Source organism: Crotalus tigris, unplaced genomic scaffold (genome assembly GCF_016545835.1).
Source record: "Crotalus tigris isolate CLP2741 ecotype Arizona unplaced genomic scaffold, ASM1654583v1 scf7180000019267.1258330, whole genome shotgun sequence".
Lineage (NCBI taxonomy): Eukaryota > Metazoa > Chordata > Lepidosauria > Squamata > Viperidae > Crotalus > Crotalus tigris.
This window is the reverse complement of record NW_024097462.1, coordinates 487,204-559,292: the sequence shown is the minus strand read 5'-3', so window position 1 is coordinate 559,292 and position 72,089 is coordinate 487,204. Positions and strand designations below refer to the sequence as shown.

The window sequence follows — 72,089 nt, the reverse complement described above, 5'->3', positions numbered from 1 at the left end:
CCAGAAGAAAATAAATAAGTTAAATCTAAAATGAAGCAGCCTGTGTAGTGGCAGGTTGATGGGTCACAGATGGTCGGCTCCACCATCCCCCTTTCTCCTGCTTTTGTTTTAATTGTTCCTGAAAGACAAGATTCCATCTGAACTCAAGTGCTAGGCCCCTGAGCTTAAAAACATATTGTATACCCCATAATGTCCAGGTTAAGTTCATTCAAACTGTGCTCTGCTGTCATTGTACAGATCTAACTAGGTTTTCTTTTCCCTCCCTCTTCTCCCATATAACATCTCCAGGGCCAGCAAGTTTGTTTCTGGTCACCAGTTCTTAATCAGGGAGTAATCTAGGCCATACAACATAATAAATGGTAGACCTAAAATATGTTCAGAGCCAGAGGGAAAGGATCTTACAACCGTCCATTGTCATTTTTCTCCTGTTTTGCCATTTACCTTTTTTTTAATTTCCTCACCCTGTTGTTGCACATCGGTGCAAAACTGCCCTTTCTCTCTACACAGAGGTTGCATTTATAATGCTTCATTAGCATCTCTTGCAGGATTGGCAGCACTTTGGCAAAACCCTAACATTTATTTTAGTCAAGTTACCATGCTTTTTCTTTCTGCTTAACATCTAAACCTTCTTGACAAAGTCCTTTCTCAAAATTTACTTCTTTTGTTTCGCCTCAGTTTCTCTAAAAAGCTCTTTAAACCTCAATGTACTCCAGGATGACTCCTGAACAAAAATCATGTCTGGCTCAGCTAGTAAATCTCGTCTCTCTTCAATGAGATTAAATAAGTGCTTCACATCTATTGTAACAGGCCCTTAAAAGATCCTGCATATTTAAGAGCTTCCTACAATAAATTAAATACATCTCACCACTGCAGAACAAAACAAAAATCCAGTACATGAGAGCTAGTGTAGGTCCATGGAAGAAGCATTATGCTTCTATTTCCATAAAGTTCTCAACGATAAGAGAGCCTCTGTTAATCACAATCAGTGAGCGCAGGAATTTAATTCCTGTATGTCAAGAAAGCAGCATTTTACTCACTCAATTGTATGCTTCCATTATGACTGCCCAAAATTTCAGGTCACCCATTTCATGCAGGCCAACATTTCATCACCTGTAATGTTTCCCATCTTAAGATTTTTAAGTCTTTGATTTGTTTGTGTAGTTGCTCTATTTATTTTCCACAGCTTAAAGTCGATTAATTCTGAGGGAAGCAAACAACACAGAAAAATATAAAATGCTATAGACGCTGTAAAATATTAAACATGTTAAGGAAAATAAAACTATTAAATAAATAGCATCAAAAGAAGCTGGATCTCAGTAAGTTCAAGAAACTGAAGCTACTAAAAGTTTTGCTTTGCTGTTCTAGCTAAAGTTGAAAGATGGACAACTCTCATGAAGTACTTCATACAAACTATCAAGGAGAAACAGAGCATGATTTAAATTAATTTACATTAATAGATATTGTAATAATATACGAAGTCTGCTGAATAAAACAGAATATCCATAAAACTTGTGCCAAAACAATATTGCATCTATAAAAGTCCTATTGAAAGAGAACATTTTTACTTTCTATTTAAAACCTATTTGGAATAAAGCCAGTCTGAAATCCTGAATTCTTAATTGGATGCTGCCACAGAAGAAGAACTGCTGAAATAAGTTTCTATTTGGCTACTGCAGTCTTCAACCATCTAGAGATTTAAAAAAGAGTAGTCCTAAAGCTGAGAGACTTTAGCCTATATTCCATCTAAATCAGGGGTGTCAAACTCGCAACGTCACATGATGTGTTGCGACATATCACAACTTTTTTCCCATTGCTGGCAATGGGGTGGGCATGGTTTCGGCATAATGCATTCGGCCCGCAGGCCGGCAGTTTGACACACCTGATCTAAATCAATAATGTGTGGTTGGCTATCCTATGAGCAGGAGAATGGATTCAGAATTAAAATGGATCCACTCTTCCAGCAGTACCTTAAGCAGCAAAAATGGAAGAAATGGATTATAGTCTGCTTTATGATTTACAGTAGTTATGCCTAGGTTCCTGCTTCAGAATGAACAGGCCTATATGCAGCAAGTGCAACCTTACAGCAGTTATCAGAGAGCTGGAGAAGCAAGTTATTGTACTTCAATTAATATAAGCTGATGAAGATTCCTCCAATCTAAATGTTATGTGCCTACAAATGAAAGAAAAAAACCAGAATATGATAATGTATCTCTGAAATCCAGAAATAGCTTTGATTCACCAAAAGAAGAAATTGGTTCTGAGACTCTAGAAGAAGGAGAAGAAACACGATGGAATAGGAGACAGAGTGATGGATCTCTAAAAGGCAAAGACAGTATAATTGTTCCCTGTAAGAAGAGGAAGGGAAGTGGGCTAATAACTGATCACTCACTACTACAAAGAAATAAAATAAACATACGACAGGACTCATCTTGTAAAGTATACAATCTGCCAGGAGCATTGAAGACAAAATCTATTTATCAAATATCTCTTTTATTAATTGCATACAGGAACAAATGATCTTGGAAATAATAGCATGGATGTTGAACTCACTGTGGACTCTGAAGCTCTAAGAAGCAAACTGAAATCTCTGTAGGCTCATCTGTGTTTTTATTCATCCTTACAGTCCATGGAAAAATTTGAGAAAAATAAAGAGAACCGTGCAAATGACTGATATGCAACAACTGGTGTTGACAGAAGTGACCGGTTTCTTGGACCATGAGCAGAGTTATCTGGATAATAGGCCATTGTTACAAGAATGGTTGTACTTCACAAGATCTTATAAAATTATGGTTTGCCTGAGCATGACAAGCCTGATCAGAAAGGCTTTCTTCTGAATCCTATAGGTGCTGGAGGCAAACCCTTGAAGTAAGGAACTTATATAAGGGCTTGTGTATTGTAGGAAAAGGCAAAAATGTTCTTATAATCAGTCTTGTGAGTCAATGAAAAAACACAAAGAACATTGGCACATGGCCTTTATTGTCTATACAAAAATGCACAGGGTATGGAGAAGAAATAAAATTATCTTGAATTACAAATACAGGAAGACAAATACAAATTAATAGGCATCTTCAAAGATCCTGGAGCACTGGGGAACTATCAGAGGACTGGAAAAAAGCTGATGTAGTTCCCATCTTCAAAAAAGGGGGGAAAAAGGACTCAGGAAATTACAGACCTATCAGCCTGACCTCAATACCTGGGAAGATTCTGGAAAAGATAATCAAACAATGAATCAGCAAACACCTAGAGGCAAACCAAGTTATTACTAAAAGCCAATATGGGTTTGTCAAAAAAAAGATCATGCCAGACAAACCTTATTGCATTTTTTGACCAAGTGACAAAATTAGTGGACCAGAGGAATGCTGTGGATATAATTTATTTGGACTTCAGTAAGGCATTTGGCAAAGTAGATCACAACCTACTACTCGATAAGATAGAAAAATGCGGGTTAGACAGTGTTAAGTACTTTGATCGTGTGCAAATGATGAAAACACATGGCGATGTTAAACAGCTCTTTATTCTTCTTCTAACAACAACTGAACCGAACAGGCAAAAGCACGCAGGCTTTTTATGTGTCCAGAGACCCGGACAATGTCAAACAAAGCTACAGAGCGTTTACACGCCTTGCGCATGCGCACAAGGCTAGTGCCGCTCTGTCTGGTCCCGGGCAGCAAACTCCTTGCGCATGCGCATAAGGCTGGCACCGCTCTTTCTCGTCCCGGGCAGCTTTTGCAATGCCCGGGACCAATGCAACGTCCCGAGCCTGCTTTTGCAGGCTCAGGACACAACACCCCTCCCCCCTAGATGGAACATACCTTGCACACACACATGTGCACCATGCAATGGAAGAGTGTCATACAGTTTCAGTGTCATACAAGGAGTGTGGAATACTTGAGTATGCCCTCAGGCAACCCCCCTTCAATCTTAGTAATACAATGAATGTTTCCGAAATCAAAAAAATACTACAAATATTCTATCACGAGTACTCCAGTTATTCAGGGGCCTCATGAAAAGAACCCTGTGACTTGACATCAACTTCACAAATTCTCTAAGATGTTTGGATGGGCACTTGGCCCACTGCGACCTTCTAAGGCCAGGAGAGATTGCCTGGCCCACCTGCTCGCCTACCAGGCGAGGCAGGCCAGGGCATTGCTGCCTTAAATCCCCAGGTGACCCTGGTGAGGGTGTCTGGCCTACCTGCTCGCCTACCAGGCTAGGCAGGCCAGGATTTTGCTGCCCCAAATACCCGGTTGACCTGCCCATCTGCAGGCTGGATGGATCCTCTAAGTCCAAGCCAGCATACCTTGGAGGGGTGGAAGTCCCCGGGTCCACAATGGACCCTTCTTGGGAACACTGTCCCTCAAACGCAAGGCCAGCAGATGGAGTGTGCTGGGTAGCGGAAGTGCCCCAGTACTCTGTGGCCCCTAGGCATGTGCCCAAGGTGGCAGAGTCAGGAGTCGCCTCCATGGCAACCCCCTTTGCTGGTGACCTCCTTTTGGGAGCAATTGAGGAATTGGGCAAGCCCCCCTGCTGGAATTCTTTTTCTCTTGCTGCTTGTGATTTGTGTGGATACCCCCGGTCAGTCTCCCTGTCTGGAGCACTATCTGACATATATGAATACTGTGGATACCCCCAGTGTGACTCCCTGTCTGGAGTAATTATGGATGTGTGGGATGACCCCCTATCCCGTGAATTCCTATTAGGAGCACTTGTGGAACTTTGGGATGAATCCCCAATAGCTTCAGTAACAGCTAGTTATGGCCTGTTAGGGCTGGGAAACTGTGACCCAGAATGCATATTATGGTCCTCCTTCCCCCCCCCAGAGCAGAGCCAGAAGTGGAAGGGTGAGAGTCCAGCCTCCAAGCAATAATAGATAACTGGAATAGTTCCTTTAACATTTTCTTCAAGTCAGTATATGTTACTGACTCCAAAGGTGCAGGGGCCACCAGATTCTCTGCGATTTCAAAAACTTCCTGTCCACAGACACACAAAAGGGTTGCAGCCTTCAAGCCATCTTCTCTAATTTGATTTACTCTGAAGTAATTTTCCACCCTTGCAACGTAGGAATTCCATCTCTCTGGGTGTGAGACATCAAAATCAGACAAACAGCCAATCTTTGCCATCATACTATTACGACCTTCACCACTTGCTCCTCTGCAAATTTCTGTTTAGGGAAAGGGTCCTTTAGCCGAGCTCACCCTCCAGCAATGCTACACTGGCAGGCTGGGACGCTGATTCAGACGCCGTCTTCCCCTCTCCAGGACTTCCTGGGTAAGTTCTTAAAACTTTTTCTTCAGTTTGCAAAGGATCCCATCCTCGTCGCCAGTGTTAAGAACTTTGTTCGCATGTGAATGATGAAAACACATGGCGATGTTAAACAGCTCTTTATTCTTCTTCTAACAACAACCGAACCGAACAGGCAAAAGCACGCAGGCTTTTTATGTGTCCAGAAACCTGGACAATGTCAAACAAAGTAACAGAGCATTTGCACGCCTTGCACATGCGCGCAAGGCTGGCACCGCTCTGTCTGGTCCTGGGCAGCTTTTGGAATGCCTAGGACTAATGCAATGCCCCGAGCCTGCTTTTGCAGGCTCAGGACACAACAGACAGCATCACCATCAGATGGATCCGTAGCTGGCTGACTGGCCGTACTCAGCGTGTGATCCTCAATGGAACCACATCTATATGGAGGGAAGAGCCCAGTGCTCTTCAACATCTTCATCAATGATTTGGATGAGGAGATAGATGGGGAACTCATCAAATTTGCAGACAACACTAAGCTGGCAGGAATAGCCAACACTCCAGAAGACAGGCTTAGGATACAGGAGGATCTGGACAGACTTGAACACTGGGCACTATCTAACAAAATGAAATTCAATGGTGAAAAGTAAGGTTCTACATTTAGGCAAGAAAAAACAAAGGTATAGGTATAGTATAGTAGTAACTGTTGCTCAAAGTAGTAACTGTGAGAGGGATCTCGGAGTCCTAGTGGACAATCATTTAAATATGAGCCAGCAGTGTGCCGCAACTGCCAAAAAACACAGTGCTAGGTTGCATTAACAGAGGGATAGAATCAAGATCACATGAAGTATTAATACCACTCTACAATGTCTTGATAAGGCCACACTTGGAATACTGCATCCAGTTTTGGTCATCACGATGTAAAAAAGATGTTGAGACTCTAGAAAGAGTTCAGAGAAGAGCAACGAAGATGATTAGGGGATTGGAGATTAAACATATAAGGAAAGATTGATGGAATTGGGTATGTCTAGTTTAATGAAGAGAAGGACGAGGGGGGACATGATAGCAGTATTCCAATATCTGAGGGGCTGCCACAAAGAAGAGGGAGTCAAGCTATTTTCCAAAGTGCCTGAAGGCAGGACAAGAAGCAATGGATGGAAACTAATCAAGGAGAGAAGCAACCTAGAACTAAGGAGAAACTTCCTGACAGTTAGAACAATTAACCAGTGGAACAACCTATCTCCAGAAGCAGTGAATGCTCCAAGTTTTTAAGAAGAAACTGGACAGCAATTTGTCTGAAATGGTATAGGGTTACCTGCCTGAGCAGGGGGTTGGATTTGATGACCTCCAAGGTCCCTTCCAACTTTATTATTATTATAATTATTATCATCATCATCATCATCATCTTAGATATCTGGTGACATAACTCCCATAATTGGAATATAGCAACTGAGGAATATAGTTTCTTCAAAAGAAACAGATGCACTATACATCAAAATCCAAGTGATGAAATCAGCACTATGGTAAGAGCACGTAGGTTAATTAAAATAAAGGAACTAATAAAAGTGATTATCAAGATTATCAAGAAGATATGGAATCTATTTTCCAAAAGCAAAAGAAAAGGATCTGTATATCAATCGCTCAGTGAAAAAAACTAAGAAGAGCCGAGGTGGCACAGCAGTTAGAGTGCAGTACTGCAGGCCACTTTAGCTGACTGTGTTCAGCAGGTCAGCGGTTCAAATCTCACCGCTCAAGGTTGACTCAGCCTTCCATCCTTCCGGGGTAGGTAAAATGAGGACCCAGATTGTTGGGGGCAATGTAAATATATATATATACATTGCTTACTGGTGTACACCGCTTAGAGAGTGCTTGCACTTAAAGCGGTATATAAGTCTCATAAATAAATAAATAAATCCCAAAGGAAGAATTTGAAGTGATTGAAAAAAATTTAGCCTTGAAAAAAAATGCCTGAAAAGATATCACACAGAAGAAGGTCAAGACTTGTTTTCTATCATTCCAGAGTACAAGATTACAAAATAATGAATTTAAGTCACAGATATGCAGTTGTCAAAATGAAACATTCTAATAGAAGAGGCAGCTTGAGCATAAAACCAGTAAGCAGTGGGGTGCCTTTTAGTGGGTGAATCCAAACAGAGACTTGGATGTCCATCTGTCTAAGAAGCTTTAATTTGGATTCTTATCTTATGTCTTTAATTTATTTGCCTCATTAGTACCTATTCATTTTCTTTGCTCCTCATAATATTGCTTATCCTGAAAGGGAAGAATGTGATATGTGTGTATGCATGTGTTTGTGTGAGTGAATGAGTGTGCATATATATGGTTTTTTAGACACTAATTATAGTTTTAGCTTTACCTTTTATTTTTAAATCAAGCTCCAAGGGTATTTTTGGCATTACTCCTACCCATAGAATGAACAGCCAGAGGTCATGTCCTTTTCAATTCACTCTGCAGGAAGTCACAATCATATTTTCTTAAAGATGGCAGGACGCTGTGTTTTCACAGAGTGCAGTTCTGTCGTAGCCTGGCTGCTATTGGTGGCTCATTTTTAGCAGCTCATTGCAGAACAAAGTCAGAGGAAATGGTTTCATTCCCCAGCTGCGCTCCTCCCCTGCCCCAACTGGGCATGTCAAGGACAGGCTACGGGCTTTTTCCCTTTTACTGAATGATAGTTGTTTTGGCTGAAGAGCCCACCCTGGAAGAAAAGAATGTAAACAAAGTCCATCCCATGAGAAAGTGCCTGTGCAGTGAAATAATGAAAGGCTGCAAAGCACAACATTCTCAAAACTGGAAATAATCTAGCAGGACTTCTCAGATTTTGTCAGAGTGGGACTCCTCAACATCACAGTGTTCTAAGAGTCCCCTTAGTTCAGCAGATTGTAAATTACCCATATTTTAGACTCTATGAAATCTTTGTAACCTGGAACCAAAATCAGTCCTGTTGATGTCAATGATTTGTACAGTAATAAGTGCTGCTTTTTATTATTTGTACTACTTTGGTGTTACTCTGAGTCATTTAATACAGAGGTCCCCAGCCTTTTGGGCACCATGGACCGGTTCCATGGAGAGAGGGATTTCCGTGGACCAGAGGATGCCTGCATCCCACGGATGGGGCTTTGCTTGTTTGTGTGGACCGGTTGCTGGCATGCTGCGGACTGGTACTGGTCCACAGACCGAGGGTTGGGGACCTCTGATTTAATATACAGGCATTGTTTCCTGGAGGATTATTGTGTTGGTCTCTTGTTAGGCATCACTCTAAAACGAAGTAAATAAAAGCAGCAAAGAGACTTACTTTCTGATATCTGTATATAAAGCCACAAACTGTAACCCTATAAACACTTACCTGACAATACTTCCCTTTGCTGTTACTGAAATATACCTCTGATTAGACATGATACACAGCACTGTTAATCTAGTTTCAGACCAACATGGCTTACTGAAGTGGTGGTGACATTCAGGTTTTTCAAAAAAAAATGTGCATCTCCAAAACACACAGTCAATAAAAATAAAGCATATAAAAAAAACTAAAACCTGACAAGGCCCATCACAAGAACCTCACTTGACACACCCACACCTGAAGCCCTTATAAACGGACACTAACATCCCCTAAATTCTGCTGAAGATTTGCCTAGCCTGGTAATGAAATGTTCAGAAACCAACCCACAAACTCAGAGAACAAACCTTCACCCTCATCCTACATCCGAGCTATAGACATTCACTACTATTGAAAAAATAAAACAATTAAGCCATCTAGACCTTTCCAAAGTTTTCCCCAATATTTTGTGGGAAAATTATGGAAGATGAACAACTGTTTAAAAGTTAAAATTGGATGAACGCCAATCTTCTCACATGGTTGCATTAAATGTGAATCTCTGCTTAATTCCAAGGTTCAAGAATTACAACCTTACCCTGAATTCAACATGCACATTATTCTATCCATGTAGTGACCCAGCTATTGATATTCATAAATTCAACAGGATAGCTAACAAGGTATCTGTAGGCAACAGATATGCCATCAAGCTGCTCTCTTACTATCTACTAAACTCCTTAAACCATCTGACTTTTTAGAAAAACAATTGTTGCAATTAATGAATTAATTGGGCAACACCCAAAACAACACCCAATCCCAAGGATTACATTTTCCTTTGAGGTTCCACTGAGTTGGGACTTAGCAACAGGGAAGAGGAACTGGGAGGAGCTAGTTCACCTGATAAGTAAGTGATTATAATGACAGAATGTGTTATATGAATAGGCAGGTTTTCCATGGCAGTCATTTTGTCAGTGCATCCAAATATGTTACCAAAATTCCAAATTGCCTAACCCTTGTCTACATTCTACAACATTCACATGCTATACTATTAAGATAGGTGCTCCACACAGACCTTTTACTCACCATAGCTGGAAAATATGTTATAGTGATGAGGAACTCACTGTTACTTTCCACTTAAGTGCACCATAAAGACAGTCACAGCCCAAGGTGTGGAGAAGACTTTGATGACTGCATCACTCAGTAAGACATCTTCCAGGAGCATTTTCAAAAGTGGTGAGTGCTCCAAAAGAGGCTGATGGACTAAAATAAATAAATAAATATAAAAAATGTACATCGGAGGGTAAAATGTTTTAGAACTGGATATTTTGAGGTTTTTAAAAAATGTAGACATGTATCTCTAGAAAGAATACATTGTGAAATATACACATACATATACATACACACATTTTGAAGGATGTTTGTGCACACTATACATCTTTTTAAAGTAAACTCAGATATTTTAAGGTGGAATAAACTTCTGAATGAATGTGTTCCGTAGAGTGAAACTGATCAAGGTATTCTCCACAGGTGTCCTCCAACAGCTTTAAAAATTTTCATCTGGTTAAACAGTTAATTAAAAAACGAATTATCAAAAGAAATGGCATCTTCACTCTGAACCTGAAGAACTGAACTCTCTGATCTAGCTATGTAAAGATCAGAAGGAGCTGTTAGGACACCAAGTATTTTAAAATCCATAAAAAGAAGAAATTAGGGTTCACCCTAAATTTTTTTCACTGATTTGTGGAGAATAAGAAGTGATCTAATTTGGACACAAGCTGAGACATGTGAGGCAGCAAAAAGCTACATCATTTCCTAGCTACAGAAAATAAGATGTTTGGAGTTATATAATGACAAAATGTAAGTATAATTAGGTGAGGCTCTCCCTGAGGTATTGCCTGTTTATATAGGCAAAACCAACTTCCAGATTCCTTTAGGTTTTATTCTAGTGGCAATGAGGGAGGGGCTTGGTGATGTTATTTCAGTGTTAGCTATTTAAGCCTGTGAGTATATTCCACTTGGTACAGTATTTCCCTATTGCACAATTTGCCTATTAACACCAATTCATCATTACACTATTTCCCAGTTATGCTGTTTCGAACAGCAGCAAGTAGCTTTCTTCACATTTCACACAGTGCTGTTCAGCTCTTTAGACAGAGTACACAAAGCTAGCAGAGCGCTGCACAGGAGGGAGCACCCCATGTTAGCCTGAAATGGCCAATACATGCTGTTCTGATCTGACCTCAGCTCCTTACATAGCCTAATCTGAGAGAACAGAAGGCCAAGCATGATAGGCCTTCACCGTAGCCCTGACCTTTTTTCTGCCTCAGGAAATGCATGAGGCAAGATTTTATGGTGAATGAAAAGAGGCAAAAAAGGGATAGGGTTGGCAAAACAAAGCAGCCTCAGATGAGGAACAGGGCTGGCAAAGTACTTGATTTCTGAAGCTCTCTTGCATAATGGCATGTTTTAAACCAGGGGTCCTCAACCTTGGCAACTTTATGACTTGTGGACTTCAACTCCCAGAATGCTGTCTGAGGAATTCTGGGAGTTGAAGTCCACAAGTCTTAAAGTTGCCAAGGTTGGGACCCCTGTAAAACTATGGATATCTTGTAGTTAGTTTACATTTTTTAATAATGGTAGGAAAGATCTTCATTCTCTTCAGCCTTCATCCTGCTTTCCTCTTTTGTCTGCTCATCTGTCACTCTTATATTCATCTCTCATCAGCCAGGCACGCTGGCTGAGGAATTCTGGGAATTGAAGTCCACAAGTCACAAAAGAGCCAAGTTTCAAGACCCTGATCTAGATGTTTGAGTCTCTTTAGTTAATTAATAATTTTTATTATTTTCATTTGGTGCAAAAGTGGTTTAAACTAGACCAGTGATGGCGAACCTTTTAGAGATCGAGTGCCCAAACTGCAACCCAAAACCCACTTATGTGCCATCGGGTGCCCGGTGGGCGTGGCCCATTGGGTGGGGGTGGTCCATTGGGTGGGGGTGGCTGCAGTGGTAACGGCAGACTGGGTGGGACTAAAAGATTCAATCAATCAATTCCAACTTTGCAAGATCTTTTTTTTTCCCGTGAGAAGTTGAAATCGATTGATTGATTGAACCTTTTTCTTTTTTGCACACGGCGACGGAGGCCTAAAGCAAAAAAGTTTTATAAAACCCAGCTGAAGCCCTAGGACTGGGGCGATAGCGCATGTGCCCACAGAGAGGGCTCTGCATGCCACCTGTGGCATGCGTACCATAGGTTCGCCATCACGGAACTAGACTATTGACTTGTACTTTCCCACAAATAATAAATTGCCATTCAAAATACAGAGAATCTCCAGAAGTATTTAAAATACACATTCAGACACTGAAGAAACATGGAAGCCTGAAACCAGTGGGTTTTCATTTTTGTTTTATTTTTAATCCATGGCTCAGAGCCCTCCAGTTTTAGCACAGTATTCTTCAGAAGTATTTCCACCCTTATTCTTCATGACTGCATCCTGAGAAGTCTAAATTTAAATATAAACTCAATTCTCAAGATGCCTTTTATATTTTCCATGGTATCATTGTTTTAATTCTGTGCCATTAAACGCATGGCCCCAAATTAGCAAATTATCTTGCTGTACAGCAAGAAAAATGTGACTGTACAATAGGAAGGCTCTGAGGCTTCTACAGAGTTATTTCTATTTGACCTTATTACTTGATTTAGCTATAGCTATGTGATTGTATACATAAGAACAAGAGAACAACAGTTTGGCAAGATCTGAACTTCAAGAAAATGCCAAGCTTATTAAAGCACACTGTAAAGGGCACCCAAATGGTTCAATCTATCATTATAATTTTCATGACTTTGTACTGTAAAAACATATATTCATCTTGGGCTTAGTTAGTTTGGTTTTCCATGTTTACTCCTAATAGGGAGTGTAAAAAGTTCACAGTTTTTTTTATTTTATATATTTATTTTATTTATTATACAAATTTATATGGCCGCCCAATTTACACACACAATGGCTTACAACATTAAAAAATCCACAACCTAAAAAAACCATAAAATCCCACCATCACTACTCATGGCAGCAGCAATACAATCAAATCAACCACTTGAGAGACTCCCTCATCATTCATGGTCCATAAGCCTGCTGGCAAAACCATATCTTCAGGGCCTTTCAGAAAAGCCACAAGGTGGGAGAATTTTGTTCCACAAAGAAGAGGCCACCACCAAGAAGACCTTTTTTTGTGTGGCCCCAACACATCTAAATCCCTAATAGATGAGAAATGCAACATACCCTGCCTTCCTGTCCTGGTGGGATGAGTGGATAAAATGGAGGACAGGTGGTCCATCAAATAGCAAGGCCCCAAATCATATAGGGTCCTGTCATACTGTTTGCTTTTCACTTTTGAGTACCCATTTGTTCACTAATTTATTCATAGACTTCCATGCCATTTTTTGTGATTCTCAGGTTGTAATACAATGAAGTAAAACTAGAATCAATATCAACATATGTCAAGATCCAACTGAAGGTAGGACAAGAAGCAATGGATGGAAACTAATAAAGGAGAGAACCAACCTACAACTAAGAAAAAATTTCCTGACAGTTAGAACTATCAATCAGTGAAATGACTTGCCTCTAGAAGTTGTGGGTGCGCCAACACTGGAGATTTTAAAGAAGAGTTTGGACAGACTTTTGTCTGAAATGATATAAGATTTTTGGCTTGAGCAGGGGGTAGGACTAGAAGACCTCCAGGGTCCCTTCCAACTCTGTTATTCTGTTATTTCGGTATGTTTAGCCAAAAGAAGGACCAATTGAAACATCACAAATTAAATAACATATTATGAACAAAGTTATGTTAAGCTTTCACACATCAGTACATCATTGCTGGAATCTAAGAAGAAGAGAAAAGAAGATATTATCCCTCTCTTGCTCATTAGGGTCCAGAGCCACCTAGAAACTGCAACTGGAAAATAGATTTGATGAACTGATCAATCATGGCAATTCCTCTGGCTTGCATATTAAATTGTTCCTCTATTCACATATGCACCGCAAGTTCTGGCAATCTGTCTTCCTTAGCAGTAAGCACATAAACACACAGACACACCCCATGTCCTTAAAGTTCTCAGAAGTTCCTCAACCTTTGATGACTATAGAAGAAAGGAGTGCAGGGAAGCCTTCTTCTGCTGGTATGAACTTTGGTTTATGTGCTTTGGAACAGTTCCCTAGTCATGAATCCCTAATCACTCGGTTAACATTTATTTTCAAGCATCAAAAAGAATTTCAATCAACTGAGCAAATGTACATCAAGTTTGGTATTTGCCTATTGTGACTGCAATAAGATTTATTAAGGCCCAGCATGTGTTCACATTCTCATCCAAAACTGAGAGAAAATCAAGTTACATATGTCTCACCATGAAAAACAAAAGTGTGTATTTGGCAAATGTCTTCTGAAATCTGTTCCTTGCCAGAGTTTGTCTGTTTTGCTTCTGTTATTTCTTTTTTGTTTTCTTTGTTAGTCCTTTAACTGTCCCCCAATTTTCCCATCTGCTAACTTCACATTATCATATGATTTCCCATTTACTTTGCCAAAAGAAAAAGAAAAAAAATGTATACCATCAGGGATGTTTGCTCCCATTCTTGGTAATTTATAACATCATTATTAAAGCAACATTTGCTACAGTAAGAAACAAGGTCTCATGCTAATAAGTTGCTTCTGCTACATTTATTGCCAAGTGCGTAGAATGATAATTTTACATGGGAGGAACAAATCAACTGTTTATTAATTATGATCATTAGCAGCCCAAATGAATCTAGAGATTCTTAGCCTAGCTACATATTTTCCTATGAAACTAACTATCTTGTTGTTGAAAAACTTTCTTGAACTATGCAACAAAACACCTCTTTTTCTGCGCTTCAGAAAATAACATTAGTCTCTATAACATGGTATACATGAGCATCCAGCTGACCTTCAACATCTCCTTTGATGCTTTTCAATATTCTTAAAAAATAAACATCATTTACGATTACAGCCCAGTGCTTTCTTTGCAACTCTTTCCACCTGCCTGGAAAACTTCCAAAGTATTTTGACTGTTTGTCCCTGGTAAATTGGTAGTTTGAGACTGCCTTGAGTAATTTTATCCCTTTCATTATGGCAGCCATTTTATGAGAGTGCCCATGTCATACTCTCAAGATTAGTACAAAAAAAGCTAAGGCATAATAGAAAACAATGCTTTTCAAGCTTGATATTGGCATAGCAAGTGGCATCACTGCACAGCTGTCCAAGGCCATCTCTGGAAGGCTACTCTAATGAACCAAATTTTCATCAGTGAATACCAAGTAGCTACCATTTTGATTATCCAAAGTTCCCCAGAATGATATTTCATTACTGAACTCCTCTGTGATCAGATAACTGGAAGCTGCTTGGCTTTCATATCTTTTCTTTTTGGTTATTTCTATTAGGAATAAAAGTTGGGTCTATTAAATGGTCCATGCTGATTGGTTAATTGTAAGATTGTTGACCCAATCCCTTGTCTTCTTGTTTGTTTGTTTGTTTCTACAAAGAGTAAAGTATAGATAAATCTTCTTGGTAGGACAGTGGGCAATAAAGCACAATTGAGGTGAACTGGGAGAAAGTGAAAGAAGACCTAAATATCCTTTATCCCAGGTAGAAGTAAATTAAAGAAGAGATTAAAGAAACAAAGTACCAAATTCTTATGCCAAGTAACAGTTTTGGTCTAAGAAGCAGTGGGGAATAAAAGGTTCTCTTTCAGCAAAAATCTGTATATGTATTGTTATTCTTCTTAGGGTGCCATATGCTATAATAATATCAATTATTTGGCTTCTAATTTTTAAGCAACTAAATAGTATTTTCTGGGGTAGAATTTGAAGGTTTCCTCCCCCCCTCCCCCCAAAAAGGAAAATCTAGGGGAATCTAAAATAACAATGAGGAGTAAAAGGTTTGTTTGGAAACTTGAGCGTCACATTGCTATATTTTATTGCTGAGTCTCTGTGGAGATTTTCAGTCATCCAGATCATAGTTGTCCCAAAGGTGCTTTTTCAAGAGGCAAGTGGACTTCCTTGTTTTTCTTTGAAGATGTTTCACTTCTCCTCCAAGAAGCTTCTTCAGCTCTGACTGGATTCCCCACCATCCAGTCAGAGCTTTAAAGGCTTCTTGGATGAGAAGCAAAACATTTTCAAAGAAAAACAAGTTGCCTCTTGAAAATGCACCTTTGGGACTTACTGCTGAATCCTACTTATAAACATTACATATTCAGTCCTCTATGTGCTGGTGCTTATGTAGACAAATGCCATTTGTGCAAGAAGAAAATATCAACAGTCTTGAGGAAACCAGTTTTTGTTTTTTTGTTTTTGCTACTGAACAAACAAAAACTTCAGAAATAAAATAGATTGTTTTGGCTGAAAAAGCAAAAAAAAATTGGGGGGAGATCAGAAGGACTAACAGAAGATCCTATCAATCAGAATAGAGCTGGAAGGGATCTTCAAGGTCTTCTAGTCCAACCCCCTGCTCAAGCAAGAGACCCTATACCATTTCAGACAAGTGACTGTCCAATCTCTTTTTTAAAATCTCCAGCTTGCACCCGCAACCTCTGATGGCAATCTGTTCCACTGGTTAATTGTTCTCATTGTCAGGAAGCTTCTCCTTAATTCCAGGTTGCTTCTCTCCTTAATTAGTTTCCACCCATTGTTTCTTGTCCTGCCCTCTAATGCTTTGTAAAATAAATTGACCCCCTCCTCTTTGTTGCAGTCTCTCATGTTCTGGAATACTGTTAGTCCTTCTTTTATCTAGTCCTTCTTTTATCTAGACTAGCCAAACCCAAATCCTACCATCATTCTTTATATGTTTTAGTCTCCAGGCCTTTAATCATCTTAGCTGCTCTTCTTTGCACTTTTTTTCCAAAGTCTCAACATCTTTTTTGTAAAGTGATGACCCAAACTGGATGTAGTTTTGCCTAAGAGTTATAAAGCGATACTAATACTTCTTGTGATTTTGATCCTATGCCTCTGTTTACACAACCAAGGATTGTATTAGCTTTTGGGGCTGCTGCCGCACACTGCTGGCTCATATTTAAGTGAATGTCCACTAGGGCTCCATAGTCCCTTTCACAGTGACTGTTTTTGAGATAGGTTTCACCTAATCTGTACTTGTACTTTTGGTTTTTCCTGCCTAAGTGTAAAACGTTGCTTTTCTTTACATTAAATTTCATTTTGTTGGATAGAGCCCATTGTTCAAGTCTGTCAAGATCTTTTTGGATCCTGAGCTTGTATTTTGGGTGTTGGTTATTCCTGCCAATTTAATATCATCTGCAAATTTGATGAGTTCCCTTTCTATTCTCTCATCTAAGTCATTTATGAAGATATTGAAGAGTACTGGGCCTAGGACTGAACCTTGCAGTACCCACTGCTTATTTTCCTCCATGTAGATATAGTACCATTAAGGATGACTTGTTGAGTACAATTTGTCAGTGAGTTACAAATCCATCTAGTGTTGATCTTGTCTATCCCCCATTTTTCTAGCTTACCAAGAAGTAGGTTGTGGTCTACTTTGTCAAATGCGTTGCTGAAGTGTAAGCATACTATGTTCACAACATTTTACTGGTCTACTAATTTAGTCGCTTTGTCAAAGAATGAAATAAGATTGGTTTGGCATGATCTCTTTTTAAAAAACCCATGCAGGGTTTAGTTTTAACTTTATTTGATTCTAGATGTTTGCATATCTATTTTTTCCATATTATAACATTTTGATGAAGATCCCTTGTTATTAAATTGTTTGCTCTCTGTCTCTGGATGGATGGATGGAAGATGAATGGAGATGATAGAAGATAGAAGATAGATAGAAGACAGACAGAAGATAGATAGATAGATAGATAGATAGATAGATAGATAGATAGATAGATAGATAGATAGATAGACAAACAGACAGGGAGGGGGGGAGGGAGAGGGAGAAAGAGAGAGAGAGAGAGATAGAATAGAATCTTGCCTTTGTTAAGGTAATAGTATAAATTGTAAAATTTAGCATTTCAATAGACCAGACAATTTCAAGTTGCAGCAAACTGACAATCTGTGCCTTCACTGATTCTTATTGTAGAAGTTAAGGGTTAGATCATGCCAGCCTAATGAATAAATGATAATAAAGTAATGGCAGCCATGAATGCAATGAGATCAGTATGACAATCACCCACAGGGAAGTTAAGAGCGTCACGTTAATGGTACCCAGAGAGTCATTAAGGCAGTTGAGTGGATTGATTACCTTTTGTTATTCTCGCATGGCTCTGGAACTCTTTTGTGTTGCAAAGATGGAGGAGGAGAAGATTACAAGGCCAAACAGGTGGCTGGGAATGAATAATCTTTGACTACAGAAAAAGTAAAAAGAAACTAAAAGCTGGAAAAAAGCTGTTGCATGTTAAACTGTGCATTTGGTAAGCAGTCACATATGGTTGTAGACTGGAGGAAAACAAGAGGCCAATCAATTCATATATTCTGGCTTTTGTGTAATCCCTCCCTAAATCCCAAATAGCATCATATACAGTTCACAGATACTAGAGTAGCTGTGCAGAAAACCAAGTGAACTGTTTAATAGCATTTCCAGTTCAGTACTTCTGAGTGTGTTGGACTACAACTCCCATTCTCTTTATCACCATAAGAATGCTGTGTAAGGAAGGATGAAATCATATTCCTTTTTTTTTTCGGAGTGCAGGTTCATTTAATTTTTACATCATTTATTTATTTTTAAACCAATGATCCTATAATGTTTACACCCAGATAGAGATACATAACCGATAACTTTCAGCCTCTAAAACAGACAACCAAAATAAGAAATCAAATTATATCCCCCCGCCCACAACCCAAATAATTTATATTTACATTTATTTAAATATAAATAGATATGTTTATTTTAGTAAAGTGTATATCTGTAAGAGAAATATTAACTTGAGCAAAGATTTTTGTCCAGCTGCAACAAACTGTACACATTAACAGTGCTAAAATGAGCTAAAATTAAATATTTTACGGAAGGAAGGAAGGCAGACAGGCAGGAAGGAAGGAAAATAGCTCTGATTAGGGATTCTGCCATCATTTGTTACTGTGCCAGCTGCAGATGTTTGAAGGTCTTGGGTAATATGTTTTCAATGGACCCTTTTTTGAGCAAGCTACCTCTTGTTCACTGCTGCTCCTAGCCTCTTCGGAGACAATACACACCATCAGTGCTGTAGTCTGGAGGAAAACAACTTTCTATTCCTTCTCAGTGTGTGACATTAACTAGCCCTGATTTGTGAGCATCTCTGCTTTATAAAAGAACTCAGCACATGAAATAGAAAACATATGCCAACATACATCCGGAAGTGTTAGCCCAAGATTCACGGCACATGTTTTCCACATGTTTAAAGACACTGAAACATCATAATATTTCTTTCAAGGACATGGGCAAATTCTATACCTACCTACCTTCCTTCCCCCCTCCCTCTTTTGGGACAGGGACACAGACTTCTTGCCTGCTTTTAGATCCTGAACAACTTTCATACAGTAATAATACAACCAATGTAAGTAAAATGTTTATCTGAGATGTTGAGGTATTTTTCTGGAAAAGCATATTTGGGGAAATTGAAATGAACTTCTATATATTGCTCAGATTGGGATTTTCATATAATTTGTTTCTTGCAATGTCCTCAGTGCCTTATTACAGGAGTCCTCAAATCCTGGTCCATTGACCAGCACCGGGCGGCGGCATACCAGAAACCGGGCCGCGCAAACAAGCAAAACCCCATCTATGGGATGCAGGCAGCATGTGAAAAATCTCTCCCCATGGAACCGGTCCCTAATGCCCAAAAGTTTGGGGGCCGCTATCTTAGTATACTAACAGGATAAAGACTCTTCCAAAGGAGACACCCAGTTATAACTATGGGCTAAAATGAGCCCCCACTGACCATTTAATATAATCATTGAATCCTTACTATTGTGATCATTTCCAGTATTTCCTGCCAGTCACTGATTCGTTGTGGAAGCAGCAATAATTTGCTTCCTTGCATTTCAAAAAGGATTCTCCTTTCTCATTTGGAAGGGGTGGTTGGCTCATCAACGCCCAAGCTCTTGGGATCCCACTAAATGATGTCACAGTTTCCTAAAAGAATCTCAGTAAGTTACTAGCAAAGGTTTGGAATGTTACGAAGATACCAACCTGCTAGCAATTTATTACTTTTTGTTTGTTTGTTTGTTGTTTGTTTGTTTAATGGTGATGGAGACATGTGTTTAGGCATGAAACTGAGCGGGTAGGAAAAGGCAATAATTCTTGGTTGACAAGTATGCACAGCTTGGCTTATAATTCTACAGGATTAACATTTAGTTAAGAGTAAGTGCTGATTGCCTATTGATTGCTTATTGATTGCCTATCTCTGGGAGCTCCACTGCCTTGCAAACATGTAAACATGCCCATATTTCTGCTTTATGATTCTGCATATAGTTAAAATAGCCCTGATCAATTTTAAGGTGGAATCAGAAAAATCAGGGCAGGTTTGGAAGTGCCTTGTCACCAGGCTTAAAGAGGTTTATTTCTGAGTTGGCATTCTTAGGACTGGGTTATAATTTTTTTGTTGACATCAGTGGAACCTAAATATGCAACATCATTCTGAATTTATCCAACACACTTAGTTTTATTAGAACACTTTTCCATTTCTCAATTCCAACTCCATTTTAAGAGTTTAAAAGCAATAAGATCCAATGAAATATAGAACTGAAGCGGGCAAAAAAAAGTTTTTCCATGTATAATTACAGTTTTCTTCTAAAATTCTTTTTCCCCACCACAAGGAAAAACAAAAACCATCAAAGCAGGCATACGGGGGGGGGGGAGCCTCAAGTTTCAGCTCTCTCCTGCCTTGCTCAGTTTGTCTATTGTTGCACTGAAAATAAAAGTCATTGTTTTCAATTATTTCAAAAAGTCATCAAATATGCTCCAAGCAACATCTGTGTTTTCTGATTGTATTGGAGGGTTTGGTCTTACTTACACAGAAAAAACAAGAGGAAGGGAAAAAAGGCAGAAGATGCCAAATCTTTTCCCTTAGCATTCATGAGATCTCTCACCCTTTGTGTACATAACTCTCTGAAAGAAAAACACTTTCCTTATAGATAGATAGATAGATAGATAGATAGATAGATAGATAGATAGATAGATAGATAGATATAAAAACAGATTGTGAGACAGATGATTGTATTGTCTAATCAAATTTCCATCTGAAAACTCTTTTCCTTTCTGTAGATTTGGCTCAGTCCCTAGGACACGGGTGGAAGAAGGCACGTGGACACATAAAATAGAAATCCCTCCATATTATTAACTCTCTTAAGCTTAGCAATTGGTAAATGGAAAAGAAAACCAGGGAACAAAAGTACTGGACATAAATTAAGCCCCTGCTTGTTAAAAGTTCAAACTGAATTTTCTTTATTTTTCTACAGCTGTCAGATAAGCAGAGGGGAACCACCAATGCATATTTAATGTGTTCTTTTAAAAAAAAACCTCACAATGTTCAGTAATACAATCTCCTTTGGAGATATTAGTTCAGGCCAGTGAATCCAGAGCAAGCCAAATGTAGAAATGTGGAATTGGGCCAGTGACTCCCACCAGTGCCTGTCATATCTGCTGAAAGCAAACTTGTCAAATATAGCTGGGGCAAAAAAAAGAGGGGGGGTGTTATCCTTAAAGTAGAGGGTTCCAAAGAGCAAAGATGGTGCATAATGTACTCTTTTTTATCAACAAGTTAAGCAATGGTCCTTGTTGTCCTATGAACCAATAGTGTAAGACAGCATGGAGCAGATAATATGACACGTTCCAGGTGCCTTACAAAGATGACCTATTAGGTTTACTATCCTACGTAGTACATGTATTGCAAGTTATTACATTATTTTGTACTAGTTATATTAGTTTTAAAATGTGCCCCAGATCTTCAAGTGGTATTATGCATAGCAGATCTTAATGGCATAGAATTCTAAGATTTTTCATATTTGCAATATAGTCATGCAAAAAGTGGCTTTTCACTAGTTCACACATCCACCACTTAGTTCTTCTGCTTTTGATTCTTGCCATAAAATTAATAATTGTGAAGTGGGAGTAAAAAGTTCTACAGTAGTGTAAAAAGTATTAGAATTAATTGGAAGATATCAGTTCTTTTTAATATGCAGACATGAAATGATCAAGTATGTATTCATGATCCAATACATTCCAACACAGCTATATGAAAAGTTATTTGCATTGCCAAGGATCCTCTTGGTTGAAATGGTTTTTAATTCCACAATCCATAATTCATTGGGGGGATGGTTCCTTTAGTTACAATCCATCTAAAGCACATAGAGGCCTACTCATAAAATTGCTTTACCATTCTGTTCTGCACTTATATGACTGTGTTAGCTAACCCCTACCATTACATATATAAAATAATATATTCTATGTTCTTTACATAGTGTTATATCTATTGCAGAGACAGAGAGAGAGAGATTGATAATTAATTCATTTGTCTTAAGACCATATCAAAATAATAAAAATTACAGGATACCTATCCTAAAACTATCTATCTATCCATCCATCCATTCATCATCCATCTGTCTGTCTGTCTGTCTGTCTATCTATCTATCTATCTATCTATCTATCTATCTATCTATCTATCTATCAGGGATTAAATAATTATTTGTTCCTAGCCCTGACATAATATTTTTATTATTAAAGCAATAAATATGAGTTATTGCTATTTAATACATTTATATCTTGCTTTTCATTCTGCAACTCAAGGTAGTGCATAATAACACCTCCAATTTTTCTCCACCACAAAAGTTACGTGAGCTAGGTTGGGTTGAGAAAAAGTAAGCAATCATGACCAACTACAGGTAGTCTTCTATTACGACCACAACTGAGTCCCAAAATTTCTGTTGCTAAGCAGAAATGAGTCAAGCCCCATTTTACACCTTTTTGCCATTGTTATTAAGCGAATTGTTATAGTTGTTAAGTGAATTATGTGGTCATTAAGTGAATTGGGCTTCCCCCATTGACTTTGCTTGTCAGAAACTTCCCTAGGAAGGTTGTAAATGACATTCCGAGGACCCTAGGTCGTAAATAGATGTCAGTTGCCATGCACCCAGAGTTTGATCATGTGATTCTGGGGGATGCTACTATGGTCATAAGTCACTTTATTGGGAAAGATTGTAATTTAAATTGTTTTCATTCAATGTACACAACAGTGTCCTGAGCAATAAGGATGCTTTTAATCATCCGGTTTGTGTAAATTACAATGTGCTGGTCATAGCAATGAACTAGGGGTTTTCTTCCCCTTCTACTTTTACCCCTTGATCCATGTCAGCTTTTAGCCAAAATAAGCCAATTGAGATTATTTGATTCCTTTCCTTCCCCTGCTGTGAAGACAACCCTTCACATTTTGTGTGTCATATTCCTGTGGCAGGTCAATGGTCCCAAATAGCTGTCTGAACAGAGACGGGATTGTCAACCTTTCACCCCCAATGCATATAATAGAGGGTTAGGACTGATACTTTACTTTTCAATGAAAAACTGCTTATCTGGGCCAAATGTCAATAAATCTCATTTCATAGTCTTCCCTATTCTGATCCTTTCAGATACTGGAGATGAATCAGAGCCTGACCACCCAACCAGGTGTTCACCATCTTATTGCTCTAATTAAGCAATCCAAGCAAATTTCCATGTGTATGGAATATGACTAGCCCTAGCCATGCACCTTCATTTTACCCTTTGGGGAGGGGGTTTTGCCATTCAATCATTGAATTTCTCTGTATTTTTCGTGTGACAGGTCCTAATTATGCAAGGATATATTATAATTAAAAACATCACAAACAGGGCTGTTTGCAAAAATCTAAACAAACTCTCAGTATGGTCTTTACAGTTCATTGGCTAGGGCTAATGCAGTTACAGATGACACTGTTTTTAGCACTAATGTAACATCAGTCTCCTATGCAATTATTGTAATTGGGAGGGGGAGACTCCTGAACTGCGTTTGTCAAATCCAGCTGCATTTGGAAGACTTTTGGAGTCATTAAATCATCATATGTTTTGCACAGTGCTCAGCCTTTCAGTTGTTTTATTCTTATAGGTTTCAGATATTTGGGTGGTGTTTATTCCCTTTTTCTAAGACCTGATCTTCATAGTTGCAGTGGCAGGAATGTGGACTTGTACCAATAGTGCTACAGGAGCAATTTATGTGTGCCAACCAAGACAACGCCAAGTAGTTGCGCTTCCTGCCAATATACATGTAAACTACTTTCCAGGCATTGTATCAGGGAAACTGGTTCAGTTCTTTAACTTGTTTCTGCTATGCTTGAACTAGCCTTCTGTGAAAGCTATATAAAGAAATACTCATCATACCACACTTCAAGGAAAAACAACTCCTGGCTGATTGGAGGAGGATCAATCTTTCATGCTGCACTGGCTTCAGAGACAATTGTGGATGCTTGGAATTATTGTTGCCAAAATTCTCAGGGAAATCTTTTGTTTTCCTCGACCTGGTAAATAGTTTTATTGGGTCAAGGCATAATAGATTGAAATAAAGTTATAATTAAATAAATGAGCTTTGATTTTAATATTAAATAAGTATCTTTAGTAGCAACTATATCTTGTCCTCGGCTTACTGGCCACACATGGGTCTACTCATACTTGAACATGGCCCCTGCTTCTTTATTTGCTAGTAAATCAGCATGCTGTAAGTTTCCATAAAATTTGGACAATTAACTAGATCACCAGGGTTTTTTTAACAGTAACCTGGTTGGAATCTCTAAATCTTTAGTGTAGAAATTCACTCTGTGGAACTAAAACATTCTGATTTAAAAAAACAACAAAACTACAGCTTTGCACTAAGAGGTTTTTGGGGTGGTAGTTGATGATGATGATGTGATGATGATGATGATGGTGATGATGATGATGATGATAATAATAATAATAATTTAAAAAAAAAAGTTGGAAGGGACCTTGGAGATCATCTAGTCCAACCCCCTGCTCAGGCAGGAAACCCTATGGCTGTCCATTCTCTTCTTAAAAACTTCCAGTGTTGGAGCATTCATCACTTCTGGAGGCAGGTTGTTCCACTGATTAATTGTTCTGTCAGAAAATTTCTCCTTAGTTCTAGGTTGCTTCTCTCTTTGGTCAGTTTCCATCCGTTGCTTCTTGTCCTGCCTTCAGGTGCTTTGGAAAATAGCTTGATTTCCTCTTCTTTGTGGCAACCCCTGTGATATTGGAACACTGCTATCATCTCTCCCCTTGTCCTTCTCTTCATTAAACTAGACATACACAATTCCAACAACTGTTCCTTATATGTTTTAGCCTCCAGTCCCCTGATCATCTTTGCTGCTCTTCTCTGCACTCTTTCTAGAGTCTCAATATCTTTTTTACACCGTGGTGACCAAAACTGGATGCAGTATTCCAAGGGTGGCCTTACCAAGGCATTGTAAAGTGGTATTAACACTTCACAGCTAAGCCTTGTTGAAACCTGCAAAGATATAGACCACCTTGGAAAAGATACAGTTTAAATAATGATAGTGTTTCAACACTTTTCATTTTCAGCAGATTACATTAAATGTTCATACATTATTATTGGAAATGGCTAATCTCCCACTCATTTTAAATTGGCTTCTGTATAATATATTGGCCAAAAAATATTTATAAAAGCATACAGGTAGTCCACAGCTTACAACCACCACTGAGCCCAAAATTTGTGTTGCTAAGTGAGAAATTTGTTAAGTGAGTTTTGCCCCATTTTACGACTTTTCTTGCCACCTTTGTTAAGTGAATCACTGCAGTTGTTAAATTAGTACACAATTATTAAGTGAATCTGGTTTCCCCAATGATTTTGTTTGTCAGAAGGTTGCAAAAGATGATCACATGACCCCAGGACACTGCAACCGTCATAAATGTGAGGCGGTTGTCAAGCATCCAAATGTAAATCACGTGACCATAGGGATTCTGCAAAGGTCATAAGTGTGATAAATAAGTCACTTTTTTCAGTGCTGTGGCAACTTTGAACGGTCATTAAGCAAACTGTTGTAAGTACAGGAGTTCTTGTATTCTTGATTTTGTTCAGAGGAAAGCAAGAAAACAATGAGTAAAAATACATATTTATTGTGACATAATCTTAAGAACTAAAGCAGTATTAAATCAAGCAATACGTACCTTTTGTCAAACTTGATTTCTAATTAAACAATATCTTCAATATTATTCTAACACTAAAGAGTTTTCTTTAACAAGTAACCTATGACTAAATACTCTGTATCTTCACAGATATAAAACAATTTAAAAAAACTATAAATGCTGTATTCAAAGTTAGCTCTTACTTGATCGGCAAAATAATCTGTAGATGGCAAAAAAGGGGGGGGGGAGAAATAACACTTATAAATAAATGTTCTATCAATAAGCTTTAATGGATTTTCTGAATAATGTTTTAAAGTTGCAACATCAGAATCAGTGGTGTCCGTCAAACCTCTATTAGCAGAGTAAACATTATGTTATTATGTTTCCTTCAAAAGTTACTTTAGCTTGGGGCCATATGGCTTGGAAACCCAGTGAGATATCTCAGCAAGAAAGGGTTGTGTTACAGAAGGGGCTCTGGTGGGGCACCAGAAAAGATGGGTTGGACACTTGACCAATGTCACATCACAGAATGTCATGCAAAAGAGCCTGAACGAAATGACATGAACTCATCTGTGAAAACTGTTTAAGACTGGGGTCTGTAAACAAAGGGAGCACCTGCCAGAGATCTGTTGTATTCCTTAAAGCTACCAACAGCCCACTGTTCCATCATGTGTCTGGCACAAGGCCCCCATTGTTACAATCCACTCTCCCTCCAATAATTTCTCCTCTAAATGACACTGCCACACCACAGATCAATTCAATGGGAGTGGAAAAAAATGTATCCTTTGTTGTTGGCACTAAAGGAGAGAAGAAGGAAAGTGGGACTGTAGACAGGGGGAGAGCAAAAGCCTTGGGTTTCTGGCAAATGGTAATGACAACATGTCTCTATTGTTTGTGCCTGAACAAACAACTATGCTACAAGAGAGTTTGTACTGTCTTACAGGCAATCTGCCACTAGTGCTTCTCTTAACTCAAATGGAGTTAAGTGGAGGGGTAAGAGGGAATGCATCACAATGGTGATGGTTAAAAACTAAATAAAATAATAATAATAATAATAATAATAATAATAATAATAATAATAATAATAATAATAATAAATAAAAATAATAAATTAATAATGATGATTAAAAAAATAGCTGGGAAAGCAGATAATAATAAAACCTGGCAATGGCTAAGAGCAGGAAAATTGAAGAAAGAGACCGAGGGATTAATTCTGGCTGCACAAGACCAAGCCTTAAGGACAAATGCATACAAAGTCAAAATTGAGAAGACAGCAACAGACAGTAAGTGCCGCCTATGCAAAGAAGCTGAAGAAACAGTGGACCACTTGGTAAGCTGTTGCAAGAAGATTGCACAGACTGATTACAAGCAGCGGCATGACAAAGTAGCAACAATGGTGCATTGGAAGATCTGCAAAAAATATCATTTGCCTGTAAGCAAAAACTGGTGGGATCATAAAATAGAGAAAGTCATAGAAAATGATAAAATTAAACTGCTCTGGGACTTCAGAATTCAAACAGACAAGCACCTGCAACATAACACCCCAGACTTAACAATTGTCGATAAGAAAGACAAAAAAGTCTGGATAGTGGACGTGGCAGTGCCTGGAGACAGCAGAATAGAAGAGAAAGAACTGGAGAAGATAACAAAATACAAAGACCTACAAATAGAAATAGAAAGACTGTGGCAAAAGCAAGCAAGGGTAGTACCCATAGTCATAGGCTCCTTGGGTGCAATCCCAAAACAACTGGAGCACCACTTGAACACCATTGGCATTGACAAGTTTGCCATTAGTCAATTGCAAAAGGCGGCCTTACTAGGAACTGCTTCCATCCTGCGACGATACCTGTAATACCATCAAACATCCACATCTGCCTATCCCAGGTCCTGGGTAAGGACTCGATAGGTAGACAAAATGCCAAATCCAGTCTGAACATCTGGCTGACTGTGCGATGATCGATAATAATAATAAATAAAAATAATAAATTAATAATGATGATGATGGTGATGATGACAATAATAATAATAAAAAGAAGAACAACAACAACAATAATAATAACAACAACAACAAATAAACCATACAAAAATATCTTGGATGACAAAATTTCCATCTGTCAGTTACAAAAGACCACACTGCTTGGATCCACATATATATTGTACCAATATGTTATACATTAAGTTCTTGGGAAGTACCTGATACATACAAAGACCAATACCAGCTGAGGAACTGACAGCTATGATTTCAGATTTTTGTGTATATAATAATAATAGCTAATATTCATTTTTAATGAACAACAGGGAGAAGAAATTGAATTTGCTAAATAACTGCAAGTATTATCAGTTAATCAAGAACTAGGTGGGAAAATCATGAACCAAATTAAAGAAGCTGAACAAATGTTTGCCAAAATTAAATCAAGCAAGAAAACTTTGGTTAAAATAGTGAAGAATATTGAAGCTGTTAACATTATTCCAATGGAATCATAGGCCAAGGCAAACCAGCTGATGTATGTTGCAACATGTGTAACCATGTTGGGGACTGGGACTTAAAATACGAAGGAATAAAAATATTAAGAAAAGAAAAACTAAATGAAATGTACACTTGGAACTGAAAAAGAAAATTCACATAGATTCCAGCAGTTTGGAAAATTTGAGGCAAGGAAACTTGAAAAATAAGAAAATCAAAACTAATTTGTATGTGAAGTACAATCTGAAAAATAAAGGAATTGCAGAGCCTGTAGAACAATTGTAACAGTGTCATGGCTGTTGCAAAGAAGATCAAGTGATATGACAACATAATAATTCAGTATCAATTCTACAAAACCCTGGAAAACTACAACCAGAAATAATGAAAAGTCTGACAGAGAAAAGTTTCCCAAGCTTTGGGAAAATTTGTGAGAAAAAAATAGGAATCACAATAGGAATGCAACAGGTATCAAACAAGTTGAAAATTCAGTGAAGGTACAATATGGAAGATATTAGAATACAGTATTTGAGGAAATAGTCCAAAAGCAATTAGAGAAGGTCAAAAACTAAAGTGCTCCTGGATTAGATAAGCTCCATGGGTTGTGGTTACAATCATTGGTGAATCTACAGTTGACTTGGCAGACAAGATGGATAGGGTTTTGAAAGCACCAGAAAATGTAAAATGGCTAACAACTGGAAGGGTATTCCTAATTCAGAAAGCAAAGGAGAAAAGAAATGCACCTGGAAACTACAGACCCATAACATGTTTGCCAATAGCATACAGGTACTTATGGGCATGATTGCAAACTGAATCTACAGTTATTTGAAAAGAAATTATTTACATGCTGTAGAACAAAAGGGATACTACAAAAACTCAAAAGAAACAAAGCACCACTTTGTTTCTTCGGAATTTTTGGTTTTGAAGAACTTTTTTTTAAAAGAAGAACAAATTTCTTTATAGCTTGGATAGCCTATTAAAAAGGAAATTGATTCTGTTTCACGTAGCTGGATTCAGAAATGTCTTGAGACTTCTGGAATTGGCAGAAATTTGGCACTTTATGAATACTTTTTAGGTTTCGCAACTGAAGCTGATGGCTAATGGGGAAGAGTTAGGAGAAGTCAAAATCAAATGTGAAATTTTCCAGGGCGACTCATTATCCTCAACAAAGTAAGTGTCACCTTTGTAGTAAACAGCATAAAACAGTTGATCATTTGATCAATGGCTGAAGTAAAATTTCACACACTGTCTACAAGCAGCATCATAACTGAATTGCCAAAATTGTTTATTGGAAACTTTGCCAGAGGTGTGGATTTGAATATAGTAAAAACTACTGAAACTGAATGGGTTAAGATCTCAAGATACTTTATGAGCCAAATAGGTAGGCATCTTCTTCACAACATGCCTGATATAACAGTTTTTGAAAAGAAGAATGTCTGGTTCATTAATGTTGCTGTACTGGGTGATGCTAGGATTGAGGAGGGGGGATTGGAAAAAGATTACAAAATACCAGGAGCAGCAGATCAGAGTTTAATGCTTATGGGAAAATAAACCCATTGTTCTACCATATACCATTTTGTGATTGAAAATCTTGGAGTGATATCTAAATGACTTTGAAAGTATCTAGCCAGAACGTTCTAATTTTACAAAAAAAAACACTCTTCTTGGAACAGTCTATATTTTTATATTTATCTTTATTATTTACTAATGTTCTTATTATAATACTTAATAATTAACTTTCCATCAGTCTCAGACTATGAATTTCACTGTAGATTTCCCACATACAATATCCTAGGTCCTTGGGAAGGACTTGATAGGTGGATAAAAATGCCAGATCCAGTCTAAATATCTGGCTGACTAAAATACCAAGTATAATATTGCAAAAGGCAGCTTTAGTTGGAACAGCTTACATCCTGCAACAATACTTTTAATATTATTAAACAACAACATCTTCCTGTCCCAAATTGTTTGGAAGGAGTTGAGAATGCCAAACGGTCTAAACATCTGGCTGAGTGCGCCACCCACTATAAAATCATGATCAATTACAAGCAAATAAATGGGAAGGAACATATGGCACCGCTTATTCCTTATATCCCTGATTAAAATATTATCCTTGATAACCAGGTAAGGAGCTTTAAATATTTTCAGAGTCCCTTTTATGGGGGAAGAGCTTTGAATTTAAACTGAAGAAAATGAGATTTGTTCTCATGTTTCATCACCACACCTTTCCAAAGTAATCTTACCCAAATTATGACATTGTTTTGTGACTTCAAAACTGTGTTGATACCCTTGAAAATTTCAAAATAAATCAAATATTAATAATATTTGATATTAGATTTTTGAAAAGCCTTTTGATAATATTAATTTATAAAGTTATCGGTGTTTTGACATCAGCGCAACATATAACCAAATAAGCACTGTTATAATTATATATATAGTTGTATTGAAAGTTTTAACAATAATAGTAAGACTACAAAGGGAAATAGAATGAAAAAGAAGAAAGAAAGAGAGAAATAAAGAAAAGCTAAAAATGCAAGAAAAAAATACAACAAAAGTAGAGAAAAATACAACAAAAGTAGAGAAAAATACAACAAAAGTAGAGAAAAGAAAAAGGAAAGAAAAATAGAAATTATAGATACAATTATGTTTTAACTTCTCTCTCTAAAATTAGATCATTGACAGTCTCTTTCTATAATCTGTCTTATCTAATCATCAAAACCATAAATCACAAGTTCATAAGGAGTTTCCAATCACCAATAAATGTATAGTCTTTTTTCCAATCAAACAAATCAGGTATTTCAGCAAGTCATCTTCATCAACCATTTCTCCATTGTACGTATAGCCAAATCTTTAGCTTTGTGCATAAATAATCTTCCTGCAGTTATTATACATAAAAAATAGTGATCCATTGCTCTTTTCTAAATGTTTAGCTGTCAGTCCCGAGTAATAATTGGAAAGTTATGGTTTCAATCATATTAATCTTTAAAATCCTCTGAATCACTCAAAAATTTGAGCTCAATCTTTCTAGCATTTTTTACATTGCTATAATTATTCACCTAACTGCATGTACCATATTCATACATTCCCAGATAAGTTATTTTAGATCCCTCACCATAAAGGTATTATCCATTCCTTATGTAGAAGGGTTGAATGAATGTCATTTCAAAGAAAGATAATTTGAGATTCTATTGACTATCTAGAACTTTTGCAATTTGATCTGGATTAAGATGCTACGGTGCATCCTTGATGAGAATTTTGGACCTAACTTATATAGAAGAAAATGATAACAAGTCCCCAAGTCATAAAACAATTGGGCTGGGAACTTACTAACGATCAGTACAATTCCTGCAAAATTGGTGTTACTCTGCTGAATTAGCTGGTGCTGATCAGCAAGCAGCTACTGCATTCCATGCCAGCTATAGATCCTGATTATCTTCAAAGGCAAACCCATGTAAAATGAATTACAATAGTCTAACCAACAATAAGAGTATGAGGCAGTCTAGTCCAGGAAAGCATGCAACTGGTAGACTAAGGTAAACTGATATTTTTGTTCTTTTCTACCCAGCAGAATGTTTTGGGAGAATACATCTATCCATCATCAGGACAATTTTTCAAAACAGAATAGAAGAGAATCAGGTTTAGCATTCTGGGAGAAGTCACCAGAAGAAAAATTGAGCTGAACAATGACGGATCCAGATTTTTTTTATGGCATTCCAGAAAATTAATTCCACAATGCATCATGATGGGAGAAATGGTAAGGCAGCAACTCAGAAACCTCTGTTCTAAGCTCGCTGTTTCTTGATCATCATAGCAGAGCATATTCAGCCTATCCTTTTCTTCCCAATGTACCTACAGACACAAACACAGAGACGACACATGAAAGGAATGCAGAAAAACACATGCATATAGCCAGACTTTATTCACTATCCACCCACATTTCCAGTCTGCTATTTGCACCAGGAACCTATTTCCAAATCAATTTCCCACCTTTATGCAGGTGGTCTTGGGCAATTATACATTTAAGATATGTATTTTTGCAATTAACACCCAACTACCTTCGTCCTGAAGTATGCTTATAAAGTTTGGTGGTGGTAGAAAAAGATCTGCTAATGCTTCTGTACCTCCAGGTAATTGCAGTAGACAAGACTGCCTTATAGTCTACATATGTTTTCTAAATGTATTTCTCCTGGATAGTAGTCATTTAAAACAAGAAAGAAATCAGTAATGTTTCCTTTTTAAGAATCTTATTCAGGCTGCAAGCCTATATATACTTATCTGAGAGGTTAAATTCCATGAACTTTGTTGGACATATTTCTGAGTAAATAATGTATAAAACATCAGTTTTAGCTAATTTGGAAACTGAAACAAATCATATAATACAATACCAATAATAAGGGTGTAGGGTTCCCATGCTTTTTAATTACTTCGGTTGTTCATTGCCACAGAGTCAGCCTGAACTACATGAACTAATGTTCATCATCTCCATGTTAATATCTCCGAATGCTTCCAAAATACTCCAATAACCTCTATGATCCCATCCAATCCTCTTGTGTATTGTTTTCCTCTTCTACTTTCTTTGCTAATACTATTTTTTCTTAATCCATTACCCAGCTTCTTATATGCCCTAAAGCAGTGGTTCTCAACCTTTTTAATGTCGCGACCCCAACCGGTCGTAAGTTGAGGACTACTCAACCGGTCGTAAGTCGAGGACTACTCAACTGGTGCAGCACCGTTTGCAGAATGGGACTTTTGGCGGGCTCAGCAGGGCAGAGACAGCCTGGACAATTCCTATTGGCTTTTGAAAGCCAATAGAATTAGACTCTATTCAAGGGAGTAGCACAGCTAAGGAAAAGGGGGGAAAAATGGCGGACTGCATTGTTTGGCGACCTCCATGAAATGGTCGTTCGACCCCAAATAGGGTCCCGACCCACAGGTTGAGAACCACTGCCCTAAAGTATGTGATTTCTGCTTTCTGATCAGTGCTTAAAGACAACAGATTTTATTTCATCAAGGAAGATTAATAGGTTGATTCTTCTTGCAATCCATAGTATTTTAACAACTGTTTATTTTATTTTTTTTATTTAGAAAATTTATATTGCCACCTACTTGCACATGGTGATATAAAAACACCTTAAAAAAAGATTCAAACTAGCCATTTAATGGGCTCTATCCCACTATCACTAAATATATATTTCCTCTTTGCAAAGCGATATTTGTTTAAGCTATACACATTTAGTTATGACAATACATAACATTTATAGGGTTCCAAAACTATATGTGGTCAGAAGTGTTGCTGGTATTATATTAACTCTATACTCCTGGAATATATCTTAATATATTTTCATTGGCCTCCATTTTCCTCAATTCAGAATACTTGAAGCTATAAATAAAATATTAAGTTGATCTCTATGGCAGTCTCTTTTTACATCAGCTAAGATATAGTGGTACTGTAATTGTTGACGGCAGAAACACCCATACAGTGAGGTTCCTGCCCCAATGTTATGCATCCTTTTTTAGCAATTGATAAATATCAGTACCTAAACATTTTGAGATAATGCTCCAGGAAGAATTAGCTGAGCATAATTGGATTATTGCAATTTCCTTTTTTCAAACAACCAGATCTACTGTGGGACAGTGGAGTAGGATGAGTAGTAGATAACAGCAGAGAAGAGCCATTCTTCTCTCTGATGAGAATGATGTATGCCCCCGGCATTGTAACTGTATTATCAGACACTCAACAATGCTGGATGTGGTATTTCAAACTGTGGGTGTAAAAGTGAGTCAGAAATTTAGACCATCAGTGAATTTTATAAGATCAAAACCAGAATTTCAGGAAGTGAATTGATAAATGCCATGTTTGGACAAACCTTATTTACTCAATTTCTTTTTTTAGAATTTAACCTTCTGAGTGTCTACCAAGATTCATCTTGAGAATATCATTCGCTGAAAGAAAGTGCCAAATGAAAACTATGAATCGTATGTCAGCATGTTTTAAATATTACATTTACTTGGCAGAAGAGCAATTGTATGGCAAAAATATATCTGAACAATATTAAGAGTTTGAATATTAAACCACTGGAGTTCTTCAAATAAATAATTCAATTATAAATGAACTGCCATAGAAAGAAATATAATGTCTTTTCCATGGATACACAAAAAATTAAAGACGCAAAGAATAAGAGACAGAAGACATAGCTTGGGAACCGTATACATAAAAAGGGCATATGTGCCTTAGAAAACCAAAAATAGAATAGGAACCAGCAGAGCAAAGCAACTACAAAAAAGCAAACTAAATTTTCAATTGCATTAAGAGAATGGAAATTTTAAAAACACAGGAATAAAAGAAATTGAGTGAATCCAAAAAACGTCAAACAGGATTACAGGGAAAATGTGGAGAATGGTTGAAAGAAGTGAATTTGTTTAATATAAAGAAGATTAAAGTGAAGGGTAATTACACTCTTCAAATATTGATAAGAATGTGATGAAGAAGTTAAAGTCAAATTATCAAGGATTATTGGGATACACATCTGTCAGAATGTTGATGTGGTGTCTCTCACTATAAATTTTGTCTTGCATAGTGAATTAAACCAAAGTATAAGGACCTGCCTCAACTAGGTCTCCCATGAAAGCAGAACTCTTGAAATGTGCATTGTCTCAAAAGGGACTTTTTATTGAGAATTAGTGATAGCAAGGAAGCAAAGCAAGGTCTGTGGAAATAGCCCACACAAGCAGTATATCAAAAACAGTGTTCGTTACTCCTCCCACCAAGGGTTCCACTGTCTATTTGAATCTCGGCCAATCCACAGGTGGTATATTGTTTTGGTAACTGGCTCCTTTGGCCCACTCTTCAAGGTCTCTCTCAGTTTGAAGCGCAAACCGTCTTCCACATAAGGGTGATGGTATTCAGCCGCATTCCTTCAGCTGGGGGGAAAGGCAGTGTGGCATGGGCAAGCAAAGCAGATTGTATATCCCTGCAGCAGAATCTCCCCTCCCAACAGAATGACAGCATTCTGTTATAGAAGCATGTATGGGCTAGAAAGAATAATAACACATTTCTTTGGGGATCTGACATAAAGCCTAGATCACAGATGGAGAACTTGCAGCCATCCATATTTTACTAGCCTTAAATTCCTAGTTAGCACTCATCATTGTCCAAGGTTAGGGTTAGGGTTGTAAAAAATTGTAGGTCAGAATTGTTATATTTGGTGTTCTGTGAGGCATTGACGAGGCAGCAGGTGAACAAACAACTCTTTATTAAAGGTTTAAACATAAGCCTGAGGAACTGCAGCTCCACCCCTATTTATACACTCAACAACTAGGTGGCAGCCAATAGGATTCAAGTATTAGTTCCTGTAACACAAGATAATTAACATGTAGACAACAAGTCTGGCTCTTAACTGACAGAGTCTTATGACTGTTTTTTCAACAATTCCAAGTAATTCACCTCAATACATTATACCCCTTCCCCCTAGAGAGTTCATAGGGTCATATGTTGAACATAGTCCCTTAAATATGATGGTGGCCTTTTCGCCCATTCCGAACACCTCAGAACTCCTGGAGGCCCCTGGTCTGTCAGCTTGCCTGCCGGAAGACCAGGGCTATGGGACCCATCTATCATGGGTACATTCAAGTCTCTGTGGCTGGGCTATCCTGGTAGGCCCAAGCCAGTGTCCACAAGTGGAACAGAGTCCACCAGTCCTGAAAATGGAGCCATCAGCTGGCATTGTCCATTGATTGTGGTATCAGTGGTTGGGACTGACTCACCAGACACTTAAGTCTCATCCCTTAGTCGGAGATCTCCACCGTTGCTGGCAGAGTCTTATGCACTACTGCCATCATGCTGATCCTGAGTTTGATTATCACTAGAGTCATGAGTTATTGGCTGGTTTGTTAACCTCCGCTGCAGTTGGTCAATGTGCCTGCATAGCATGCAACCGTCTTCCAGGACCACTTCGTAAGAAAGTGGCCCAATCACCTTACAAACCACAGCTACCATAGTGCCTCTTGCCTGTAGTTCCTCACCCAGACCGGGTCACCAACTTGCAAGTGCTGTGGTGCTTTTGGCTATGTTGCTTGTGAGGCAACTCTATCTGGATGTAGGCAATCCAGCTTTGTGATCAAACGCTGGCCCCATCTTAATTCTGCTGGGCTTCTGCCCATAGAAGTGCATGGGGTTGTACGTTGGCAGAGTAGAAAACCTGCCAGTCTGTGTTGCCAGTTACCAGAGACTATTCGCTTTAAGGATTCCTTCATTGTTTGGACCATGCACTCCGCTTAGCCATTCGAAGGCAGGTGAAAAGGGGCTGATTTGGTGTGTCTGATCATATCTGCCCTTAAAAAGAACATCTTGAAATTCTGAAGTAGTAAACTTGGCCCCATTGTCAGAAACTATCATATTGGGTAACCCATGCGTGGCAAAAATCCTGCACAGTTCTTGTATGGTCCTGGTAGTAGTCATGGTGGGGACAGGTGCAACCTCTAACCACTTGGAGTGACTGTCCACCACAATGAGAAAGAGTTGTCCCTGGAAAGGCCCTGCATAATCGATGTGGATCCTGGACCAGGGGGTGTGTCTGGTTTCCCATCGATGGACAGGGGCATGGGGCATCTCTGGCCTCGTTACTGGCAGCTGTGTACCTGAGCCTCAATATCTTTGTTCAGCCTAGGCCACCAAAGATAGCTTCACGCGAGTGTCTTCATCCGGACTATTCCCGGATGTCCCTCATGCAGATTCTCCTAGACTCTAGTCCTCAGTGAGTTTGGGACTACCACCCAACTACTCCACAAGATGCACCCCCTGTGGGCTGACAACTCATCCTTCCTCCTGCTGAATAGGCCCGGGACTATTTTCTGGCCATCCTGTGAGCACCCAATTCAGCACACGGCTCAACATCGTGTCTGAAGCTATCTCTGCAGCCACATCCCCTGCATTAAAAGGAGACTAAGGCAGGTCCTGAATAGCCAGGATCTGCATGGCTGGAGTGGGGTCGGGCTCTAACTGAATCAGGGGCAGTCTGCTATGGCTGTCTGTGTGCAAATATGTTTGAAAGTCCCCTGGGAAATTATGAATAATGTGGACCCCGTATCTAGTTCCATGTTGCATGAAACTCCCTGCAACTTGACTTTGAGCCACAGTTTTTCCTTAAGAGGGCGATGGGCACCTTTTCTAAGTACGCTCCTCCTAGTGGTGCAATAGCCCATCCTGTGTTGGCCTTGGTACCTTTCTGGGGAAACTCTTCTGGTGGACTCTCTCTCCGATGACCCTGACAGACAGCGGCGATGTGGCCTTGTTTGCCACATGCCCAGCACATTGCTGTGCAGAACCTGCAGTCTGTGCGTTTGTGTCAGCCTCCACACCCTGCACATCTAGAGAAGGGAACTGCCTTGTCAGCTGGGTATTGTGGCCTTCTTTCTGGTGGCTGCTGTAATCAATCAATCTCTTGATCCGATTCGGAGTCTTTGACCCTCTCAGTGCCCTCCTGGTGGACGGCCTCTGCACAGGGAATGCTCTTGGAGAGGCATAAAGCCTTGACAGCTCCCCCGGCAGCTTCTTCAGCTGTGATTTCTCTTAGGGCATCTTGAAATGAAATAGTCTCTTTGGTGAACAATTTCTGTTGGAGGCCCCTGCTTCTTAACTCTCACACTAAGAGGTCTCGCAGCATCTCTTCAAGATCTTTGAACTTGCAGGGTCGGGCCACTTGACAAAGGGCAGCAATGAATTCGGCAGCCAATTCGCTCAGTCGTTGGTCTCTTCTTTCGAAGGCGTGCCTCCAGGCGATGACCGATAGCTTCAGTTCAAAGTGTTCTTTGATCATTCTCTTAAGTTCGGAATAAGCAACAAATTCAAGTGGTGCAGGAGCTATTAAGTTTTTGGCAATCTCAAACGTCACCTGGCCACAAACTAACAGGAGCGTTGCGGCCTTCAAGCCGTCCTCATGAACCTGGTTGACTCTAAGGTAATTCTCGACTCTCACGATGTACGAGCTACACCTCTCTGGATGTGTGACGTTGAATTCTGAGTTTCCCGAGTTTGGCCATGGTGAGTTGCTTTCGTTGTTTTCGGCCTCGCAATACCTTGTGCTGCCAAGGCTTCTTCTAATCTCCCAGGGACGGTTCCTTGGGACTGCTCTTTCTCCAGCGTTTTCGCACTGGCAGGAATGGGGGGGAATGCAGTCCCAACCAAGGCGTCATCGCTTGGCTTACCCCCTTAGTGACTCAGCTCTTTGAGTTTGGCAGCACATCCCACCTTCGTTGCCACTGTTATGTTTGGTGTTCTGTGAGGCATCGACGAGGCAGCAGGTGAACAAAAAACTCTTTATTAAAGGTTTAAATAGAAGCTTGAGGAACTGCAGCTCCACTCCTATTTATACACTCAACAACTAGGTGGCAGCCAATAGAATTCAAGTATTAATTCCTGTAACACAAGATAATTAGCATGTAGACAACAAGTCTGGCTCTTAACTGACAGAGTCTTATGACCATTTTTTTCAACAATTCCAAGTAATTCACCTCAATACATTACAAGCATCATTAGAGAGGCTCCAAATTCCACTAGATTGCTGATCCAGAGTACCTCAAATGTACTTTCTCGTGGATTCCATTATTGTAAATGCAGAGGACAGACAGAAAGTGTGGTTTCTAGAATTGATAGTTGGCTGACGGATTGTGCTTGATATCCATGCTGCTTTTGGCTCCTTGGAACACTAGTTCCCGTAATGAGATTAGGTCAGCGATAAAATTACCATCATACAAAGCATTACTATAATCTCATTCATTTGAGATTTCAATGTTTTCAAAACATTGAAAACAATGTTTTCATGGTGCAAAATAATGGAATACAATATTGAATAATAATAATAATAATAATATCTGCTACAATTAGCATTAAGCTAATGTTTTTATACAACTATGAACACAAAAGCCATGACATCAGGCCTGTAAAGAAGAAATCAGCCAATAGAATCAAAGAGCAAGGCAGAAAGACAATCAAGAATTTAGGAACATATCAAAACATGGGTAGATTTTATTAATTATATTAAGGCTCTACTGGAACAAAATATTCTTCATGCTCCCTTCTTCAGAAGTAAATATCTCACCTTGGTGGGCAGACAGTCCTGCACCAGAAGATTCTTCTTTAAAAAGTTTATCACTCATGATAAAAAAAAAAGTGACTATCTCCCATCACCCATCACACAGCACAACCACACAGAGATCTTGCCATTCCTGATACTCTTATCTTTCTTTCCCTGATAAAAATCCTCTGGGAAACCACTTATGAACCAACTTTTATTTGAACATTTATATGTTTGGAAAGATTGCTTCATCTTTCATTTTAACATAAATATATGTGGCCTGAAATCCCATGACACTAACTTCACATTTGGCCCCATGAAAATTTGTTCACCATTCAGTTGTTTTTTTCTCCTTGTGCTTATTTTATGTAGCTAATTTTGTACCACTCTCTTGGGTCCGGTCTCATCCCAAGAGATCCAACACAATGAAAATGTGTGTACTATATATACATTGGGAAATGTGTATTAAAAAGTAAAAAACTGGCAAATACAAGAAAAATGTGCTATAATGCTTATGTTCCAAAATGATACAAAACAGTAAAGGGGTTTCCTGTAATGGAAATATGTCCTTGCTATAACCCCATTGCATCAATACATATTATCTGAGAAAGAATGTCCACCAGAAAAATTTCTCCAAATGACAAGCTCACTTGGGAACATTCTACTGTGCTTGAATTCCATGTAACTTTTTCTTGAGGCTATCCTGCTTTATTAGAGCTAGTCAGACAAATTACCCTGGGAACAGAATGCATTTTTTTTTTAGAAATTTCCCACAGATGACAAGCAGGTGCTCCCTTTCTTGCTCATTCTCAGTCATTTTCTTGCCGCTGAAAGCTGATTTGCTGATCTTATAGCAACCATGCCCCTGCACCATGGGAAACATATGGATGAATTTCAGCAGCGTGTGTGATATTTTATCCCTGCAAAATAACAGTGCATTTCCCCATTCTGAATGGTGCTTTCCCACACAACTCATTGCTGATATGGAGTCACAAGCTTGCTTTCTCCTTTTTTTTCTTTTAATATTATGAAGAAAGGAGAAAATCTGATGACCTCCAAATCTGTCAGATTTTAATTCTCAGATTTCTCAGCTTTGGTCATAGTTAAGTGTCCTTGAGCCAAGTATGATCTTTAACAACTGTAAGGACAAATCCCCATCATTTCAGTTTGTCCCTTCTCCTAACTCCAATGACATTGCAGTCTCTCCCTTTTTTTGCTATCATACCTATCCTTATTATCCAATGTCTCCCCCTTCTATTTCTCTCAAACTTGTGAAGTATAATAATTCTTTCTAGTCCATAATCCACTCCCATTATAAAGGAGTAGTTAATCTTATTTTAACCCAGGGCCAGCCAAATGGTTCTTCTTACAGTCCACAGTTAGCAACTGTTTCCAAATCCATAATTCAAAGGAATCTACCTTACTTCTCTTTTTCATATTACCAATGAAAATACAATTATTTTCAGCGTTCTGATCTTTGTTGGCATAGAAATTCTTAATTCTTTACAATCTTGTCTAGATTTGTACTCCCAGGAACCTTTCCTTCTAGGGAATAATAACCTCTTTATTTCTCCAGCATGTCCATCTTTACTGTCTCTATTCTTAAACCCAAGAAAGCATAAACTGCATCATCTCGGATTCGGACAGACCTAGACTCCGATTGGGCAGGGCCTTCTGAGATGACCGGGGCAGGTCTTAGCTCAGTTTTATGGGATGAATTTGAGTCTGTGACCGCTGAGGATGTTGACAGAGTGGTGGGAGCGATGAGCGCCTTCACTTATTTATTGGACCCGTGTCCTTCCTGGTTGGTCTCGGCCACCAAGGAGGTGACACGAGGCTGGCTCCAGGTGTTGATCAACGTTTCGTTGAGGGAGGGGTCTTTCCCGCAATCCTTGAAGGAAGCGGTTGTGAGGCCCCTTCTCAAGAAGCCTACCCTGGACCCGGCTGACTTAAATAACTTCCATCCAGTCTCCAATCTCCCCTTTGTGGGGAAGGTTGTAGAGAGAGTGGTGGCGCTCCAGCTCCGACGATCTCTGGATGAAGCGGATTACCTAGACCTTTTTCAATCTGGCTTCAGGCCAGGCTTCTACACAGAAACTGCTTCTACACAGAAACACGCTGATGGATGATCTCTGGCAGGCCCAAGACAAGGGTTATTCCTCTGTCTTGGTGCTACTTGACCTCTCAACGGCTTTTGATACCATCGATCATGGTATCCTTTTGCGACGACTCGAAGGGGTGGAAGTGGGAGGCACCGTTTTATGGTGGTTCTCCTCCTACCTCTCTGGCCGGTCGCAATCGGTACTGGTGGGGGGGCAGAGGTCAACCCCGAGGCCCCTTGAATGCGGCGTGCCACAGGGGTCGGTCCTCTCTCCCCTCCTATTTAACATTTACATGAAGCCGCTGGGTGAGATCATCAGACAGCACGGGGTGAGGTTTCATCAGTATGCTGATGATACCCAGCTATATATCTCCTCCCTGAGCTCTCTCAGTGAAGCGGCTGATGTGATGGGCCATTGCCTTGAAGCCGTGAGGGTCTGGATGGGGGTTAACAGACTCAGGCTCAATCCTGACAAGACCGAGTGGCTTTGGATGTTGCCTCCCAAGGATCATGTTAACTGTCCAGTGTTGACTCTAGCAGGCGAAAATATACCCCCTTCGGAGCGGGTTCACAACTTGGGTGTCCTCCTTGATCCACAGCTGAAATTGGAACATCATTTGACGGCTGTGGCTGGGAGGACCTTTGCACAAGTTCGTCTGTTGCACCAGTTGCGACCCTACCTGGACCGGGAGGCTCTCCTTACAGTCACTCATGCCCTTGTCACCTCACGTTTGGACTACTGCAACGCGCTCTACATGGGGCTACCCTTGAAAAGTATTCGGAGACTACAGTTGGTCCAGAATGCAGCCGCACGAATGATAGTGGGTGCTCCTTGGTACACCCATGTTACACCTATTCTCCGTGAGCTGCACTGGTTGCCTATTGATCTCCGGGTCCAATTCAAGGTGTTGGTTATTACCTTTAAAGCTCTATATGGCTCAGGGCCAGGCTATTTGCGAGACCGCCTACTACCTCATAGTTCCCTTCGTCCGGTTACATCCCACAGGCTGGGCCTCCTTCAGGTCCCGTTGGCCAAGCAGTGCCATTTGGCAGGGCCCCGGGGGAGGGCTTTCTCTGTGATGGCACTCACGTCTTGGAACCAGCTCCCCCCGGAGATTAGGACCGCTCCCACCCTGTTGGTTTTCTGCAAGCTGCTTAAGACCTGGCTTTTCCGGCAGGCCTGGGGTTTATAAAATCTGACCCCTGGATGACTGTTATTGTATTGTTTGTTTTGTCAGGTTATATGGTGTTTTTATTGTTAGCCGCCCGGAGTCCTGCGGGAGTGGGGCGGTTTATAAATTTTAAAAATAATAAATAAATAAATAAATAAATAAATCTTCAGTTCTTCATTATCCTGCTTATTTAGCTTCCTAATATTCAACATTAACCTTCTAGATTGTTCTTTTCTATTTCTTTTACTTTCATGATGAGCCTTTATAAGTCTTTATTGTCATCTCCCAAAGTGGTGTATCATTTGCATATTTCAAATCATTTGGTGCCTTATTTTTAGAGTACCAAAATAAGCAACTATGCATGGGAGGGAGAAAGTCTGGAAATTGTACCTATGTCATAGTTTTATACCCTGAGAAATCCCAAATTGGTCATGCGGGCTGAAAATTAATGTAGCTGAAGCTCAACAAATCTGCTTGGCACCAAGTCTGGAAAGGCTGTGTTTTGTTATATACAGTACTATAGGACACCAAAATTTTCTCCCACTAAACAGTGAACTTGGAAGAAATTACTCAGGAAATATATTTGTATGTATTGTCCCTTCAATCAGCCCTGTGTTATCTTATCTCATGACAATGCAGCCATAAAAAATTTTTCAGTCGTTGCAACTAGCCTGAGGAGCAGAACAAATGAGTTTTCTCTCAGATTTCAACACTTTCGAGTAAGACAGCAAGCAAGTCTCCACATCTATGCTGAGATACTCAAGCTATGGACATTATAGGTGGATAACTACAAAAAGTTTAAATCTTTTGACCAGATTTGTTAGTCTGAAAAGGTGCTATCAGACTTTTGATTTTTGACAACCTACGGAGTTGTATGTATATCAGCTACTTAAATGTGGTCACCAAGAAGAATGAAAATAGGGCTTTGTACCTAATTAATGTGTATTTAACCCTGTAGGATATATTATGCAATTGCAAGCTAAATTTACAGCTACGTATAGTTGAGTGGCTTAACTATAAGTAGTTAACTAGCCCTTGCCTTCCCCCCCCCGCCCCACCCTATTCAGGAATTCTAACCAGAATATTGTTAAATCAATGACTCCATTCTGCACTAATTCTCCATGTGTTAATAGAAAGAGACTATGTTATTTAAAATTTGTTCTAGGATGCTCATAGATGTAAATGTTGTGAACAAAATAGAACAAAACTGCCTCCAGATCATTTTTCAACAGAAAATTAGGTTTCTATTAATCTTGATTTCTTCAGACAGAATTTGGGAATTCTGATCAATCAGGTAAATGTTCTGAAGTCTATGCCATAGAAAAGAAACCTGGAAAGCCGCAAACAGCATTACACCAGCTACACTGCTAATGGAGAAACCACTTGAGGAAATGGGACTTCCATCTCCTCTTCTAAAGGCATAGGCTGACATATCTCCTCAGATCGTTGTTCTCCAGATTTACCTAAAGTCCAGGAAACCTTTCCTGAACACCATATATCTGGAGTATATTTGATTGAAGAAAGTTTATCTAATACATAGCATTAACATGACTTCATAAAACCAGACAGAGAAATATATACTGACTGAATAGTATGATATTTAACATTTATATGTACAATTTAAGTATTCATATTTATATACATTACCTGTACCAACAATATTGGTATGATTCTCCAAGTCAGCCTTGACTCTTGATAATCATAAGGACAGATCCACACAATTTCCCTGGCAACATTTTTTGAAGTGGTGTGACTGTACCGTCTCCTTAAAGCTAGAGGAAGTCACAAGGTTAAAATTATTATCCCCATATTAGTATTTAGCATATGTGTAGATGGAGCAAGATCTGAACTTTTATTCTTCCTGATAGAGATAGCCAAATATGTTGCACTAGACATCTGAAAACCAGATTACAAGTGGTGACCAGATTTACCAACATTTTCACTTTCAAAACCATAATGGCAATACTTTCATTATAATGTGGAACAGCTGTGTAAGTGCTACCTTTCATTGAGATATGTCCCACAATGTCTCATTACACTGGGGCAAACATTAACATTACACTGGAGCAAAACATCATTTTTTTCCTAATCATGGCACTTGCTAATACTTCTTTCTGCCATACATACAGACATCAATAGAAGAAAGATTCCAATCCAAGGTATCAACGCTGAAGGATCCCAGCAGTGAACTATAATGATCATTGCCCTACAGAAAGAGTAAGGCACAAACAGCTTCCTAGAAGCTTCTTTCAAAATCAAATTAGCCATCATCGCATCTTCTTTGCAATGAAGTAAAGATGGCAGAACATTCAGCTTATTGGCATTCAGTATCTTAGAAAAAATAAAAGAAAAAGAAAAAAATAAATTTCTAAAATTGGTCTGAGTCTGTGGCTGTTTCAAAGTCACAATGAATTCCATCAAGCTTTCGACCTTCCCAAAGGCTGAAATGTGTAAGTTGCCCTTGCAGTTCTACAATGTCTTCCATGATAGCTCTCACTTAGTCCAGAGAGAACATCACTTTGGCCCATTTATAACATTTTTCCTTTCTCTGATCCCTTTTGGATCATGAAAAGCTTTTCTTCTTGCTTTTATGGCATGTCAAGTGGTGGGCTGTTGACCTGAACTCTGCTATCTCTCTGGGTGATCTGATTAACATATGGACACACTCTGCCTCGCCCCAACAGGAAATCAATTTGAAAGGCAAGACAAATATTATTTGCTCCCTTCCCATCTGCTGTGATATGTGAACATGTCTGCTTTCAGCAGCAGGAGAGGTATATTGATTGAGGGTATTTATAGCGCAGGCATCACTATCAGCAGAGTTATCAAAGGACCATAGGAAGCAGAGTTTGACCCTACGGGCTGTTTAAATCAGCAGCCGCTTCTAAAAATGTTGGATTTCCTCATCCAAGGTGACAGCAATACTATTTCATGTCATGCTTTAGAGATACTATTTCCTGTTTGTTGTCTGTTAGGGTTGATGGCAACTAAATTAAATGGAACTATTAAGAGTCCCCTCCCCTCTTTAAGCAATAACCCTGCTCTATTTCCAGGCTCCTGTTGACCTTGTATGTCCACAGGCTTTTATCAATAACAGCGCCAGACCATGTGGGTCTGTACTGCATCTCACACTTCAGTTTGCTACAGGGACATACCATGTGCACTTGTTTTCTAAAAGGAAAGACTGCTGGGACACAAACCCCTGTGAGTGCATGCCCTCTGCCCTGAAAGACTGGATCTCAGATTTGTAAGGTCAGGAGCGCCAACCTGGAAAAGGGACAACAGATCATTCCCATATTTCCTCAGCTGCGTCTATCTCAGTCTTTTGTGCTTTTTAAAGCAATACCACCAATTGCTTTTCAAGTGTACAGTTTTCCTAGTCATAAGGCTTAAATGTATCATTACATAAGGTCACTCCCAGGAATGGAAGAAGAAGAAGAAGAAGAAGAAGAAGAAGAAGAGGAAGAAGAAGAAGAAGAAGAAGAAGAAGAAGAAGAAGAAGAAGAAGAAGAAGAAGAAGAAGAAGAAGAAGAAGAAGAAGAAGAAGAAGAAGAAGAAGAAGAAGAAGAAGAAGATACCCCTTACCAGATTTAATCTTTGAAATGATTCATGTCTTCCTCCATCTAATATTTTTTCCAAAACTAGCTTTGAAACATTTTATCTCTTACTATTCTAAAAAACAATCAGCGGCATTCCTGGTTATCTGTAGAAGTAGTTCAAGTAGGCTTCTCCTGGTATTTCAATGTATAATTCAGAGAAGACTTTTTTAAGTCTCCCCCCCAATCAAGTTGAGCTCTAGCAATTCAATCAATATATCCCTGTAGTTTTATTAGCAGCAATATGAAAATGATAGGTCATTTCCTTCTTTCAGAATTATGTTTTACACACACAAACTCCCTCCATCTAACCTACAGACTTTGGATTTCCTGATAGTCCATTTTCCATTCTCAAAACTAACCAGATTTACCCCTTACCTTTTTTCTAGATCAGCCAAATCAGCTGGCTGCTGCCACCTGCTGTGGATATTTTAGATTATTTTTTCCTCAAACATACTTCTCATTATAAATTTCTTTACTGAAACATTAAGTAATATTTAGGAGTGAAGAGTCCATTCATTTAAAAAGAACCTCCTTTTCTTATGAATAGCATACTTAACTGCTTTACTAGTACAACTCGTGTGTCATAAACATCAAATTGATGCTCAGAAAGATATTGTGATATCTTCCATTAAGATATAAGCAAATGTACAACTTTCAGACTGTTTTGATGGTATCAAAAGTTCAGTTCCCAGGAACATAGAAAAATTTTTGTAGAAGTCAACAGCTTTATCTGTCACAATGTTTTATCTGTTTTTTATATACTGACAGCACTCTGCAGTTGTGAAGAAACTATGACTCCTCCTTCCAGGTCCAAGACATTCAGGATGGCTCACTAATTGTCAAAGCTCTCAAAATATTTAGAATACTAAGGAAAGAAAGATTTTTTTTTAAAAAAAAAAAGCCAATGCTATGGAAAGCATCTTGTTCCCTTTACTTTCCCCCTTCAATATACAGAGAAGAGAAATTAGGCAGTAATTGGAAGTCTTCACATCTGGAAAAGCATACATCTGGAAACCATCACTCTAGTTGAAATTCTTGCAAGTTGAATAAAGGTCCTTATCAGACTTCCGCTCTCAAAATTCCTTTCAACTACCTTGTTTTATGAGTCCCCTCTTTACAAGGTATATCGACCTCTATTTTAGACCCCATAGCATTGGACATTACTATATCAGTCACTTTTCCCTAAAGAAGTATTGCAGTTGCCTTTTGAAGTGTATTAGTCTAACATGACCCACTATGTTGTTATGCAACCGGGCTCCATATTAGTGATACCTACCTTAGGTGAAACTTAATTCTAAGATCTAAAGATATTAATAGGGAAACTTATATTTGGACTGAGCATGACCATTGGCTCAACAAGCCAGTATTATTTATTCTGACTGGCAGCAGATCTCCTGTATTGCATCAATAGATCTTTATTTATTTATTTATTTACTTACTTACTTAATAATAATAATAAAGTTGGAAGGGACCTTGGAAGTCATCTAGTCCAACCCCCTGCTCAGGCAGGAAACCCTACACCATTTCGGACAAATGGCTGTCCAGTCTCTTCTTAAAAACTTGCAGTGTTGGAGCATTTACTGCTTCTGGAGGCAGGTTGTTCCACTGATTAATTATTCTCACTGTCAGGAAATTTCTCCTTAGTTCTAGGTTTCTTCTCTCCTTGATTAGTTTCCACCCGTTGCTTCTTGTCCTGCCTTTCTTACTTACTTACTTCAATTTAGGGACTACCAAACTTGAAAGTGACTCTGGATATCTGTCGATATAATAAACAATAAAACAATAAAAATAAAATAATGCAAGCTAGGGATATGGTTGCTTGAAACAAAAATATAGATAAAGCCTGGGGTAACAACCTGATTGTGTAGCTGTTCAATGAACATTATTTTCATATTTTATATACATCTGTATGAATTCCTAGTGCTGTTATCATAAAACAATAAAAAGAAATTAGAAACATAGATTATCGACTGTAACACCTTATGTATCTTTTCAAATCTTTTTTAATCACATTTCCCAACATGTGTTTTTTCAATCTAGCTATTTGTTTTTTCTTATAGCTCATCAAAGTCTTTCCTTAAAAGATGGGCCTCAGATATCCTTCAGAGCATAGGAGGGGGAAACAGGGGGAAGGGACAGAGAACTGATTCCCCCCCCCTTTTTTTTTAAGGACACCTTAATCTACTGCTGCCAAAAGGATGGTAATAATGATCACAGTGTAATTACAGAAGGTTGATTGGAGCAATCGTGCCTGGACTTGTGACTCTGTAATTCCATGTAATTCTCACCACACATTACCTTTTCAAACATCAGAACACTGAAGGTTCAAGAAATACCAGACATGCTTTCCCAAGCTCGATGTGTGTTCCTTGTTCAGACAGAGGGCATTTCACAGGAGTCAGTGGAATAGAAATATAAACAAACCTCTGTGCCCTGAGCAGGCCTCTGGAATGCCAAACACCTCCTCCTGCTTTCTGTCACCAATACCTGCACCTCTGTGGGCCACCACTGGTGGCTGCAGCTTTTAAATTGCGAGTTGGGTCTCCACTGATTTATCCCCCCCTTAATCATTGTCCTCTTGAGGATTCCCAGTGAACAACTTTGCCTTACTCCTGCAGTATCTCCCTGGGAGGAAGACTGGGAGAGAAGGGAGGCGGCCTGGTGGAAGGGATTTCATCCATGTAGAAAGCCAAAAAAAAAAAAAAAGGAATTACTGTAATGCTGTTTAAGAAAAATATCTGCTATTGACAGAGTTTTTCGGCAAATAATTAGAGGGACCATAAACGACTGGCAGGATTATTAAAGGTTGGAAGATTCAAATATTTGAAGACTGGTCTAATATTCAAAACAGTGGGCCCTTTTAACTATCATTTTCTGCCCACAATTTTTTTAAAACATACAGAGAGATTCAGTATTAACTATCTTAAAGCGCATCCTAGGAAGAAGCCATTTTGAAGGAAGGGTCGAGTAACTTCTGGGCAATGCAAAGAATTTTCTTTCCAGCTACTGGAGGCAAACTTCTTCTTCTGGGTCCTGACGTGGTTTCCATGAACTAACCTGAAAGACACTTTTGACAGGGATTTCTGTGGGGCCACCTTTTAAGACCTGATGAAAGAGACTTATTGGAAATATACACATTTCTTCACCTTTACATTAATTGGTGGCAAGAATTCATAATGTCTCTAACTTGTCAGAGGAAAACCAACGCAGGGGCAGTTCCAAGAGGGAGCAATTTGTTCTTGGCTTCTGCATTAGCCGAAAAAGATGCAAGGTATGCATTGCAACCAGAGTAAAAATGAACATCACAATTGTTCAACACATGGCAATCTGACACTAGTTGGAAGTACATGGCTTAATTTGCAAAAGTGTTTGTCTTCTTCATCATCCACTAAAAAAAAACATGATAAGCCTATTCTGGAGTATAAACCATACCATGGTAAGAGTGGTGATAGCACAGTGATTAGAATGCAGTATTGTTGGCTAATTCTGCTGGCTGCCAGGAGTTCGATCCTGACTGGCTCAAGGTTGATTGAGTCTTCCATCCTTCCGTAAAATGAGGACCCAGATTGTTGGGAGCAATAGGCTGACTCTGTAAAGAAAAAAACCGCTTATAGAGGGCTGTAAAGCACTATGAAGCAGTATGTAAGTCTAAGTGCTATTGCTACTGATATTCAGTTTATAACATCAGCAGCAGAGCTGGTTCCTTGCATTCACATCAAAGCAACTCTAGCTGGTGTGTGCTTTATACAATTGTCTATGACAGTGGTTCTCAGCCTGTGCTGAGGGGGGGAGTGCGATGTCATCGCAGGTGGTTCACAAAGAGTTGAAGAAATGTTATGATTTAAATCTTGAGTTAAGTCGTGGCCACAAAAGGTATTTAAAGAGGGTCCGTGGTAAAGAAAAGATTGAGAACCACTGATCTCTAATATATTTGCTTCTTCTTGATTAACTGTACCTAATAGCTAAAAAGTTTATTGGTGATTTTTAAAACTCTGCTTTCTCTTTCCATTATCTCAGAGCTAATCATCATAACAGCAGCAAAAAAGATCAAAATAGGGGTAATAACTGGGGGCAGGGTTACCATTTTCAGCCCATAGTTTTGAGCCCTTCAAAAAGTATTGGTACATCTTATCTTGAGCAGTAAGTTTCACAAAATTTAGTATGGCTTAAAATAAGCAGGCAATGTTTTTAAGGCAACAGAAGCAAACCCAAATACTAAACCAAAAATAACTTTGGCTGACATACACTCACATGATTTCAGAGTGGAATGATAATTTAGGATAAGAGACTAAGAGGTTAGGATAAGAAAGACAAGCAGAGCAGGAACTATATTGGAAGGCCCTGTTGTTTGTAATTACAATTGCTGCTTAGTAAGTACACAGTACAGTAAATGCCATATTGTTCCTCATGTCCAATATGTTAACATAAACCACACACTAAAAACAAATTATCATCATAATTATAGGGGAAATGAGAGGTGCTTGAAAAGCCTGTCTTTTTTTCAGTTTCAAAAACATTGTTGAATTTTTCTGCAAGAAACTAAAGAAAATTAAAAATTGATTTTTAAATTTGATGATTAGTATTATAACGAGTGTTGAAATAAAGTAGACAGATGGTAACTTTAGAGTTTGATATATTCTAACATCTGCATCTATATCTTCTTTTTTTCTTTCTTTTCCACACTTTTCTTTTTATTCCTTTCCAAGTCTTTTTCCTTCTCTAATTTTCTATTTCTATTTCCCTTTTAACCGTGTATCTTTTTTTTGAAAACCTATAACTATCAAAAAAAGAGAAAAGCCTGTATTTTTGATAAATTGTAGTATTGCAGTTATGATTCCCAGTTGCTATCCATATCTGAGTTCTTTATAGTCTCATATAACATCTGTGATTATATACAAACATTTAAAATGAAATAACCATAGGCGGTTTGTGAATATTCAGACTCCACTCCTCTGGGCTTCAGTTTCTTTGCATTTGAAGTGCCTTAACAACCATCAACACAACCAGAATTTATCTTTTCCTCTCCCCTAAATCTCCTCCCCCAGAAAACTATGCAAGCAATCTTTTGCTGTTCCCAAATGAATTGAGTAGTCGTTTGTTTTATAGTTTTTATTTAATCTCTTTTATGGATGGAATGAAGATGCTGTTTTCCCTAACAACGTTTCTCTCTGCCCATACATGCAAATACCATTCGTATCAGGACAAGAAATACTGTTTAGTTTAAAACACATTTGGGACAGCAACATACAAACATCATGATCAACTCTCTACCCTCATTCCAAGAACAAAAGGAAACTTGGTAGAGTAAAAGTATGCTGAAGGAAATATTTGCAGAGATATAGGTTGGTCATGTAACAAAATCAAAACGCAAGATTTCTGATTTCTCAGCCTTACGTCCAGCTTTAATACTGCACATACAGAATATACTCAATCAGCAAACCTCAGCACTTAGCCATCATGGTTTAGATATACATATATCATCAGTGATTGTCAGGTTTTAGGCCTTGCACAGCAACAGGTGCCGAATGCATTCAGACTTCACATAAGGATGTACCAAGAGACTGAAAAAGCAAATGGGCATATTCTTTGCAGATTTATTGCTCTCCCTAGGATGAAATGGAAGTGCTAAAAGCTTAAACTGATACACAGGAGGCTTGTTTATTGCATTGTACAGACCAGAGAGGAATTTCCTGCGCATGATGCCAAAGACAGAGTGCACAAAAATGCCTCTGAAGTCTGTGGATAGCACTGAACAGGCTCCCTTCTGTATTAGCTTTACTGCTCATATATCTGGGATTCAGATATTAACACAGCTGGATGGGAGGAGAAGCCAAGATGCCACTCTATAGTCTAGCCAATTGGAAGCCGGAATTTGAAAAAGACAGAAATTGATTGGAGGACAACATTGATAGTGGGGGATCAGTTCTATTGTGGGTCTATTAATGATATCATCCTTTGTACTGTCTCCATCACAATTTTCTAGAACAGGATTAAAGCGATGACAGATTCCATTCCAAAACTCCCAGGCAGCTCTTTACATAGCTGTTAGCAGAACAAAAGCATTACATGAGATTTCCTTTCTCTCTCCAACAGTATTTGAAGCTTTCTAATCCTCACCTTGGGAAAAGGCCTGGGAGAGCCAAATGCACTTGTTGACATCACACAGGATGTCTCGTGTCTATGCCAAAATGAAGGACTGGGGTGCAGAAAAGAGAATCTCTGTTACTTCAAATATCCACACTGAAACAAAGTAAATTCCGTTTACCCAGCCACCAAAAGACAGTTATAGGGATAACTATTTATACAAGCTATGAACAAATGTTTACAGGATTTTGCAGATAATATTATTTTTCACTTGCAAGCCTCCCAGATTTTTCTGACTACTTCCTCTCTCTCTTTTTCGCCTATGAATCATACTTTTTTGAAAGACACAAAGTCTGTAGAATGCTTGGAGCTACCTATTTAGGGGTGTACCAGGTGGGCAAATATTCCATTTTAGTGCTATTTTGTTACAGTACTTCTTCACCATACCAAGAATGTGATCAAACCCAAGATTTTAGCCAACAAAGATTTATTATGCACTGAATCCACCATAATTTATTTCAAAGTTATTATGCATAATGCTATGGTGTTAGTCTATCTTTTGTCTCATTAAGGCAGAGTGCTGAAACTTATGGCCAGGACTATAAGAGGTTCCTACAGAGGCTTAGGTGTAACCCCAAAAGATTTCCAAAAGTTGCTCATATTACAGAAATGCTGAAAGTCCAATCCATTCAAATGTCAATCAAATGACACCAAATTCAGAGTATGTGGGGAGATTGCAAATCATCATCATCATCATCATCATCATCAGCCAAATGTTCAGATTAGGTTTGGCTTTTTTGTACATCTAGCACAGGGGTCTTCAAACCTGGCCCTTTTATGACTTGTGGACTTCAACTCCCAGAATTCCTCAGCCAGCATGCCTGGCTGAGGAATTCTGGGAGTTGTAGTCCACAAGTCATAAAAGGCCAAGTTTGAAGACCCCTGATCTAGTGAGTCCTTTCCAAAGACCTGAGATAGGCAGATATGGATATTTGATGGTGCTACAGATATGATCACAGGTGGAAGCTGTTAGGAGTAAAGCTCCTTTTGCAATTGATATTATTATTGATGTTGTTATCAATAATAATAATAATAATAAATATATAGATTTAATGTTCAATTCAATTCATAGTCTTGGACAGGTAAAAACTTAACTGTTCAAGTCCTAACCAAGGACCTAAGAGCTGTTAAGGTAGCATCTGAGTATACTGTATAGGCAGTGAATTTTTGCAAAGTCAGGATATTCAGATCTAATAAGTTCAAAATTTCCATGTATCTATGCAGCCCTTTGGATATTGCTCCAAGGACTCCTATTACTATTGGTATAACTATTGATTTCTTCCTGCACAATCGCTGAATCTGTTTGCAAATCATGATATTTTATTATTTTTTCTAGCTGTTTCTCTTCAATTCATACATCACCTGGTACTGCAGTATCATATTATTTGAAGTCTCGGGACTTGATACTACATACATGCACTCATACACACAAACATACAAACTACACACACACACACACACACACATACACATATATTGATGGCACATAATCAACCAATCAATCATTGCATATCTGAGTTACTGTACATTTCATACCTTACAAAAATGAAAAAGAAATCCTTGCATAAGGAAACTTGAGAGGAAAGTTAAAAGAGGTTGTAAATATGTCCTTCATTATTAAAATAGAAAATACGGTGTAACACATCCAATCTTAGCACGGATCATTTCAAATATTATTTGAAAACTCACATTTCACTCTGTCTCTCATGAAAGTTCACATTTAAAATAAAGGCTTTGTGGATACAACCCAAGATGGGTCGGACAGGCATTATATCAGCAAACTAGCCTGCAGCTTGATTCAGCTACTAAGAAATAAGGGAATAAAAACAGCAAAGAAATGGAGGAGTAAAGGAAGACATCTAATGAATGTTGTTCTGTCTTTGAAAAGAGATATCTGTGACCAAGATTTAGAGCTGCTGCACAACTAATGGGCAATACAAATTGATTGATTGTTTGTTATTTGATGCTCAACAACAGCTTTTTATGCTGTACTCTTAGTGGAATGCAGCATTCCCAAGCAATTATACAAGGACCTCGAGAAGAAAAAGAGACCATGATATTTATCCATTTGTAAAATACCATTTTCTGCTCATAGTCATATTTCAGTGAATGGTGCCTAATTTCCCATTTATTTCATTTTAGATCTGCCATATTTTAAGTTGTACGATTTCAAACTTTCTATTGTTTGTATCCTCATTTATTGATACTGAAAGCTTGGAGATTTTATGATGTTTAACATGAACACAGAACATTACAATGTAGAGGAAAAGGAGAATGCTATGACTCATTATATGAGAAAAACAGGAAACCCAATTAGCCCATTAAAACAATATTTCCTACAATAATTGATGGTTTTAACTTAGTTGCATTATTATATTAAAGCATAGGAAGAACCATTGCTCGGGTGGATTGATATTAAATTGCTAGTTCTTGTAAATGAGGTTCTAGTTATGCATCCCTTTTAATAATTACATTCCTGTAATGCTAAGATTCAAGTTTCATATTTGAGTATGAAAAGAAATTCCCATGTTTTAGTAATAGTAATAGTAGTAAAGTTGGAAGGGACCTTGGAAGTCATCTAGTCCAACCCCCTGCTCAGGCAGGAAACCCTACACCATTTCGGACAAATGGCTGTCCAGTCTCTTCTTAAAAACTTGCAGTGTTGGAGCATTTACTGCTTCTGGAGGCAGGCTGTTCCACTGATTAATTGTTCTCATTGTCAGGAAGTTTCTCCTTAGTTCTATGTTGCTTCTCTCCTTGGTTAGTTTCCACCTGTTGCTTCTTGTCCTGCCTTCAGGTGCTTTGGAAAATAGCTTGATTCAGTAAGAAATCTAGTGTGAAATATAAACATAATAATAAATGAAACAATAAATTGCTCAACAGTAAAAAAAATCAACAAAAACTTAATATTCATATTGTCTCTTTTTATATGTCTCTAAACTAATATGCTGCTCCTTAATATTTTACATGGATATAAATCTCATTTCTCAGAATTCCCTGGTTCATGAAAAGCTGAATAAGTAGAACATAATTTAGCTATGTCAGTTGTCTTTTTGTTTTAACTGTAGACCAGCTTGTCCTGATTTGTTTCCCTTCTGATGTTGTAAGAGTACAAAGCCCTCAACTTGCCAAGTAGACTAGCCATTTGATATGATGCCTAAAAAATCCTGGAATTACAGGCATAAGAGTACCAAGCTGAGGAAGATCATCATAGTAAATGAATGGTTTGTATTACCTGGCTTTGGAAAATGTGTACCCCTTTAAAACTCGGTTAAAGTTAAAAGGTGGAACACAAGTTATTTGTTTATTATTGAGGATTCTCATGCAAACGGTGTAGTGACCTAGAGATTAAGATGGTTGCCTCACACTCAGGAGGCTGAGAATTTAATCCTAGGAAGCAGCAGCTGTTTCTCTATCAGGTCAATGAGAAAATGTCTGCTGTGAACACTGCGTAGGTATCAGGAAGGGCATCCATCCAGTAAATGCTCAGTCATCCCAGCTGCACCCTGTTACAAGGGATTACAGGGTCATAAAAAGAAGGGAAATGGTGATTCTTATGTAAGGGAGCAAGTGATATTATCTGCTACAAAGTATTACCAGTACATAATTGATGTCATTTGCATGATGATGTAACAATACACATGACATCATTGTGACTTTTGCCAGATCTTGCCAAGTCTGAGAATAATACTAATATATTCAGAGTAAAAAAAAAAAGAGAGAGAGGAATATCAGCTATGTGGTTCCAAAGCAGAAAAGGTGTTTTGAATCTGGCATGGATTTCAATGTCTTCTAAATAAATCTTGTTACCACCTCCATAACTCAAGTTTGTACTTTTGTGGAACCAGGCAACTACAAGAAGAGCAATATAGCACTATATAATCTGGGTGCTGTTATTGATAACAGCCTGTGGTCTCACAAGGTCAAAGTAATATGTTTTGAAAATAAGCAGAAGAGAACCCTTAATAGTTCCATTTAATTTAGCTGGAATCAATCCCTAAGTGAACAACAAAGAGGAAATAGCATCTCTGAAACATGACATGAAATAGTACTACCGTCAGCATAGGTAAGAAAATGGAGGAAAAGGTGCAGCTTTAAAAAGCTGCTGATAAAGTGAGTATAGCATAGCCATGCCGGATCCAAAGACCTTTCCCAATATAAAGGTTGACCACTGTTAAATCCATGGGTTAAAAGCATTGCGAGGAAACGAATGGTGTAACAGAACTGTCGCTACGTGAGTAATGCCCAACGTATCCCATATGTATTCCAACGTATCCCGGAGCTGGAAGACCAGCGGAAAGGAGAGCCCCGGAGACGGAGCCAGCCAGTCGCCATTGCTGCATCGGCACCGCCCAGCTGGAACCTTGCGGGAGGACCGCTGCCGCCAGAGGACGACTGTAGAGGGAGGAGGAGAAACACTAGGCCCTTCTCTCCTCGTGGCCTCTGGCGGGCTACACCTTTTCATTGTGTGGCCATGTTTGTCGGTCCGGCCTTGCGAGACCAGTGGGGCCGCTACGCACCACGGGGGGCCTGGCTGGCACCATCCCGTTGTCATTGCTGCCGCTGCTGCCGGGGGGGGCTGGCCCTTTGTGACTCTTGACCTTGATTCTCAGAATCTTTTAGCTAGTGTATGCTGATTGTATGATTGTTTTTTAATCTTTTTTAGTTTATTGTATTAGGGTGTGTATGGGTGTGAGTGATGGAGCTGGGAACAAGAACTGGTGCTCCCTCTGCTGAGTGCATAAACAGAAGTGGAGGGGGGGGCCGGATGTACTTCCCGGCTCGATTTGAATGTGAGATGTGGCCTGCCGGGAGGGGGGGATGGTGGGAGGGAGACCTGCGGGGTGGGTGGGGAGTTTTCGGGGGTGGAGGTGGGCCGGAACATCCCGGTTATCATAGGGAGAGGTAGATATGGCGGGAGCCAAGGGGTGGGCCATCTTTGGGGAACAAGGACTCGCTGCATTAGAGCGATTACCTGTTCCGACCCCTTGGACTCTTCTCCAATACCTGGAGAGGGGGGTGTTCAGGACCCTGGCCTCAGGTTGCTGCTTCTTAATGTCAGGTCAGTTATTAATAAAGCCCCCCTCATCCAGGATTTGATCCTGGATGAGGAGGCCGACCTGGCATGTATTACTGAGACCTGGCTGGGCCAAGAAGGAGGTGTTTCTCTCTCAGAGATGTGCCCAGACGGGTTTCAGATAATGCACCAACCGCGACTCCAGGGAAGGGGTGGGGGAGTGGCGATTCTTGTCCGAGAATCCCTGAGACCTCACAGGATCCCAGCCCCAGAGGTTGTTGGATGTGAGTCCCTTCTCTTGAGGTTGGATTCAAGGGTTCAGTCGGGTTTGTTGTTGACATACCTGCCTCCCAGCTATGTGACAACAGCCCTGCCTGAGCTGCTGGAGGGGGTAGCCAGGTTGGCGGTGGAATTCCCCAGGCTTATGGTGCTGGGGGATTTCAATTTGCCGTCACTCGGCGAATCCTCTGGTGTTGCTCAGGAGTTCATGGCTTCCATGACAACCATGGACCTGACCCAGATAACTCAGGGTCCGACCCATAGGGGAGGACACACGCTCGACTTGATATTCCTCTCGGGGCAGTGGAGACGTGATTTCAATTTAAGGGGTATAGTCACTTCTCCCTTGTCATGGTCGGATCACTTCCTGTTGAGGTTAGATTTCTCGATCATACTCCCCCACCGCAGGGAGGCGGAACCGATTAGGTGGTTCCGCCCCAGGCGTTTAATGGACCCAGAAGGGTTCCAAATAGCGCTTGGGGGTTTTTCTGATTCCCTCCTCCACGAACAGGCTGAGTCCTTGGTCGCTGCTTGGAATAAGGCGGCATCAGGGGCATTAGACCGGATCGCGCCTTTGCGACCTCTCCGTGATTGTGGATCCCAGAGGGCACCTTGGTTTACTGAGGAGCTACGGGAGATGAAGCATCAGAAGAGACGTCTAGAGCGACCCTGGAGGGCTAGTAACTCCGAATACGACCGGACACTTCTAAGAGCCTATATTAGGACTTATTTAGTGGCGATACAAGTGGCAAAATGTTCGCATTTTTCCGCACTTATTGCGTCTGCAGAATCTCGCCCCGCCGCCCTGTTTAGGGTGACCCGTTCCCTACTTAATGTTCGGGAAGCTGGGGAGCCCTTACAGGGTAGAGCGGAGGAATTTGTGCAATTCTTATCAGACAAAATCACTCGGATTCGGACAGACCTAGACTCCGATTGGGCAGGGCCTTTTGAGATGACTGGGGCAGGTCTTAGCTCAGTTTTATGGGATGAATTTGAGTCTGTGACCGCTGAGGATGTTGACAGAGCGGTGGGAGCAATGAGCGCCTCCACTTGTTTATTGGACCCGTGTCCTTCCTGGTTGGTCTCGGCCACCAAGGAGGTGACACGAAGCTGGCTCCAGGTGTTGATCAACGCTTCGTTGAGGGAGGGGTCTTTTCCACAATCCCTGAAGGAGGTGGTTGTGAGGCCCCTGCTCAAGAAGCCTACCCTGGACCCAGCTGATTTAAATAACTTCCGTCCAGTCTCCAATCTCCCCTTTGTGGGGAAGGTTGTAGAGAGAGTGGTGGCGCTCCAGCTCCAATGGTCTCTGGATGAAGCGGATTATCTAGACCCTTTTCAATCTGGCTTCAGCCCGGCTTCAGCACAGAAACCGCTTCGGTCGTGCTGATGGATGATCTCTGGCGGGCCCGAGACAGAGGTTATTCCTCTGTCTTGGTGCTACTTGACCTCTCAGCAGCTTTCGATACCATCGATCATGGTATCCTTTTGCGACGACTCGAAGGGGTGGGAGTGGGAGGCACCATTTTACGGTGGTTCTCCTCCTACCTCTCTGGCCGGTCACAATCGGTATTGGTGGGAGGGCAGAGGTCAATCCCCAAGGCCCCTTGAATGCGGCGTGCCACAGGGGTCGGTCCTCTCTCCCCTCCTATTTAACATTTATATGAAGCCGCTGGGTGAGATCATCAGACAGCACGGGGTGAGGTTTCATCAGTATGCTGATGATACCCAGTTATATATCTCCTCCCCGAGCTCTCTCAGTGAAGCGGCCGATGTGATGGGCCGTTGCCTCGAAGCCGTGAGGGTCTGGATGGGGGTTAACAGACTCAGGCTCAATCCTGACAAGACCGAGTGGCTTTGGATGTTGCCTCCCAAGGATCATGTCGACTGTCCAGTGTTGACTCTTGCGGGGGAAAATATACCCCCTTCGGAGCGGGTTCGCAACTTGGGTGTCCTCCTTGATCCACAGCTGAATTTGGAACATCAATTGACGGCTGTGGCTGGGAGGACCTTTGCACAAGTTCGCCTGTTGCACCAGTTGCGACCCTACCTGGACCGGGAGGCTCTCCTTACAGTCACTCATGCCCTTGTCACCTCACGTTTGGACTACTGCAACGCGCTCTACATGGGGCTACCCTTGAAAAGTATTCGGAGACTACAGTTGGTCCAGAATGCAGCCGCGCGAGTGATAGTGGGTGCTCCTCGATACACCCATGTTACATCTATCCTCTGTGAGCTGCACTGGTTGCCTATTGGTCTCCAGGTCCAATTCAAGGTGTTGGTCATTACCTTTAAAGCCCTATATGGCTCAGGGCCAGGCTATTTGAGAGACCGCTTACTACCTCATAGTTCCCTACGTCCAGTTAGATCCCACAGGCTGGGCCTCCTTCAGGCCCCGTTGGCCAAGCCGTGCCATATGGCAGGGCCGCGGAGGAGGGCCTTCTCTGTGATGGCGCCCACGCTTTGGAATCAGCTCCCCCTGGAGATTAGGACCGCTCCCATCCTGTTGGTCTTCCGTAAGCTACTTAAGACCTGGCTTTTCCGGCAGGCCTGGGATTTATAAAACCTTATCCCTGGATGATTGTTTTTGTATTGTTGTTTTGGTATGTTTTATGTGTTTTTTATTGTTAGCTGCCCAGAGTCTTTCGGGAGTGGGGCAGCTTATAAATTTTATAAATAAATAAATAAATAAATAAATAAATAAATAAATGACTATATGCTTTCCCCTTACATTTGACACATTACAGTTTGCCTATCGGAAGAACCACTCTGTACTGTAGATGATGACTTTTCTGTGTGCTTCATCTTAGTTTGGTGCACCTGGAGGAGAAGCATACTCATGTGCAAATGCTATTTGTTGATTTTAGTTTGGTGTTTAACACAATCATTCCTCAGCATTTGGTGAACAAACTGGGCCTATTACAGTAGGTTTTAATATTCCTTTATGTAAATAAATATTTGATTTCCTTATTGATAGGCCCCAGTTTGTGTGAGTTGGAAGAAAAGTTTCCAACTGCATCTCCTTGAGTACAGGTTCCCCACAGGGCTGCATCTTGAGTCTGTTACTGTTCCTCTTGATGACCCATGACTGCTGTGCCAGATATGCTATGAATCATATTGTGAAGTATACGGAAGACACAGCAGTGGTGGGTCTTATCCGGGACGACAATGAAGATGCTTATAGGGAAGGCTCTAGTGGACTGGTGCAATAAAAGTAACCTGGTTCTAAATGTTAATAAAACAAAGGAGATCATTGCAGATTTTAGAAATAGCCAGCATAGTCATATTCCACTCAGTATCAAGGATACAGATGTAGAAGTGGTCAACAGTATTAAATATCTGGGGGTGCAGATAACTAACAATCTCCATACGTCATCCTTAGTGAAGTGTGCAAACCAGCATCTGCATTTTCTGCGTCGCATGAGGAAAGCACATCTTTCTCCTTCTGCCCTGGCCACATTTTACAGAGGCACAATTGAGAGCATTTTAACAAACTGCATCATTGTTTGTTTGGTGGTAGCAGAGCCTCAGATAGAAGGTCCATACAGAGAGTAGTAAGTAGCTGAGAAGATCATAGGAAACTTGCTTCCCGTTATTCAGGCCACTGCTTATAAGCGCTATGTGCTTAGAGCTCAAAGCATTACTAGATACCCCACACACCCACTTTACAGTATGTTTCTGGGATGAGGTTTCAAAGTATTTCCAGCAGGACTACCAGATTTTGTAACAGCTTTGTTCCCTATGCCATCTGTCTGGAAAACTCGCAAGATTCGTTTTTCTCACCATGTGTATGTATGTATATATATATATATATATATATATATATATATATATATATATATACACATTCGAACTAGATTGTGTTGTTTCTCTGTGTCATAGAATATATGTGGGTATGTGGGTAAATGCAATTATTTTTGTCATATTTATGTAGTGTATGTTGGAGGTGGTGACCGTTTGAGAGCTGTATACAACGAAATTTCATTTTAATATATGCCGATTAGTGTACATTTAAAGTGACAATAAAGTTATTCTACTCTACTCTGCTCTACTCTACTCTACTCTACTCTACTCTACTCTATTCTTGACCCAAATAGCAGTATATCATAACAAAAGTAATTGTGAAGCACCCTAGAAAGATCTCTTTAATAGTCAACCAAATGGCAAATGTGGTTTAATTTATGTAAGCTTTTTTTTAAGCAATCTAAGTTGTAATCAACTAGGAAAAAAAAATTCAGTTTGTAATAGATAGCTCGGTGAAGATGTTGATTCTGTGCAGCAGCTGTGAAAAAGGCAAATTTCCTGCTAGGGCTCATTAGCAAAGGACTGGAAATAAAAATGCCAATAATTTAATACCTTTGTAAAATGTATAATGCACCTGCATATTTCAGATTTGTGAACTGCTTTATACAGTTCAGGTCATCATATTTGAAAAGCTGATCTACTGTAATACTTCTAGGAAAAATGCAGACAATGACAATCAATATGGTCACAGAGCTTGGACACTTTCTGTACAAGAAAAAGTTTTTAAGCTTTTTAGTTTGAGAAAAGCTAAGCATTCCAAGCTTTTTGGCTTGGGGAAAAGTACAGAAAGAAGACATAATTAAAGTGTACAGAAGGGTATTAATAAATTTATTTTGGGCGGGAAGAAATCAAGGGTAAAGTTTAAGATTTTACAAGATGCTCGAGAAAGAGGTGGACTTAAAGCACCAAATTTGAAATTATATTATGATGCGGCCACTTTAACTTTAGTAAGTGACTGGCTCAATTTAACAAATAGAGATATTCTTGTTTTATTATATGGTTGGCATGCATATTTAATTTTTGATAAGAAAGTAGATTTGGTCTTTAAGTCACATATTTTAAGATATGCTTTACTTCAAGTTTGGAAAATATATATATATTTTTTTATTGAAAATTTTATAAACTTTTTACAATAAAATACCCCCCTCCCACCCCATAACCCTCCCCCCTCCTTCCCAGAGCTGAATACAGAGTTAAAGAAACAAAAAAAACATACAAATTAAATGAACATCAATCCACTATACATACATCCAAAAAATTTAAAGTACTTTAACTCCAATACATAGAAACTACAAATCCAACCATACTACTTTAAACTATAAATTATTCAAAAGCTAAATAATACTTTCTAATCCCATATTTATTCTGTACAAAATTTACCCATCTTTTCCACACCGAAATATATCTCTCTTGTGAATGGTCTTTCAGATAAGCCGAAATTTTTGCCATTTCTGATAAATAAGAAACTTTAAGAAACCATTCTTCTATAGTAGGCAAGGAATCCTTCTTCCAATATTTCCCAATCAGCAACCTTGCCGCCGTAATAAAATTTAACATTAAGGTAATCTCTTTACCATCACAATCTACAATAATACCTAGAAAAAATAGTTGTGGTGTAAATTTTATCCTTCTATTAAAAATCTTCTGAATGTTCCACCAAATCTTAATCCAAAAAGCCTTTACATTTCTATATGACCACCAAATATGATAATACGTTGCATCCAGACAACCACATCTCCAACATTTGGGCTGTACATTCAGGTACATACGAGACAACTTTTGTGGATCAAGGTGCCACCTATAAAACATTTTATAAAAATTTTCTCGTAAATTTTGAGCTTGAGTAAATTTAACATTCCTCACCCAAATTATCTCCCATGTATCTAATAAAATCGGCTCTTCAAAATTCTGAGCCCATTTAACCATACAATCTTTAACTAATTCTGTTTCTGAATCCAATTCCACTAAGGCATTATAAACTCTTTTTATATGAGTTTTACTTTGATCTTTAATTTGTTTCATCAAATTCACATCTTCCATAACAAAACCCACTTTTTGATCTATACTCCATCTTTCTAATAATTGCCTATACTGAAACCAAGAATAAATAATATTTTCTTGCATTAATTCCTCCATAGATTTCCATGCTAATCTTCTCTGTATCGTTCCAATTTTAGTATATGTGCTGCCGAAGCAAGCACGAGTTTGGAAAAAATATTATTATAAGTTAAATTATAAAATACCTATTTGGGGGATCCCTGGACAAGCAATCCAGGGGGTTTCCAAGGGAGTGAATTTTGACAACATTTCATATAAAGAGTTACTTACTTGGTCAGGTACTGATTGGCAATTAAAGTCTTCTGATGTGTTAAGGCAAGAAAACATTTTACAATCGTGGTTTCAGTATTTGCAAATTGTGCAGAGATGGACTTTGGATAAGAAAGTGGGAATTACTTTAGTAGATGAAAATTTGGTAATTCAGATTAAGGATCAGAAATGTGCCCATATTAAAAGATTTTATAATGAGTTAATAAAATTGGATTCAGAAACAGAGTTAGTTAAAGATTGTATGATTAAATGGGCCCAGAATATTCAAGAACCGATCTCATTGGACTTATGGGAGGTAATTTGGACTAGAAATGTTAAATTTACGCAGGCCCAGAATCTGAGGGAAAATTTTTATAAAATGTTTTATAGATGGCATCTGGATCCTAAAAAGTTGTCCTGTATGTACCCGAACCTGCAACCTAAATGTTGGAGATGTGGTTGCTTAGATGCAACCTATTTTCATGTTTGGTGGACTTGTAAAGTTATTAAAGCCTTCTGGATTATGATTTGGTGGAACATTCAAAAGGTTTTTAAAAGGAAGATTAAGTTTACTCCCCAACTGTTTCTTTTGGGAATTTTTGTGGACTTTAATGTTAAAGAAACTATTTTAATGTTGAATTTAATAACAGCAGCAAGATTACTGGTGGGTCAATATTGGAAGAAGGATACTCTGCCTTCTTTAGAAGAATGGGTATTTAAGGTTTCTAATTTAGCAGAAATGGCTAAAATTTCTGCTTATTTAAAGGACCACTCACAAGAGAGATATTTTAACGTATGGAGAAGATGGATAGAATATGTTCAGAAGAAATATGGAACTATAAAGTTTCACTTATTCTATGAGTAATGATTTTGTTTATAAACTTATGATGTTAAAGTTTGAAGAGAGTTAAGGGTTTTTATGATTTTGTTCATTGTATAATTAGTAAACTTAAATAGATTATGTTTAATAAGGTGACCAACCGTCCTCCTTTTGGGAGGACAGTCCTCCTTTTTTGAGTTCTGTCCTCCCTCAAAAAGTGTCCTCCTAAATGTCCTCCTTTTCCATATACCGTCCTCCTTTTGGGAGGACAGTCCTCCTTTTGTGAGTTCTGTCCTACCTCGAAAATGTCCTCCTAAATGTCCTCTTTTTCTATATTTGAAGACTTATCTGCAGGGCTTTTTTTTTTTCCTCATAGAATGCCCAGAAGGCATTCCGGGACCTTTTTTTGATGGTTTTTTTCAACTTTTGCCTGAGCTGTGCTACTCCCCCTATTGGCTTTCAAAAGCCAATAGGAATTGCTGCTGAGCGCGCCAAAACACCCAGGTGGCAAACTTTGCACGTGCAAGTTGCAGGAACTTTGCACCCCTCACTGCTACCCAACTACACCATCTCTTACTTAGTTCCACAGATAGCTGGAGGAGACTGGAGCAGTAAGTTTCTCTTGATCTTCCCTGTTTGGTTCTACACGGGGATGCACAAGGTAGGCGGTAGTGCTGGGGGGTGGCTGCAGGGCCAGAGCCAGCGTGGCTGGTGCTTTGTGAACCGCACGGCCTACGGGGATGCACAGGGTGGGCAGTGGTGCTGGGGGGCAGCTGGGGGGACAGCTGCAGGGCCGGAGCCGGAGCAGCTGGTGCTTTGCCTTTGCGAGCCGTGGGGCAGGCTCTAGGGGATGCGCAGGGTGGGCAGTGGTGCTGGGGGGTGGCTCAGGGCCAGAGCTGGCTCGGCTGGTGCTTTGCGACCGCGGGGCCAGCTCTCCACGGCAGGGCAGCGGTGCTGGGAGGGCGGCTGTGGGCGGGGGCACAGTGGGCAGATGACCTTCCATGGGCCATGCCAGCTGGTAGTCTATGCAGTGCTGACCTGCGCTGCCACCACCTCACCCTGTGCATCTACGTGGCCATCCTGGAGCGCCTGGCTCACAACACCTGCCTCCGCCGCCCACCCCCGCGCAGTCCAGCCGTGTAGATTTTTGGACAACTGAGAAATCGAGATTGAATGTTGATACTCTAGCTGCAGCACTTGCCATAAAATTCAATATGAAGGATATTTCTTGTTCAGATATTTCCAATATATTGTTAGAAGATGATACATTGACAAAAAATATTCATTCAATGGAAAAGTACTCATTTAAATAATTAATAGGCATGTAAGCATAATTACAATATAAAATGTTATTGTTACAAATGTTTTTATTATGCATTGATCATATTATAGTGTATTCTGTATTATTGTTGCAATAAATACAATGTTTCTTTTATTTATGATATTTTTTTCTTCAATTTATTCGTGTCCTCCTTTTTGTTGTAAAAAAGTTGGTCACCTTATGTTTAATATGTTTGCATAATCCTGTATTTTGCTCTGGGAAGTCTGGGGGGGATGGGGTGGGGGAGGGGGGTGGGGATGGATGGGTTGAAGTTTAAGTAGTTCAGATAAAGTAGAAATAGTCTTATTGTATATAATATTAATGTTTTAATTTTGAGAGAGGCATTTCCCCTGGACCGCATCAAGAGGGAGGAGAAGAAGGTGAGAAGTAAGTAGGAAAGTGTACAAAACCATCCATGCCATGGAGAGAATGGTCATGTGGAACATTTTCTCCCCATCTCAAAACATTAAAACCAGGGATCACCTGAGAAAACTGATTGAAAGGAGATTTAGAACAGGTTTAAAAAAAGCCCTTCATACAGAACATGGAAACTGTCACTGTGTGTCATGGCCTTTAATTTTGGTTGGCTTTAAAAGGTTATTGGATAAATTCAAGGAGAATAAGTGTATCAGTGGCCATTAGTGTTAAAAAAATAAATGTCACATCTAGTTTTAGGGAAAATATCTCCAAAATCAGATGCAGGGAAACATATACAGGAAAAGTATGTCTTTTCATCTCCTGGTGGTGAGCAATTCAAAAGCATCTAGTCAGCCATTCTGAGGTAGATCTGGCTTCTTACCATTATTATGTTGATGAAGAAAAATTAGGAGACCAAAACACCCTGTAATATATGGTCATCCAGAGATCACCTTATCAAGGCTTCCTTAATTCTGGCAATGCCCTTGACAGGACCTGCCAGACAAACTGGAATTCGGTACCATAGAGCAAAGCTAGAAGCAAAGATGAAAAAGCAAATAGGAACTCAGGAAAACGGTCTGCAGCTCAAATAAAATTCAGCTGCAACAGAGAGATCCAGTGAGGTTCCTTCCCTAAAACATTTTCACCTGCAGTTCAGTAGTGCACATAAACCCCATGAGTTCCAGGAAACAGATATATACATTGATTATGACTTTGATTTGGCCCACCTAAGCACTCTTAAGATTAAGAAATTAAATAGCTGAGTAAATAGTACATAGGGACTCTAAGGTTCATGACCTTAAATAAAAGGTACAAGAAGATATACACTGCCAGTGTTCTGATTCCTTTCAATCTTATTTCATACTTTTCATTCATCACTGTTGGCATAGATAGTGATTGCTGTTCAACCCATCTTGATTAATTGTATAATTAGATCACTGCTAATTTAAACATTCTGTCAAATTTTATTCAGAAACTATTATAGTAATATGATAGATACATTAAATACAGATGCTAAAGTCATTTTGATCATTGTAAAATAGGTTAATGTGGCTGATAGCAAGCAGAGAAGAAATTAAAGAATATTTAAAGTTTAATGATGGGAAGTTTTGATAATGTTCAATATGAAAATTAATCATTTTTTTCTACACAATGTTTTCATCTGATAAATAAAAATGTGTTTGCATATATTGTTTGTTCTAGCTGACAAATTGGAAAATTGTAAACTCCTAAACTTATTGCATTTTGTATTAACGCTGGAAATACTGTTGTGGGTGGTTCACTTCAAAAAAGGAAGCAACAACTTCTCCCATCCCTGTGTTTGTGTATCAGAATCAGTCTCCAAAATCCACATTTTCTAATCAGTTGTTGATTTTCCAAATTTTTAATATGTTTCAAATTAATACATGTCTCCACACACATCCCTATTGCTACTTTTTAAAAAAAAACTCTAACAGCTGGAAAATAATGCAACAACATAAGTCTTTTTTTGAAAAGGAATGAAATGTCCTTCACACAAATTAATGTGTCGTACTATTTTATCCCACCAGGGAATAATAATTCACGCTTTGGAGCACATGGATCTAGACATGCCTCATTGACATCCTCCATTTCTCTAAAATACACAAGACTTTCATATCCATTTGCAGAATAACAGTAACAAAAAAAAGGTGCTGTTGTTTTAAATGACATGTAGAAGCAAAAGAAGAAACTTTGTCTTGATTTACCTAGTCTTCCATTAAGTAAGTCACTGATACCATTCAATTGTCCATGACAAGGTTTTTAGAAGCACCCACTTTTTTCTTTTTTTTTCTTTTCCTTTATTTTATTTTTATTTTATTATTTTATTTGTGTATAAGACAGTGCTGTTTATTAATTACAGCATTATCCCTCATTTGTGATAAGGCAGTTTATTGTGTACAGTTGAGTACAGGACAATCCTGACCTTGTTCTTTAAATATTTTCTGAATCAATTTAATTGTAACAGTCCCACTCCCAATATCCATAATTCTTTATCATTATATGTCAGTAGGGTTACATGTCTTGATAGTAATTATCCAAGCAGATGCCTTTGAAATGAGGTAGCAAATTATAATTATATTTTAACTGATAGCAGATAATTATGTATTTATTTGTTTGTGTACAAGTTAGGCTACAGCTAGTTCTTTATTTCAATATAGAGCTGATGCCAATTCTGTCTTTTATATTTGTATAGGAATAAAATTGAAAATCAGTTGATTTTTGCATGTATTCTTCCAGTTTTGGGAAATTGGGAGCATAAGTAAAAATGCAAATGTATAATAAGTAAGGGTATTTCTTAAAATCTGCACAAAGGGTGTTTTGTTTGTCACTGTTTGTATTTCAAAACTAGGAAGACTGGAATGGAAGGAACAAAAAGAGAATGTGTGCAAATTCAGTGATTTAAATAACTATAACTTAGGAGCACATTCCAAGGGATTTGTGGCATATCAGATTTTTTGTGTGCGTCGCCACTGTGGGAACTTTCCACTCAAGATGAATCTTGTATGTCTTGCTACCCTGTTATGTAACATCATGGTTTGTGATTGGAAATTTCACGGAGCTGTAGTGTTTATTTCTTATCCTAATGGTATGCTTAATGCCAGTAGATAAGCTGCCTGTGCCAGAAAAATCAGACAATAATAATAGCTATAAATCAAACAGAATAACCTCATGTGTTTAACCATGATTTTCCAATGATGTGAAACAGCACAATGGTAATAGGGGCAGTTCAATGTGCTATCACTACCAAAACAGACTAATATAAGACATAGCATATAAGCACTGCTTGAGTAGGGACTGCAATGTCATCAGGGACACTACACAGCCTCTCTGTGACTAGTTTTCCTTGTTACCTTCTAGGGAGGAGGCTTCTTGTTATCCGAAGCAGAACATCCAGATTCAGTCACAGCTTTGTTCCATATAATAACAATCTTGTGAACTCTCAAATTTCCTCTTTCTGCTATGTATTCGAAATGGACAGTGATTAATAGATATATAGATATAGACATAGACATAGATATAGATATAGATATATTAATCACCGTCCATTTCAAATATATACATGTATGTATGTATATAGAACAGAGCTCCGCAACCTTTCTGGGTTGGCGGCCCAGAGGGAAAAGGAAGAGCAGGGAAATGTATGCAAGTGTGTGCACGTACACACAGCACACACATGCGCAAAATGGGTGAGTGCATTGCAGCAGCGCTAGTGCCCACATGCATGAACAAGTGGGGCACACACACCCATGGAGGCACTGGTCGCAGCACTAGCACCCATATGCATGCACAAATGGGCCGCTAGTGCTCACAAGCATGTGTAAACCAGCTGCTAGCGCCCACTTGCATATGCAGATGGGCCACTAGCACCCTCATGCATTGCAAATGGGCCGCTAGTGCCCGTATGATATGGTGGCGATGCTAGCGCCCCGCACATGCACAAACGGGGCCACTAGCACACATGGATGCACTTGCCAGCCATTCCTATGGCACAGTGACCAACAGGTCAGTTGGGGACCCCTGATATAGAATATGTATACATATGTTATGTGTGTGTGTGTGTGTGTGTGTGTGTGTGTGTGTGTGTGTGTATGGTGAGAATAAAATATGATCACCAGGAAAAGTTAAAACATTAAAAGTTTTAATATAAAACAGAAGTTTTAAATAAAAACATTAAAAGTTTTAAAAGATTAGCAACCTAGCTTTCGTTGGCTCCTGCCAACTTCATCAGGGCGTACACAAATCAATGGGAGTGAACATTTATATGTAAGTTAACGCCTGCGCTCGACTCCTGGACCATGTAATAGGTCCAGGTCGGCCAATCATAGCATTCCCTGTAATTGCTGCATGATTGAGTGACTCATCTACTTGTATCACGCGTCCCTCATCAGAGTTTAAACAAGCCTCTGACTCTCCACTCATCCGTATCCGTGGTCTAGGAGGATCCTCGATCTTATTCCAACTCGAGATGTCATCCCCACCACTAAGTCGTCTCCCCCTTCTCTCTTCCTTTGAACTCTCCGTGAGTTTATGGCCCTCCCCTTTTCCACCATTCTGACATCTACCCTTAACATCATGATGTTTTTTACAACGAAGCCTCAATCTGGGTAATGTACTTATGCTTTCACTGCATGGTTCTCCCCCATACACCATTTTCCCAGCTTTCCCAGCCTCGCTAAGTTCCGTAACAGTTGTTCTCCCCTTTTTTTGAACAGCTGCCAACACATTGTTGGGGTTGGACTATAAATTATGTTGGCCAGTCATCGAGGCCGTCAAGATCCCCAAAGGTGGTTGCTTGCAAACTCCAGTGGGTCAGCTCTCCTCGCTTCTCCCCTGGAAGGGGTGTGATGTAAAACGCGATGCGGATCCTGGTGAAATACACACGCTACCATTCACCCCGGCTAGTAATGCTGCCTTCCGAGATCGCCTGATTATTCCTTCAGCAGGGGGTTTACAGTAGCCCTCTCCTCGTGTGTCTGTAGGGGGTGTGGTCAAACTGTCAATCCGAGCTCTCGTTATACTCCACGGTATATGAGGGACGCGTGATACAAGTAGATGAGTCACTCAATCATGCAGCAATTACAGGGAATGCTATGATTGGCTGACCTGGACCTATTACATGGTCCAGGAGTCGAGTGCAGGCGTTAATTTACATATAAATGTTCACTCCCATTGATTTGTGTACGCCCTGATGAAGTTGGCAGGAGCCAACAAAAGCTAGGTTGCTAATCTTTTAAAACTTTTAATGTTTTTATTTAAAACTTCTGTTTTATATTAAAACTTTTAATGTTTTAACTTTTCCTGGTGATCATATTTTATTCTCACCATGTATACACCCAGAATCATGCTTCTATTTTTAATATCCTTTTTAATATACATATATATCTATATCTATATTTATTTGTTTGGTTTTAAAATTTATATATATATCCTTAATGGTTGTGTGTGTGTGTATGTATGTATATATATATATATATATATATATATATATATATATATATATATATATATATATAGAGAGAGAGAGAGAGAGAGAGAGAGAGAGAGAGAACTAGTCGAACACCAGGATAAATATAAAAACAACTATTGAATAAACTAACAACTGCTTAATAAACTTAGCTTTCGTCGGCTAACTGCCAACGTCGTCAGACTGGAATGCCGGAAGTTCGAAAGCCTGCTTATAAGACCAGCTGTTTTTGCGCTCTGCTCATAGAGCATGTTACCGGTCTACCTGCCCCAGTTGATCGTATTGCTTCTAATTGTCTCGCATCCGTCTGTGTATTTGTAGAGTGGGCAGCAGAATTTCATTTTTAATGTGTGCCAGTGTGCTCACAATAAAAAATGACAATAAAGGTTATCTTGTCTATCTTAGTATGACATTGCACTCTGGAACATGGGTGAAAATGCCTAATTCCCACCACAATCAATGTAACCATTTGAGACAGAATAAAACTTTGCCCTTCTACAAGATTTTCTGCAGATCTGAGAAGACTCAACTTCTAGGACAGTCTCTCCAACTGGATAATTCCAAAGTATATTCTTGAGTATTATAAAATCGCAGTCCCATTTTACCTAGAGAAAAGCAACTTGGGGAAAAAGCTACTACAGAATAAATCTAGAAGCAAAACTACCCAAAAGGAGCTGAGGCATGTGTACCATTAGACAGCTCTAAACCTTGAAAATACATTAAGAACAAATGTCTTGGCCTCTAGTGGAGCAGTGAGACAGATAATCTAGAACAATATTCTTTAAGAATTCAGTCAGGATTCTGAGATTTATTGTTAAACACAATTGAAAAGTTCCAGTTTGTAAAAGTCTGGAAGATAGGCAGATACTGTATATTCCGCTTTGAGACGCAATTACAATGCT

The 72,089-nt window shown here is 39.3% G+C and overlaps 1 non-coding gene across 1 annotated transcript; it reads right to left on the bottom strand.

Annotated features, from left to right (window-relative positions):
- Window positions 1-63,434: 63,434 nt before the first annotated feature.
- On the bottom strand, window positions 63,435-63,536 carry LOC120316176. Its single transcript, XR_005558880.1, has one exon. It is a non-coding gene; the product is annotated as a U6 spliceosomal RNA (small nuclear RNA).
- Between the last annotated feature and the right edge of the window lie 8,553 nt (window positions 63,537-72,089).